We start from the raw sequence: 71,167 nt of genomic DNA on the forward strand, positions 1-71,167 counted from the left end.
TGTGCAAAGTGGTGTGTACACGTGCTGAGTACGGTAGGTGTTAGATGCTTGTACAAAAGTGTGCATTATTACCCCAGCCCATTGGACAGAATCTAAAGAGCAGAGGCCAAAGTAAATGCACAATGTAATGTGCACCTAAATCAGGAAAGACTCGGTTTCAGTCCCCCTGGGAAGGCCTTGAAGAGAATGGGAGGGACCGAGAAAAGTTGGGTCTCCTGGCGGTTGTCTGCGGACCCTTCATCATCCCATTCCCTGGAACTTCCTATGGCAAAGTTTCCCATCAGCCTAGTCCCCATCTGCGGGGGCTGGGGGTTGATCTGGTGAGGTTAAGTGTACCCACTGGCCCCTCTCTGAGCCTGAAGAGTCTCTGGGAAATGAGCATCCCCTATCCCACTCTCTTCCAGAATGCCAGTCAGCTCTGTGCCCTGGTCAGGAAGGTGATGCCATCCTGATGATGGTGAACACAGGAGGTGAGGCAAGCCTGCGCATTGGTGATGAATCTAGTTGTGGATGCAGTGAGCTGGAGGCACTATGGGACATCCAAGGGGTGGGGTCCAGGTGGTTACATGCGCAGTCTGGAGCCCGGGGAGAAGATCTGAGCTGTGCTTATGGTTTCTGGCCCTCTGGCCTCTGCCCTCAATGCCCACCCCAAGGCTTTCAGCCCCGGTGTCCCTCTCCAGCTTTGGCTGTGGCCATGCAGCCAGGATCAGAACAGATTTGGGCACATGGTACAGACACCTGAGGTGGGCTGAAGCAGTTAGTCTGTGACGAGGTGGCACCCAGCAGTTGGTTGAAGTGGGGTTGGTGGAGCTGCTGGCCTGGGTTTGGTCATAAGCAAGGCTTCTAGGCCCAGAGCAGGGAGTTCTGGGGCGCTCCTTCCTGCCTCTCTGTGGATCCCCTTCAGGAGTGGAAGTCAGGCTTCCGCTTTGTCTCACTTGAAAAGAGCCGTTATGGGAGGTAAATCCCCGTCTCTGGCTTTTGGCCTCAGATTAAGTCTGTCCAGAGACTCATTTGTTGCCTGTGAAAATCCCTTTATTACTTCAAAAAAAATTTAAAGCAGAATGCATTAAGATTTTTGAAGAAAGAGAAAGAATCATATCCCTACACCAGGATGCTGGTTATGAAATTCAAATGGATGGGACAAAGCAATCCTCTTATAGTACCTCCCTCACGTCAAACTGGGAGATGAGGAGGGGGCTTGGGCTCACCCCTCAGAGTCTGGAGTCCTAAGGAAACCTGACCACTGAGCAAAGCACCACTCTCCTGAAAGCTACCACACTAGCCTTGCCTGGACTCATCTGCACTCGCTTTCCTCCCCCACATGCACATACATACATTCACGTGAACACACACACACATGCACACAACAGTCCCTCCCTGTCTACAGTTACTTCTTTGAATCATCACATTGTTCAGGAAGGAAGGAGATGACTATTTGATCCCTATCGTTGAAAGAGAAAATGGAGGCTCAGGCAGGAGGGAAGTGACCCTTTGAAGGTCAACTAGGACCAGATCTTCCAAGGTCAGGACTCTCCCCTTAGAATTTCCCAGACTTCCAGGCATAAGTCTGGGGCTCTTACCAGGTTCCCAAATCCAGGAGGAAGGCCTATGAGGAAGGTGATCCTGGGACTCCAGCTCTTCCCTTGCTGGGTCTGTGGGGCTTGCTGCCCTATCCTGCCCAAAGAGACAAAGAAGTAGGCCAAGTTAATGCCACTGCCCTTACCCCACCCCTGTGCTGGCCCCTTCAGGCCCCAGAATCAAGCAGGGAGGAAGGCCTATATAGGAGGAAATGGTTTCCAGAACTCATAGGAATCCCCGCATGCATGGACCGCATCCTTCCGTCCACCCGGTTCAGCTACACTGTGGCTATAGCAATGAGTAAGGCTGCTCCAGTTCTGCCCTCCGGTTGCTCATGGGTCTGAGAGAAGACAGGAAAAGTCATGTCAAACCAGCGTTAAGTGTTGTGACAGGAAAAGTGTAGGGAGCTGCGGTAGCACAGTGATGTCACTTACTTAGCTGGGGAGGAAGGACTCCTGAGCCACGACAGGTGGAAGAGCCAGCCACGGATTCCAGGGGAAGAAGGAGGTTGGACAATGGGTGACCATGTTCTTTCCAAATGTTTGGTGGGAGGACAATGGGAGAGAGGCTGGGAGCTGGGGTCCAGGACTGCCTCTGTGGAGTGCCCACAGAGTCTCCATAAAGCCTCTGGCCTCACCTGCAGCCCACAGACCCTGATTCCACTGCACATCTGTTGCCACTTGCCCACTACACATTCACCAGTGGGGGCCCCTTCTCTAAGCACTGTTCACAATGTGACTAGCTCTGGCACAACCACTCCAAAGATGTGTGCCACACCTTCTGCTAAATGCTTTAGGGATGTCATTTCCCTTGGGGGTAATGAAGCTGGTACAAATACCTCTATGACACTGAGGATGCGAACAGTGGCACATCTTTTGAGTTTTCTAACAGATTAAATATGGTGCCAGCCAAGCTCCCCAAGGTTGGCGATAGATCCAATCTTCGTTATTTGTAGTGGGCTCTTTCTTCCCCTCTTTTTTTATCTGATAAGAAATTCAGGGACCTTATCCTCAGATATGGCTGTCTTTGCTCATGACCTGGGCCCATCCCCTCAGCTGGGACCTTCTCCCAAGGCGCCGGAGCCTGCTGGTCAGCCTTCCACCTGCTCCTCTAGGTGGGCCCAGATTTGTCTTCAAGGTCTTCCTAGAGTCTAAGGATGTATATCATGGACTAAATCACTTGGAGGACCCACCTAAGGTTCATAAGTTGGTTTAGTGGCTTAGGATCTCCTTTGGTCACCCAAGGATGTCAGTAAGCCCAGCACTCTGTGTCCTTCTCCTTGGCCACTGGGAAGAGTCTGGCAGCCATCCCTTCACTGTCCTGCTAAGGGCGCTGCCGGCCTCTCCATTCCCTGCAGGCTGACCCATCTCTGTGACAGTTCAGAAATTGTACATTCAGTGGGAAGATGAGGCCTGATTAAGAAATTTGTGCTAACGCACTGTGCTTAATTGGATTTGGAGAAGGACACAACATGGGCTGCTTGACATTCCAGGGTCCTCAGCAAAGTCTTGGGACCTCCCTGCTTCCTCCCTGCAAAGCTGGCCGTAGCCCCAGCCCCGTCGCCCCCAGTGCCGCAGCCTTCGGCCTCTCAGCCTAGTAACGGGGAAGTTATCTGCCTAATCAGACTAATTAGCACTGGGGACACAAAGTCATAATCTACAAAGAATGCAAATGCCAGTTTTACAAAATGAAAACGCCATATGTGCAGTAATTAGCAAACCACGGGCACATTTTATAAATCATATTTATTAGTTTGTAAACAAATCAAGCTCTAAATGAAATGAAAGATGCCATTAACTGTGACTGCAGCAGTGGAAATGCTAAGCCTCAAAATGGGGGCCTGGGGGTATAGGGTTGAACCTGACCCCGTGACCCTGCCTAGGAACCCACCCACCTCCACCTAACCTTGCCCCCCCCCCCACCTCCACCCAGGAGCTCTGCTGTGGGAGGCAAGGGGTCTGTGCCTTGGCCCATGGCCCACTCGTCCTCCCACCAGACCCCTGCTGGGATGACCACCTGCCCAACATCCCACGACTCTCGGCTGGTTACTCAGATGAGGGCTTAAACTGATTGTTCCCCCCATGATGGCAAGATGGTATCTAAGTGCCAGGCTCCCCTTCTCTTAGTTTTGGAGCCATGGGCCTCTGTGTTCAATTACATACTTCTGGGGCTTGAGTAAAATAAAGCAAACATCTTAACTGAAGGAACTACCAACACTGACCAAGCCCGCTGCCCTGCTCTCAGCCTCCCCTGTCCTTGGAAAGGGGCTTGGGGGAAGGGGGCTTTCCTGGGTGGGCTCTCCTCTATGCTGCACTAACATATTCTCCTGTCCATCCAGCTGAGGTCCTGCCTTGCACTCAGCCCTCCACTGGGCACTCCAAGTGTTGAAACAGAAGTATAAGGGTAAGTCTAAGCTTTCAGGTTCTCCATATCCTGAGAAGGGCTCCTGGTGTGGACTGTAGTAGCATGATTATGTTGTGCTCAGAACATGATCTCAGAACATCTCCCAGCTTTGCAGATTTTTTTTTTTTTTTTTTTTTGCCTTGGAGAGAACACCTCTTTCTGCCCCATGTGGCCATGATGAGGCTCTCAGTCCAGGTATCTGGTACCATCTCCTCTATAAGATAAGCACGTGATGCAAAGAGAACCACCATTGCGTTGCATTGCACATCCCAGACCCAGTGACACAAACTAGGCCCATCGCTCTCTTTGTCCCGATTTTCCGAATTGAGACGGAGGGATTGTCAACTTCAGAATGAAGTTGGTTCACACTCTGGTTGCCTAATTTGGCCTAGACAAGGATCAATGACCATAAATTTTATAAAAAGAAACCCAAAAGTTCATCAGCACTTTCAAAAATAAGATTAACATCTCCACAAACCAGACATGGAATAGAAGTCTAAAATGGTACAGTGGGACCAAAGCCATAATTTTGCTTGGATTCTGGGTCTGGCATCAAGAGAGGCAGTCAACAGTTCAACCCTTGTAGGTTTAAAGGGGAGGAAAGTGATCCCCAAGGACAGGAGGGGTGGGAGGCAGCTTTGTGGTCCAGAATGAAGGCAAGCTGACTGGCCAAGTCTGTGACTATGTTTGGGACATGTCACTACACCCGGGGGAAAGGAACCGCAAACTGCTATTATAAGAGTTGGTTTGGGGTAACAATGGGTAAAAACAGACAGGGGAGAGAGAGGGGGAAAAGGAGGAGGAGGGGAAGGGGAAAGTAAGGGAGAAAAGGAATCCCCGCTTAAAATGAGCCTATGACTCAATATTCCAAGATATACGGAGAGACTTCTTGCCAGAAAAAAAAAGATCAGCAATCTGAATAGAAATTCAGTCTCGATAGAATTCACTTGACAGAAGAATCTGTCCAAGACTTAGAAATAAATATGTTTAGAAGTTCAAAGATATAGTCTTATTAAAAGAAAACAAAAGAATTATAAAATAAAAACAGGCATAAAGGACAAGTAGATATGAAAAGGAACCAATTAGAAACCTGGTTAAGGAAAAATGGAGTCATTGAAATTAAATGTTCAATGGATGAAATAAACCCCAGACTGGGCGTAATTAAAGAGAGGACCAGATATTTGAGTTGAAAGTTAGAACTGGAGAAATTAAACAAAAATGCACCACAAAGTGGTAGTTAGAATATTTATTAAAAACAGCAATGGAGACACATGGAAGTTAGATTGAAGAGCTCCAACACGGGTCTAATAAAAGTTACCTGGGAAGAGGAGCGCCCGGGTGGCTCAGCCAGTAAGCGTCCGACTTCAGCTCAGGATATGATCTCACGGTTCATGAGTTTGAGACCCACATCGGGCTCTGGGCTGACAGTTTGGAGCCTGGAGCCTGCTTCGGATTCTGTCTCTCTCTCTCTCTCTCTCTCTCTCTCTCTCTCTGTAACCCTCCACCACTTGTGCTCTGTGTGTGTCTCTCTCTCTCAAAAATAAACGTTAAAAAAATTGTTTAATTTACCTAAAAAGGAAATGAAAGTAATAGTAGAGAAGCAATATTTAAAGATAATTGTCAAAACTTTTCCAAAATTGAAGAAGGATGTGAGTTTTCAGATTTAAAAATCCTCCAATTATACTGAATCGGAAAAATAAAAATAGATCCATATCCAGGCACATCACAGTGCAACTTCAGAACATTGAGGGTAAGGAAATCATTTAAAAGCTACTAGAAAGTGGAAACAGATTATGACAAAAATCCAAATAGATCCAAAGCAGGATTCTCTTCAGCAAAATGAAATAATATCTTTAAGGTGCTAAGAAAAAATGACAATAAATCTAGAAATGTGTGCCCCGCTAATGTATTATCCAAAAGTGCTCTGGCACTTTTTGCTCTGGCAAAATGAAAACTCTTGCAGACATGCAAAGACTAAGCTAATATTCCCTATAGCCCCTCCCTGAAATAAAGATTTCCCCTTAGTAAGAAGGGAAGTGGACACAATGAAATGGGATGTGGGAAACCATGGATGACCACAGGAAATAATAAAAGCATGTTGGTAAATTCAATTAAGTGTTGACTATAAAAACTAGTAATGATACCCATAGTATGTATATGTAAGAGGTTAAACTCAATTTCTAAACAAAAATTACTAAATGGATAGGGATGCTCAATACGGCATCACATGAGAAAGAAAGAAAGAAAGAAAGAAAGAAAGAAAGAAAGAAAGAAAGAAAGAAAGAAAGAAAAAGAAAGATCTTCAGGATGAGAAAGAATGTATTTATTTCTAGGATGGTAAGCAGATAGTGATGCTGTAATGTCCCACGGTGGTGGTCGTAGGGTTTTAACACCCAAGCAGGGACAGGAGATTTAGCCTCCTGCGCATGAAAAGCACAGAGCTGGAACTAAGTCCCCTGTAAATGGCCGGGAGCACTGAAACGCTGCCATCTATATGAAAATGGAAGTAGAAAAACTGAACTCACAAGCTGAGGAAGCAACAAGAAAGCTTATTGTGCACCTGGGGCACTGGATGAAAGAGGGAAAGAGCCCATGAGAAGGTAAAGACTTGGGAATGAAACAGAAGCAGGTGTGAAGTCCCCAGTGCATACTATACTACCCGTACATAGGGCATAGGATCCACAAGCTAAGAGAATAAAATGGGTCTGGGGGATCAGCAACAGGAACTATGAAGTGGCTTGGAAGGATTATTTCGACAACTATGGCACAAGAGATTCCAACAGAAACAAAACCCCTGCTAAAGAAAAGCTCAGAAAAGTTACCAACTACATGAGGAAATGAGGCACCATGAGGGAGAATCAGGACATATGAGATCATCTGAAGATTCCTGGTAGTTCCAAAAGAAGACAGCAGACAGAATGGTGGAGGGCATGCTAGAAGGGAACATGTCTAAGAATTTTCCATAGTTGACGAAAGAGGTGAGTCCTCAAATTGATTAACCCCCTTAAATCCCGAGAAGGACAAATAAAACATATCCACACCTGGATGCATTATTGGGAAACTTTAAAACAGGAAATAAAAGAGAAAAGTAGAGAACTCGAGACAGCAGAATCTCTGAAAAAGAACGACGACTGGGTTCACAGCAGATTTCTCAGCTGCCAGATTGATTCCATAAGACGACGGAAGAATATCTTCAAAGTACTAAAAGAAAAATGGCTGGCGATGTATATAACTCATTCTGAATAAAGACAAAATAAACTATGGCAGGAAAAGCCAGAGAGAGTTTACGACTCACCATCTTCTCTGAACTAACAAGTAAAGATTGCACCTTTAAAGGAAATCAAGACCAAAAGGTAGAGTTGATGAGCAAATACAGTAGAAAACATGTTTGATTAAACTAAGCATTGCCCACAAAAAATAAAGGCTAACCTTTGGGAAGAGTTAAAAACAGGGTAAAATTAAAGTACTTTATAACAATAACAAGAAGACAGGGGCAGGAATCGGAATATTTAAAGGTCTTTGTATTGTAGGAGGCAAATAAAGATATTAATTACATTTAGACTTTTTATTTTATTAATTTAATGTTTATTTTTGAGATAGAGGGAGAGACAGAGCATGAGCAGAGGAGGGACAGAGAGAGAGGGAGACACAGAATCCAAAGCAAGCTCCAGGCTCTGAGCTGTCAGCACAGAGCCCGATGTGGGACTGGAACTCACAGACTGCAAGATCATGACCTGAGCTAAAGTTGGACGCTCAACCGACTGAGCCACCCAGGCACCCCTCACATTTTTTTAAATGTTTTTATTTATTTTTGAGACAGAGAGAGACAGAGAATGAGCAGGGGAGGGGCAGAGAGAGAGAAGGAGACAAAGAACCCAAAGCAGGCTCCAGACTCCGAGCTGTCAGCACAGAGCCCGATGCAGGGCTTGAACTCAAGAACTGCGAGATCATGACCTGAGCTGAAGCTGGACACTTAACCACCCAGGTGCCCCAAATTACATTTAGACTTAAAAAAAAAAAGTGTAACATCCAAACCACTAGAGAGAAGGAGAAAAAAAGGTAATAAAAAGAACTCAATAAATCCAGTTGAAAGCGGGAAAGGAAAAGAAACAACATGGTAAAATTTTTACAAGATGGTACAAAGAAGTCCAAGTTTATCAGTAATCACAATTCACTTAAATGGATTACACCCACTTATTCTGAGATATTCTGAGATTTTAAAATTCCAGTTCTAAGTTGTTTATAAGAGATATAATAACTGAAACATAACTGCGGAAAGCTTGATAGTAAAAGGAGAACATCTAAATACTAACAAAAATAAAGGAGGTATAGTAATAGTACAATGTTATATTTTCATTCTATAATATATATGTAATATAATTATAATATAACATAATAACATAACAGCAAGTGAAAGAGATTTTAAGGCAGAAAATTTTTTGAGATTTTAAAAAGGTGAACATTTACTGACAAGAGAAATAATTCAATAAGAACCTATAATGATGCTGAACCTGATTGTTTTTAATGATATAACTCTTAAAATGACAGAATTATGAGGAAAAAATTAACAGAGTACATTAAGCAAAATTATGTAGCAATATGGGAGAGAAACTGATAAACCTAAAATCATAATGGGAAATTTTAACCTGCTCTTTCAGAAACTAATGGAACAGACAAAAGATTAGTAAGAACATATACAGTTGAATATCTATGATCAAACTACAAAATTAGCTCTTGTTTAATGTACATATATAAAATCCTCTCTCCAATAAAGAGTACACTTTATTTTTAAGTACACATGGAACATTAACAAAATTGACTATATAATAGGCCACAAAGGATGTCTTAACAGATACTAAAAATCTGATGTAATTAATGACACATGTCCTATGACTCCAGTTCAATAAAATTAGAAAACAATAAAAAAAAATAGGTCAAAAAATATCTCATTCTTGTTTTTGGTATAGTTGTGGACTATGCTATATGTATAAAAAAGTATACTTACGATACGCACAATGTTAAGAAATACAATAAACATTTGTGTACCATCACTCAGATTTAAAAACAGTGTATTTCCAGAATCTCAGAAATCTGTGTGCCCCCTCCATCTGCATTCTTTCTGCTCCCCACAGGTAACCACCACCCTTTTAGGAAAATAATTTTATTGGTTTTTCTTACAGTTTTGTTACCTGTATGTACATCCCTAAACAATATCCACTCTTGGCCTGTTCTTGATTTTTATATTAATGAAATCTATATTCTGCCTGGTATCTACATGTTCTGCCTTGTATCTAATCATGTGCTGGGCAAAGGGAATATAGACGTGAATTACACGTGGATCCTGTCATCTAAATGATCACAGGGTTGGTTGTGCGATGCGTAATTATGCCATAGTGTGCAGTAAGCTATGGGAGCACACAGAAGGGGGACCACCACAATCAGACTGGGGAGAAGAGAGACTTCTTAGAGAAGTTGACATTTGAGATGAGCCTTGTTTTTATCAGTTGTTTTATTTTCCAGGATGACAAGGGAGGTGAGAATTGCTGACAGTTTAAACAAAGGTGTAAAGCAATTCAGCCATCGTCTTAGTTAAGATTCAAACTAGGCACACACACAGAATTTAAATTTACATAATTGAAAAACAGATGAGTGAGTTCAGGCATGGCTGGATCCAGGAGCTTAATCTCCATGTCTCTCAGATAGGCTTTCTCTCTGTAGTGAATTAGATGGTCCTCAAGAGCCCCAGACTCACCGCCTTTCAGCTTAGCAATATCATTAGGAGGTGGCCTCTTACTTAAGTTCCAGCCAAGATTCCCAGAGAAGACTCTTAATAGGCCCTGCTTAGGTGATGTTCACATTCCTGCGTTAACCACGGAGTCTAAAAGGATGGTGTGTTAATATCCTAGATCACAGACCTAGATCACCAACCATCTTCACTTAAACCACATAGAACTGGTTTCTCGCATGAGAGGACTCTGTTCTCAGAGTGAGAAGAAATCCTAAGAGAGCAAAAACAAGTAGAATCCACCCCAAATATGAAGACTGCTTTGCAGTTGAGAAACTGCTAGCTGTTTGGTAGGAGCGGAGGGTATGATACAGGGGGATGTGGCCAGAAAGAAGCTGGGGAGGTGAGGGAGGGGCAGAATACGTAAACTACCAAGTTTTATTTTATTCTGAACCTAATGAGAGCTTTACAGTGATTGAGGGGATTGAAGCAGAGGGTAAGGGGTTCAAATGTTCATTTTAGAAGGATCCCTCTGGGACCCGTAGGAAAGAGGGACTGGGGAAGGACTGTCACGACAATTCCAGGGAGGGGCATGAAATGGTAGAGGGAGGGGCGCCTGGGTGGCGCAGTCGGTTAAGCGTCCGACTTCAGCCAGGTCACGATCTCGCGGTCCGGTCCGTGAGTTCGAGCCCCGCGTCAGGTTCTGGGCTGATGGCTCAGAGCCTGGAGCCTGCTTCCGATTCTGTGTCTCCCTCTCTCTCTGCCCCTCCCCCGTTCATGCTCTGTCTCTCTCTGTCCCAAAAATAAATAAACGTTGAAAAAAAAAATTAAAAAAAAAAAAAGAAATGGTAGAGGGAACGGAAGGCATGTGGGGCAGGGGGCAAGGAACGGTCAGGTAGGAAGCTGATAAACAAGTGGAGACTATAGAATGGGGTAGGAAAGGATGAGAAGACAAAGAAGTAAGAGGAGTCAAGGTGACAGCCACATTGTCATCTGGGTATCAGGTGTGTGTTGGGGTGCTCATCACCAAGATGGAGAGCCTGAGAGGGAGGAGCCCCTTTTTATATGATGGTTGTTACTCTGCCCCTGTCCTCAGGAAGGACCTGGTGCTGGATACACTCTAGGCTTCTGACAAACCTTTACGGGTAGGCTGATTGGGGGTGGCACTGAAATGTAGATTTAAGTGTGGCCACGGCTCCAAGCTGTAGGTCTCCATGGGGCCCATTGCCAAGTACTTGACAGTCCCATTGAGGACGGCTGGGGCTGAGCCAGTGTGTGTCTGTTCCTATTGTTTTGTCTGTCTGTGTGAGATGACTTTCCCGCCCACTGCACTCACCCTCAGGCCTCCCCATCCCTGACAGCCAGGCTCCCAAGCCCAGGCATCCTGCTGGCCAGGACCAGGGTGGGCTTCTCCATATCTGCTACCTAGCCTGGTGTGGGGGTGTCCCTTGTCACCTCGCCAAACCTTCCAGAGGAAATCCTGGGGAGGGGAGTGATGGAACCCATGTCCTAACCTTAGTCAGACAGAGTGTGTCAGGGAGAGACCAGGCCACAGCGTTGTGCTCTGCCCCCACCCCCCATCGGGTGCTCTGCAATGCCTTCTCTCCGTTCACTCTTACCATGTTCTACAAGGCAGATATTAGCAATGCCCCCAATTTACAGGTGAGGAAACTGTAGCCCAGAGAGGCAAATGGAGTTGCCGAGGCCCCTCATTGGTAAGTGGGGGATGGAAGCGCAGGTCCAATCAAGCTTGGGTGCCTCAGCCCTTTCCAGAAAGGTTGTCTGGAGGCAGGCAGCCTGGAGTGGTAGAGCCACGGGGCTCCTGGGGGAAGATGAGGAGCTCAGATTTTCCTGGGCCCCAGAGGAAGTAGATCTGAAGCCCAGCTTTAAGGGAGCACACCAGCCCCTCCTCCACGGGCCTGGGTCCCTAGGGGCCCTCATAGCCGCCCAGCCCAGCCTGTGGCAAGCAGAAGGCCGGTAGTGGTGGGGGTTGGGGGGGCTGGAGGAGTGGGTGGCCAGGGGTGGGTTAATGCTGCTACCTTATGAAGGACATTTTTCAATTGAGCCAGTAACTGGAGGCCCTGGGAGTGCGTTCTGTCTCAGCAACTCTACAATCGGAGGATATGAACTGGCTGTGAGAAAGCCATCAGGGGCTGGCTATTCCCAAACTCTTGGAAGGCATAGGGCTAGATTTAATAAAAGGGGAAAATGAAACATTTTCATTAGCACCAAATTTTCCATTTAATTTGGACTTTTGCAAAATAAGTGGCCTAATTACTGCCATGATTTGAGCTTCTCAATAGGTTTTACCTCTAAGAAGTTGAAGACCCCACACGGACTCTGTTCTCCAGAGCTTGCCCTGCACCTGAGCCCCTCCCAGCCATCCCTGGAAGCAGGAGGGCTTCTGAGGCTGAGGAGGGTGACGGGGCAAGCCATGGAGGGGAGCCCAGGGTTCTCTGGAACCCACACAGTCCTCTTCTGCTCCACCTGGCAGCCTCCAGTGGGGCAGCCACCATTCTGGGACCCGAGGACCCTCAACGCTGGCCTAGACTGTGTCTGAGCCCTGACCCGAGTCTTACCTGAGTCCCAGCTCAGGGGCTGGGAGTTTGCTGGGCTGCAGTGAGTTGACTGTATCTTCTCCTCAGTGGCCTGGTTTTTGCCTTTGGTGCTGTGCACCCCAGGCGGCTAGTCTTGGCCTATAAAAATGACTGTAGCCCAGCGGTCTCAGTCCCCGGCCTACTCACACTGACCCTGCCAGTCCTGGAGGAGCTCAAGGAAGAGGCAGCCTCAGCTCTGGGTCTCACAGCTCTGGTTCAGGACCCTCAGGGCTCCTTGCTACCCCCACTCTGTATGGAGGCTGAAAGCCTAGGGCTGGAGCCACTTCCTTCATCTCTTTTCACCCCTCCCCCACTTCCCTCACCAACAGGCCTTCAGCTTTTTCCTATTAGCTCTGCGCTTGAGGAGAATCAGGGATTAAAGAAACAGAGCAAGAAATTGCCAAGAACTAGCCTAGCAGACGATCAGATAGAGTGATGGAGAGATGGGACCCTTCCTCCAAAAACAACTTGGAACATCCAGTCTGATTGAGGCCCAAGAGAGGTGGCATAATCCAGTAGGCAGGGTCTGGGCCACTTACCCGCCAACCCTGATGGAGACTCCAGGCCTCCTTCTCTCCCAGAGAGCCAGTGCCAGCCAGGACCTCATCGCTGGGCCTTCTATCAGCAGAGCTTGCCAACCCTCCTCTTCCTGCCCAGGAGAGCAAACCCCACTCTGGCCCCTCTCCAAGCCAAACCCAGCTACTGTAACACCTCCAAGGACTCCCACTCCTAATTTTCAGAGTCCAGACCCCTTCTTAGCCTCAGCACCCTAGTTCTGGTCCTCTTTTTCCGGAGAGAGAGAGGCTACCCCAAGTCCCTTATGGAAGATCAACCAGAGGCACATTGGGGACTCACCAAAAGCCACTGGGATGTTATAAAACAAGGTAAGATGTTTCCTAGGGAGTTATGGCTTCCCTCAGTCCAAGAGCCCTTGTTGGGAGAGGGTCTTACTATATTGACAGTTTCTCTTTCTTTCTTTCTTTCTTTCTTTCTTTCTTTCTATAAATGTTTATTCATTTTAGAGAGAGAATGAGTGGGGGAGGTGCAGGGAGAGAAGGGGACAGAGGATTCAAAGCGGGCTCTGCGCTAACAGCAGTGAGCCCGAGATGGGGCTCGAGCTCATGAACCGAGAGATCGTGACCTGAACTGAAGTTGGACATTCCACCGGCTGAGCCACCCAGGCGTCCCTATATTGGCAGTTTCTTAAGCCAGACCTTGAGTAGAGCCCAGGGAGGACACAGAATGGAGAACATTCTTTATGGCCCCTATTCTCATGAAGCTTGAGGACCAGTGGGAAAGAGACGGGTGATAGTCTCCTGGTTTACAGATGAGGAGACTGAGCCTCAGACCTAGTGTGAGGTGTCCCATTGGTCATCCAGCTGGGGAGTGGTAGAGCTGAGATTCAACTGAGGCCATTACATTGAAAAAAAAGTTTCAAAACCCCCACAAAAACTAGGGCCCTTAAAGGGGGAGCCTATATCTGTTAGTTATTATAATTTTAAATTTACATACAGCAAAATGTGTGACTCATGTGTACATCCATGTGTACACCCATGTAGCCATCACCCAGCTTAAGGTCTAGATTTCCAGTATTCTAGAAGGTTCCTTTGTGCCTCCTCCAAGTCAGTACACTCCCACAAAGGTAATCTTTATTCTGCAAATCTTGGCACTTCTTTGCAGGAGAATGGATTGGCTGGCCCAGTGGGGCTCCCCCATTGTGCCCATGACTGAGCTATTGCTGAAAAAGTGGCATGACCCAGCACCATGCTGGCATATAGAAGGAAACACTAGCAATTTGGAAAGTAAAGAAAGTTAATGTGGGGACTACAGGTGTTAACAGGGACTATCCTCATTTCTCTCTTTACTTGGGCCTGCTGTCTCTCTGCCTGTGTCAGAGTTCAGAGGCTCTGAGACAAAGTTTTTGGTGAGATCTGTGCTGTGGGGGGGTCTCGCCTGAGGCAGACCCACCAACCCCTTCTGGGGGTACACCAGCCTCGGGACACAGTGAGGATGGGGGGGGGGGTAGGTGGGAAGCTAAGACTCTCTGAGGCCCACGCTGTACTTTCCTTGAGGGTGGACCTCAGAGACAGCTGGTGGGGATTCAGTGTCCACAGCAATGAAGACTGTCAGGAAGCAGGGTCCTGCCCCAAGAGGGCTTCTGGGGCCTCTGAGGCCCGCGGACCCACCCCCACCCACCCCACCCCACCCAACCATCATCCATTGGCCTGGAAGAGACCACACGGGCAGATCCTCTTTAACCCCAGCCTGCCTCTTTGTCTCTGAGCCAGGCCAGCCTATTCAGTGTTAAAGTCGCTGGAGTGTCCAAGGAGACATAAAGAAAGTTTAGAGACTTTTAATTTGCCAGCTCGGCCTCTCCCACTGGCCAGCAGGTTGAGCATTTATGGAGAAGGGCAGCAGCAATAAAGGCTTATTGTTCCTCCTCTGAGCCACTGCTTGGTGACTCCTTTCTTAAGTGAGACAAAGGGAACTCAAGGCCCACAGGCGTCCCCAGGCCGAGGAGCTGGGCCCACAATTAGCAGGCATCCCCCACAGCCACCCCAGAGCGAGGCCTTGTGGGGAGGGCCCAACTCTGCCTCCCTCTGGGCTGTGCCCACAAGAGAGAACAAGTGGGGGAGGGGGCACAGTCCACTGGGACCCGCATTCCAACAGGGATTCTGGAGGACCCCGGAGAACCAGGGAGCAGGACTCAGGGAGGGGCCCAGAAGTCCCACTGCAGGGTTGCTACACAGCCGGAAGAAGAGCAGGTGTGGGGGACACAGGGGATGAGCCTCATTTTCAGAGTCCTCTGTGGAAGGTGGGGGGAGCGTCCCAGGAAAGGTTTCCAACAGCCAGAGAGGCCACCTCAGGAGGGAGTGAACTCCCAGCCACAGGAGTGCGAGCAGAGGCCAGAAGCCCACCTGCCAGGAGGGTGCCCAGCATGAAGGCCGAATTCTGGTCGAGGAGGTCATTTCCAGTGTCCTAATGCCCAGACTCAGGATCTCCAAGCAGGCTCTTTTGGCCAGACAGGAACAGCGGAGAGCAGAGGAATGTGGTGACCCTTTCAGAGACACGCTGCACTTAAGGCAGCCACCTGGTGCTGCACACCTGGGAGCCATGTATCCCATGGCCCTGGGGAATAGAGACTGAAAGGAGGCACCATGTCCCACAGCACCTCTTGCTGGAAGCACCTTGTATCACATCCCATGGCAGCACTGCTCAGGAGTCCAGAAGAGAACTTGCACAGTTTGTCCGTTCTGCCTGCCCTCACTTACCACGAGGCCTAACACCTGTTGGCATCCTGGCAGATAGTGATAATGGGAACATCCTTTCTCACTGTCCATCACCCCCTCTGGAGACTCTCCTTACTTCATTGCCCAGGACATTAAAGGCTTTGGAGACATTAGGCAGACAGTAAGTTGCTTAAATATGGCATTTTCAGGCCACAAGACTGCTGGTAGGGAGGGTGGTAGGGCCGTCATGTACAGTTGCATAGGTTGTATACTGCACAAGGGCTAAGAGAGCAAATGAGGGTTGGAATCTTGATTTTTCTCTACTTACCAAACCATAGGCCCTGCGTGGCCCATCCCTGCCTGGAGGAAGGGGACCCTTTTCCTAATTTTAATACACACAGAGTCACTATAAGGGGCTAACGGAGACCTTGAAGATGTAGCCACCTGGTCCGTGAGGACTGTCCTTGCCACTGTTTGGCTCTTTCCCCTTCAAGTCACTCTGACCAACGGTCATTTCCGAAGCCTTTGTGACAGTCACAGGCCCAGCTCTAGTGTATACTGGGTCCACCCCCAGCATGCGGGGTCTTTCCTGGGATTGGCAGCAAGAACTGGTGCCTGCGAGTTTTATGTCTGTACACCAGGCTTCAGCCCCAGTTACATCTGGGAGCTGCTACCTCTTTCCTCCCACCTCCCAACGCCTCTCTTCCTTGGGTAATTGGATTGGGGAAAGGGAGTGTTATTTACTAGTCGTGTGGACCTGTTCCTCTCAGACCCATCTACCCTCCCTTTTCTCTGTCTTGCCAAAGAACAAAGATTGGGGATGAAATAAATTTGATAATAACCAATAAGGACCCCCAGAGAAAATAAAGCAGCTTTTATTAAACTTCTTCCAAGACCTTTTGTGCTGAGCCTCTCTGCAGGCTCTCTCAGTGCGGCCTTGGCAGGCTCGCCTCTGTCCCTGCCGGCCAGGGGAGCCCTCAGTGTGGCCCTCGTGGTCACTCCTGCAAAAGCCCAGCAATGACTCTGGCCATCATTCTTCCTGTGGCCGTCTTGAGTTGACTCCTAGTTGAAAGGCAGTTACAACCACGGCGAAGACTCTGGCTATGTGTTGCCCGGCTCTGAGGTTTTGGCCGCGTGGTCTTCCTTGGCCCCGCCAGGGCTCCAGGTGGCTGGTGCCTGTGGGTCCCAGCTCCAGAGGCGACAGAGTGGAGCCTCCGGGGCATGCTGCCATTCATCCCTGGAGTCATCTCTCCAGGTTGAGTATGGCACGATTTAATGCTCCCATTCCTCCATTCCTGCTCTGCATGACAAATTGTTTTAATAAACATAAACCGGGTAATAATAAAGTCATAATAAGCCCGCAACTCACCTTATATCACTGCAGTTAAATCCTCCCATAAGCCGGCGCTGGTTACAATGACAATTACGGCCGGGCCAATCCGCAGGCAGGCCTGCGTGCGGACAGATTTAATATCGTTTGTAAATATGATTAGTGGGCTGTCATGTTATTGCAGGCTGCTATTTACATTTCTCTCCGGGGTTATACACTCCGCCAAATCAACATTAAGTAGTGGGCCTCTCTTTCCTCCTTAAATCATACATTCCCTCTGCCTGCGCCAATCCCGCTTAATGAAGAAAGGGAACCTGACGGCAGGCGCTGGGCAGAATGGAGCCTCGCCTCGGCATTTTTCTGAAGACAGATGGGCACTGGGAGCCCGGAGAAAGCTCCGCCCGGAAAACTCCAGTGGGTGTACGGGCCCGGCCTGCTGCAGCCCCCTCCCCTCCCACCCACAGCCCCTGCCCCTCTCCCTGCCTGCTCGCTTATGAAAAATGTTCAAATAATGAATGGTTGTTGTTTACAGAAGTAATTTCATGCTACATTTCCATTATTGCCTGGATTTGTTTAGCTTCGCACACTACCCCATTGCCTACGATGAACTTTTAAGGAAATATTGCTCGCGCTTCCCGCTCTGCCGTTCCGCTTCTAATGGAAGCCGCTTGCATTTGAGACATATTGTGACACTTCATAACTGTGTGCAAATAAGCATTCTTAAACTGCTAGGGTCAATTAATCATTGTTGCAGAGGCTGATCTGCTTCTGGTGCAGCAGAATCCACTCTTCGGGGGGTGGGGGTGGGGGTGGGGGGGGGGCGAGGTTGGGTGGGAAAGAGCCAAATAACTCCGGCGGAGGGTCCAGGGGCCTCCCTGTGCTTTCCAGCTCATCCTAAACCACTGGAGCACAAGTGTGTTCCTCTCTCGTCTTCAAAACAGTTCAGTGTGGGCCTGTAGAGCCGAGTGTGAGGGATAGTTAGGGCGGGGGCTGCGTGGGAGGACGGAGTAACACACGAATGCCATAGGCCTCCGATGTCTACTTAAAGACAGTGCGCTAGTCGGGATTCCATCTTGAGATGGCCCACGTCTCCGTTATGTTTGGGAGTGTGATATATTGCACTCCGAGGCTGGCTGTTAGCCCCTGCTGCGAATGCCCCAGCCCTGCGGTTTCTGAGCCCTGCAGCTGGATGTGCTCGGTGGCTATCGCCCTCGGGGTGTCTGTCCAGAGCATCCTCACTTCCTCCTACTGCTCCAAATTGCTGGTGATCTTGGCGGCCAGGAAATCAACTTTGGAGCATGAGGACCGGATAGCCAAACTTTATGAATTCTTTGTGAAAGAAGAAAGAATAGACTGGCTACGCGCGTGGGAACCCTCTTCAAAGTAAGAGTCAGGATGTGTATTTTCCTCAGAGCTCTTTGTTTCCTTCCTGATTCTCTGTTGAGTTGGAGCAAGGGAAGAACCTGGAGACAGGCTAGGAGGGGCTGTATCCTTTAGCGAGAGCGCGTTAGCCAGTTCATTCGGTAAGTCTACACCTGCTGTAGACAAGACGCTCCTGAGCACCGTAGATCAGAGTCCCTTCCTTCTCTGAGGAGATGATGCTTGAGGGTGATAAACACATTCCCCCTCTTGGTGCGTACCTGCAAATCCTTCCAGACCCCATATGTGTGCACACCTGTATGCATTTTCTTCTTCATTAATGACTCTCGAATGAAATAATCTTTCCTCATAATGGCCCATAGTTGCCAAACTTTGTATATAACAGATATTTATTATTTTAATAAAAAGAGATAAATATACAGTCTTTCTTTTCAACATCAGGGGAGATTTGAAAACATTTGGGAAAGATTTTCATCCATAAGGATTAAAATGATTAAGTGTTGGTGCTTCAGTGATCATACATTCCACTATCTGAAAAATGTGGGTGATGAGCGAGGGTGGAACGTGTGTGCGTGTGTAAGAAGGGCAGGGGTGTAGCTAGGGGTGGCAGGCCTGGGGATGGCCCCCGGGGTTCTGAGGCAGCGTGAAACGGACCATGGGTCCTAGAGCATGTGTTCACTAAGCTTGTCAGCCTGTACAGAGATTAGGGCTGGGACCATGGCCAGAGAACCGTCTCAGTCCCCAGCAGCACAGAGGAAGCCTGAGACATAATGAAAATGAGTCGCCCAGCACAGAAAGTGGAAAACGATATTGATTTTCCAGTGCTTGGTTGCTCAGGGGAGCTCATCAGGTACAACCTCACAAGCCTGTCCACCACCCTGGAGGGGTCTGTGGCGCCCCCTGCCTGCCTCGCTTTGCTACTTCGCAGAAGCCAGCTCCCCCATTTAGCCTCTGCAAGCCCCATGAAGTACCTCCCCCGGGGTCCTAGGGGTCCAGCTCAAAGTGGAAGGGCAGGTAATGGAGGGGCAGAAGGGGTCTGGGAGGGCACAGCACTGGGCTCTGATGTGTGTGAGCAGAAGTGAGACCACTGCCCACAGGCCAAGTTGTTGCCCCAGCTCTGGATCCCTACCCCCAGCCATCACTGCTACTTGCCCCCCCCCCAGCCCCCCTGCACTACAGGACTCCAGAGCCATGGGGAGGGAGAGCAAGCTCCACCCTTGAACATGAAGCAGAGAACGGAGGCAGCCCCACAGAGCCTCACACCCCTAGGAAGGTGTTACCATCTGGGCAGCTGATAGAATACCATTGTTACAATCCTGGCCTGGCATCCTGGCTCCTTCATTTGCCACTATGTAAGTGTAAGCAAATCATTGAACTTTCTTGAGCCTCAGTAGCACCATCTGCAGAATGGGGAGAATAGTTGTCTCCTCGAGGGGTTTATTGTGAGAATATCATCACATAAAGCAGGTAAGTCACTTAGCATCTGCTTGGCTATAGGAGTGCTCATGATTGTTAACTAAAACAACAACAACAACAACAACAACAATGATAAAATCTAAGGATCTAGGGGAGGGCTGGAGCCCACATCTGCTCCCTATGACCTTTTTCACTTTATGAATGGTACCATCATCTCCTCATTGCCTGAGGCAGAAACCTTGAGGTCATTCTAGAGTCCTCTCTTGCACCCCACAGCCAATTAGTTGTCAAGTTCTTCCCATTCCACTTTCTGAGCACCCCTCGATTCCCACTGCCTCCTCTACCCATGCAGGCGCCACGACTTCTCTCCTGGACTGTTATAGTTGCTCCACACCGGCTTCCCCAAATCCACTCTTGCCCTCCCCACTGCGTTCGACACCCCACACCTGAAGCATATCGGGAGTTCATCACACTCTGATTCAACATCTTCAATTGCTCCTCTTTATTCTGTGCTCGCGTGTCACTCTGCGTGTCCCCCAGGGAACAGTGAGCTCCTCCAGTACACAGCCCTTGGACTTGCACCACTCTGGAACAGAACAGGCTCACTGAATGACTGTTGAGTGAATGCACGATGTACACAGGGGGCCCTTCCTCCCTCCCCTGTCCCACATCTACTGCTACTTAGAGCCAACACCTTGGGCCTGCATCTGAACACAATACATTAGAGGCATGAAGTGATGGCCCATTGCAGGTGGGTGGGCACTGAGGAGTGGGGTGCTGGGGGCAGAGCTACAGAGACGGGGGAGGCAGAGGAAGAAGAAACAGTGGGCAGGGGCAAGACTGCGAGGAGCCTGGGATGTCTGGTAAGGACTGTGCACTTTACTTTGTAGGTAGTGGGGGAGCCATTGAAGGTTTCAGGCAATTAGAAGACACGATCCGATTTCTTAGAGATGTTGCTCCAGGATGAAGGGATGTGGAGTAGAGACCGGAAAACCAGACAGGAAACCCTTCCATTCCTTCACGTAAGAATTGAGAGATGCTGGTGGAGAAGGGGGATCAGATTCAAGAGGTAAAATTAATAGGCTTTGGTGACTGTTGAGTTTGAGGGAAGAGAGAAAGAGAGAAGTGGAGGATCTAGCAGGTTGCCAGGTTTCTGGAGAATTCCCAGACAATTGTGCAATGATAGTGCCATTCACCGGGATGCTAAGTACAGGAGGAGGGGCAGCCTGGGCCAGGAGGGGTGGGCTCCATTTTGACCATGTGACACCCAAGGTTAGATGTCCGGAATCTGTTGGCTGTAGGGGTCAGGATGCAGCTCAGGGCTGGAGACAGAGATGCGGCGGCCTCTGTAAAATTCAACAGTGGGAGGAAGCCGAGCACCAGCTGGACTGTAAGGAGGTATGTTCAGTGAGAGAAAGAGGGCTGGGTCGAGACCCTGGGAACACCAGCATTTAGGAGGCCAGTGGAGGAAGGGGGAGAGAAGGGAGTGAGGAGGAGCAACAAGAGGCAGGAAGAAAGTAGGGGACTGTAGGATCGCAGAAAATGGGAGAAAAAGCCTCCACAGAAGCATGGTCAGTCATGTGGCCCACACAGACTTAGCAGGAAGGGGAGGGGTTCAAGATGCCTTGGGCAGGGTGCCAGGGGGAAGGCAGACTTAAACAAGATTCTTTTTTGGTAACCGTTGAGGAGACTTAAGTGTATATAGTTACCTACAGATTTAAATTTTTATCCTGCATCCTTTCCCAAACAATGTAAGGCAGCTGAGAAAAACGTGATCATATTTAGAGTTGGGGAAGAGCATCAAAGTAGGGCCAGGTCTGCTTCCCGCATGATCCCCTATAGCGCAATTCATTTCAGAGAAAGGCCTGCACTGAAGATGTCCCCTCAGCAAGTACTGTGCAAGGGTCTCCGCCATGGTCTCAGGACAAAATCAGAATTGGATGAGGCCAAGGTGGGGTCAAGACTGTGAAGTCGGGGTGGGGTTGCTGGGCGTGCAAAGTGCGGCAGGGGTCAGATGAAGACAAGGGGTGAGACTGGAGGGTCAGGGTATGGAGGTGTCAAGTGCATGGAATCCCAATGGGAACAGAGTGTGGTCAAGTGGGGTCAGGACAGGTAGGGCCCCAGCAAAAGCAGGAGGGAGTGGTCACTCTGGGTGGTGACTGTGATAGGAGCTGCCGTATCCCTCGCCCCACCGCTATGTGTGTGCCTGAATGCATATTTGAGTGGTGGGTCTGCCAAGTGCTCGTGGCATGTGTGTGTGCACATGTGTGTGACATGTCCTTTTGTGAGTATGTGTAGATGTGGGACATATGTGTGTATTTTGTATAATGGTATGTTTTCTAAAACCACAGAATGGACTGAGTATTATAATCAGAAACTCAGTACATACCCTTCCAAGATACAACCAAATATCCCATCCCATTTCCTGATAATTTCCCAAGGCCAAAGAACTTTGGAAGCGATGTGGAGAGGGAGGACCTCTGGTTCTTTGTTGGCTTTGAAGGATACATTGATGGGAATAGGGCAGGGGAGTAGTTGGTAAAAAATGGACCTCACCCCCAAGTCTGGAATCTTCCCACCCTGCATCTCACCTTACTGAGTCCAAACTATTCTCCCACCTAATTCAGCATTGGAGTGAATGCTACTGCCTCAGCACCTCTCCTCCACACCCCCCTAATCTATCCCCTCCCTCCCTTTCTTCCTTCCTTCCTTCTTTTTTTTTTTTTTAAATTTTTTTTTCAACGTTTTTATTTATTTCTGGGACAGAGAGAGACAGAGCATGAATGGGGGAGGGGCAGAGAGAGAGGGAGACACAAAATCGGAAACAGGCTCCAGGCTCTGAGCCATCAGCCCAGAGCCTGACGCGGGGCTCGAACTCACGGACCGCGAGATCGTGACCTGGCTGAAGTCGGACGCTTAACCGACTGCGCCACCCAGGCGCCCCGCTTCCTTCCTTCTTTAACTCAACAAATATTTATGACTTGCTTCCAGGATCTGAAGATACAAAGATGAATAGAACTCAGACAGTGACCTCCAGGGGCTGGTTATCCCTCAAGGGAGAGAGTTGGATTAACAGAGTATCAGCCAGGCAGTGACTAAATATAATAGGTGCTCAATAAATACATATTGAACGAATGAGGGAACATAGTAAGTGTAATAATAGATTATAACAAAATAAGGGACAGTGATAGGAAAGAAAAGAAACCTTTCCTCTTCCTGGAGATCAGGGAAGGCTTCATGACATCTGGTGACAACCAGATGAACTTGTAAGATTTGAATAGGAGCTTATAGGTGGCACTGAGAAAGAGCACTGAGCAAATGTCAGCACAGGCAGAGGATAGGCAAACAGGAGTAGCCGAGTGTGTGTGTTAATTGGCACAGCTAGGGCACGGGGCATGGAGACAGGAGGTGGCAGACAAACTGGGGAGGAAGCTGGCACTTGTCACAGAGGGCAGTGAGCAATGCTTTCTCCCGAAGGTGGATGGGGGCTCTTCCAACCAGTCAGGGGGGCAATGACCAAGCAGGGGCCTGGTGAAGAGGAAGCATTTGGGTGTAGATCTGTGGGACCCAGCTGTTGAACAAAGGGCTGTGGCCCATATTCAGAAAGGCCCTGTGCTTAGGGTTTAACGCTCTATCGTTGCCATCTTGAAATTCTCAGAATCTTGAGTTTGTGTTTTGTATGTGAAGCCCGAGGGGACAATGGAGCATGTGCCAAGGGCCTGGAGCACAGTCCAGCTTCCAAACCTCCTGGGGTGAATTCTCAGCCTTCTTCTACCCCTAGTGCCCTGGGTAGGGCCCCCTTGTTGCCTCCCTCCACTCCAGGGGCAAAAGAGGGCCCTATTCCGAATTGGCCCTCACCCTGGCCGTGTTCTGGACACAGAACCGGGGAAGGCCAGGTACGCATCCCATGGCTTCTTGGGCAAGGCAAAGTGGCAGTCATCCCTGCCCGCCCTTGTCAGCCAGGGTCAAGAAGAGTCCCGCATTTAACTCTATGGTGGTGGTCAGGGGGGGGGGTCTCTTGCCCATCCCTCACACAGGGATAGGTCACATCCCAAATACACCCTGCCTGGGTTGTCAGGTGGCGAAGGGCTTTTTAAGTTTGCACAGGGATGACAGATGAGGCACATGGGGTATGAAACAAGGCAGACCGTCTCCTGACCATCCCACCTTTTGTTCTGGCTTCATCTTCCTGGTGTGGTCACCGTGGGGGGTGATCAAAAGGCAGATATATCAGTGTTACTTACTGCAGATTTCCGGGGAGTTCTTTATGGCTCAGTTTCTGTGGATTTGTTTGTTGACAAAGACGATCGTGCCTGCCCGTGGCTTCCATTACCATGAGGACCTTCACCAAGGTGCCCCTAGGAGTTAAGAGTTGGAGGTCTGGCTCTGCTGCTTATTCCTTTTGGGAAGTTGGGCAAGTTACTTAACCTCCCTGAACTTCGGACCCTTCATCTATAAAAGGATAGTAATACACCAACTTCATGGTATGGTTATGAGGATTAAGTGAAATTAAGAAAAAGCTTCTTCGTAGAGTGTTTGACATTGAATGGGCTATTGGACAATAAGAAGAACTGTAATAATAACGACCACTTGTATTGTACTTGCTATGTGCCAGACGCTGCCCTCGGGCTTACGGGCATCAACTCATCTAGTTTTCAGCACACCTCGTAAGGTGGGTCCATCTTGCAAGAAACTGAGGCACAGAGAGATTAAGAACTTGTGCCAGACCACACAGCCAGTAAATGGAAGAAGCAGGCTTCTAGCCCCTGGTCATCTGGCTCCAGGGTCTGTCTTCGTAATCACTGTTCTATTCTGCCTTGTTTGTTAAAATAAGTGCACAATAAGATGACAGGTGTCATTTTTCTATTTTTTAAAATTATTTTGCCTCACACACATGCACGAGCTCCTATACTTATCAACACACACACACGCACACATGAGAACTTGCCTCCTGGGGCAATGGAAGATCATCCCAGAAGGTGACTTCAGGGGAGCGTGGACCCTGTAGAGAACTCAGGGCAGACAGAGCCAGGTTGCTCCAGCCCAAGGATGCCCACTCCCCTCCCACCAGGCCAGCAAGTTATGTGAACAGAAGCCAGAAAACAGAGGATGGGGCCTGGCTCTCAGCCAAGCTCACTGAACATATTGAGTGGTCCCTCGTGTCACATGAAGCCAGGCTCAGGCAGTCCTGTCTCCCATCCATGAGAATTGGGTTTCCTAGTTCCAGAAGGCGGAGCAAGAACAACACAAGCCCTCATTACTTTGTGGTGTGACACAGGACAAGAGGACTGAGTGTGGGCTTCTGCTGAGGCAGGAAAAGGAAGTGACCTGGTGTCTCTCTGTGTCCCAGCTGCATGGTCCTCTGGCCCTCCTTCTATACCTCCAGGAACAGAGACCTCACTGCCCTCCGAGGTAGCTGTGATGTCATTCGTCAGCATAGCACCACAACCCGCTCGCCTGTAGCTCCCACCCTCTGAGCCTACCTGGGGTCCTTCTGTCACACACTCGGAGCTCAATGACTCACCTGCTCCAAGCCAAGACCCTCTCTTGCTCCTCGGGCTCAGACCACCTCATCAGGTCACCCCTGCAGCCACCAGGCCTGGGATGGAAGACACATGGTCCTGAGACGATGGTTTGGTTTTGTCAGCAAGAGCCAATTTGTTCAATATTCAGGAATTTTGCAAGTCAGTTCTTAAACTACTGGGAGCTTAAAATCTGCCACAGTGGAAGTATTTACATCAAGGAAATTGGCAAACACTACACATTAGGGCCCGCTTTCCCCTGGAGAGCCAGTGTGCTGGCACGCCACACCGTGGAGCCCTGACTCTCATGGGCCAAGGAGGATGCCCGGTGTGTGTGTGTGTGTGTGTGTGTGTGTGTGTGTGTGCTTGTGGGAGTCTCCGTATGTATCCGTAGGAACATACATGTGTGTGTATGAGACACGTGTTTGTGCATCCCTCTCTGTGTGTTTCAAGGGCTGGCAGTGGGCTCACTGACAACCAAAACTACCCAGGTAGCAAGAGTGTCCCAATGTAGGAAAAATGTCCCCCAGAGGTCTTGCAAGCGGCTCAGACCTGTGACCACGCAGCGTCTTCCACCCAAACCCAGGGCGGGGGCAGGGGGACTCAGGCTCACCTTAATCATACAGTAAAGGGCTGGGACTTCTGAGCAGATAAACCCATCAGCAGCCCCAGAATCCCTGCAGCTGGTCCAGCAGCCACTTGTTAGCTCTATTCATAAACTGTGTTCTGATTCAGTTGGTTGTTCTTTTTTGTTTTAATACAGAAAACAGCGTTGGGTGACTTTGCAAAGTCTTAAGTCTGAAACAGTCAAAACAGCAACGACGGTAACAAATTACCTGAGGTTAGTAAAGAGATAATCTTTAGCTTTTCATGTAAAATAATGTTCATACCGAATCCAGAGCAGACCAGTGAGAAGGCACGACTGGGGAGGGGGGGGCGGGGGGCTGGTTACTACGGCAACTCCAACCCAGTGAGGGAAAAGACAGTCTGTAAAACAAGCTGTGGCTCAGTGTCCTACGAGGGCTGGGACAGCCCTGACTCTGTTGGGCCAGGCACTTGTGGAAGGAAGTCAGGGCTTTTTCCTCTCAGTCAACAGAGGCCATCGGGCTGACCTGGGTGCACCCGAAATGAGAGGGCTGGCAATTAAATAGCACGGTCACTTCCCCATGCTGGCCACGCACAGGAAATGCTCCGTAAGTGCTGTGTGCTTTTTTTTCTTTTTAGGGGTCTTTCTTTCTTCCCCCACCCTTTCTTTCCCAGATAAGGACTAGAGATGTTTGCACACCCTGCATCCCTGGGATGCTGGTTAGAGCCCAGAATGGGAAGATAATGATCCAGGTCCTTCCTCCCATCTTCCCTGAAGGTCTGAGAGGGAAGGACTTTGTTACAATGTCCCCAAAGGGGGGAGTCTACCTGCACAAGAAGTGACCAAGAGGGTAAGGACCTCGGGCCAGGACCCACCCACTCACTCTCTAGTTCTAACTGGCCCCTCCATCCGGGAACTCTCAGAAGAGTGGGTGGTGGACTTTCTGCGTGGGACCCCTGCTGACCACGGGCTGGACCAGCCCTCCTGGCCACAGCAGCTGTCCTCAGCAGCATCTGGAGGAACTTGGCTCTGTCGTCAGTCCCTGACCACCCTGGGGGAAACAGCCGCTGTACCCCCTGATGGGGGCCCCCTCAGAAGGAGTACCCAGGAACCACAAACTAGAGGCTCAGCTTCCTGTGCCTGGTTGGCTGCCCTCTGGTGGAATTCTAGGGGTTCCCCGGAGAGAACTCAGAATGTGGGGGGTAGGGAGTGGCAAATGAAGATATTTAACCCAAGCTCTGTTGTTATCTGCTTTGCATAATAGGCTTGTTTGTACAAAGACTTTGTTTGAAGAAAGCATTCAGTTACTTTTTAAGAGTTGCAAATCATTGGTTTAGGAGCAGAAATTTCATTAGGTAGGTTGGTTAATAACCCTTAGGGAATTCCATATGGTGGAGGCAGGGTGGGGAGTTGCATGTATTTTGTGCAAGATTCTTGGGGGTTCTGATTTGCCCTGAGAGCCTAGTGGGGTCAGAGAAGCCTGAGCCAGGCAGATCCCATGGATGGGACGAATCATGTCCTGGGTCCCTGCACCATCTTCCTCTGCCTGGACATGAGCCCAGAGACCTGCCTGCCTGTCCTGTGTGTATCCGGGGTGTTATCTCGGTGGCCTGGGCCAGGCCCTCCTATGATTACAGCCTCCTTATGTTGTGTTGGGGAGAGCTGTTTGCATGCCCGCCACACCTCAGCCCCATTGCCCTCAGGTGTGTGCCTCTAAGAGGCTGAAGGAGAGAAAGGGGTGGGGGGCTCCCTTCAACCCAAGGGGACAGGGCATCTTCTCAGCATCCCTTGGGCCAGATTCCTCTGACAGAACAAGGGAAGGGGGACTCTGGAGAAGGTGACATGGCCTCTGGGATTCCCCAGCTTCCCCCAGCTATCCTCTCAGTTCAGGAGTTGGAACCTAATGGAAGGGGATCCCTGAGTAAAAGGGAGGAAAAGAGGCCCGCCCTGGAGGAGGCTGTGCCTCAGGTTGGTCCCACACCTGGAACTGGTATGCTGAGGGGCAGGGGTGAGGGGAACTAGACAGGAAGGCCCTAATCCCAAGACTGCCCTCCCCTCCCAGGGCCTACACGCTTTACCTGCCCCTCCCACATGCAGACCCTTCTCCCAGGCACATTCTTCCAGCTCCCCCTGCTTGACTGTCCCAGGATGGGCCCATGATCTTCTCCCCCTCTACCCTACGCCCTCTCCACAGACCCAGCCAGCTCACTCCTGGCCTGGCACAAAGGTTCCTTCTCTGTTCTCCACCTATCCCTGTGCAGCTCCTATGTACCTGCCCAGGTGAGCCTGTGCCTTAAGCCTGGGTCCTCTAGGGGGCGGCAGAGAGAGTCCAGACTAAGCAGCCAAAGAGCCCTCTTCTAAAATTTTTTTAATGTTTATTTATTTTTATTTTGAGAGAGAGAGAGAGAGAGAGAGAAAGACAGCATGTGAATGGGAGAGGGGCAGAGAGAGAGGGAGACACAGAGTCCAAAGCAGGCTCCAGGCTCCGAGCTGTCAGCACAGAGCCCAATGCAGGGCTCAAACTCAAGAACCGCAAGATCATGACCCTGAGCTGAAGTCGGACGCTTAACTGACTAGGCTACCCTGGCGCCCCAAGAGCCCTCTTCTAGATGCATTTCTATCCCTGAATTGCTGGGTGCCTTGGGACAATCCATTGCCCTCTCTGGGCCTCCATTTCTACATTTGCTTTTTTGGGGAGATGACTCCCTGTTGGACATACATCTGTGGCTGGGCTGCTGCAGAGAATCAAAGGAGGAGGTGGAGAAGTGAGTGTCCAAGCTGCCAGGGAGGAGTGTCAGAGGCTAAGGGGCAGTGGGGGGTGGGCACCATCTGTGTGCTGTGGGCAAGAGGGTGCCATGGCTGAGAACCTCCCCCCACACTCCCATCTCCAGGATGGCAGACCAGCTTCTACACACAGGCCAGGGAAGCATACTGTTGGTGGATCACGCTCGTCAGGGTCCCAGCTCCAGGCACTGGGACCTAAGAGCCGAGAGTGCTGTGTGCCTGGGGTAGCCGGGCACCCCTGGGGCCCACATGCCCATGACCACCTCTCCCTCTGCCACTTCTATCTGGGTTTTCTCAGCACTGTCTGACTTTAGGACTAATAGATTTGGGATTTCTCTTTGTGAGAAATACAAGCCCAGCATATGGAGCTGGGAGGTTCCTAGCCCACCCAGATGCCCAGGGTCCTACATTCCCCTTCCCTGGGGAGGGCTGGCGTTTGGGCTTAGGGGACGTGGTTGGCCCTGCCCAGGAGGGCTGGGAAGTCAAGGAGGCTGGAGAGGCCTGGGCCCTGCTCTGGCCTCTGCCAAACTGCACTGGGGAGGCCCAGAGGGGTTTATTTGGTTTTTTTAATTATCATTTTTACTTTTTTTCTCCTCATGAAAAAGTTTTAATATACACAGTAAATTAAGCCCAGAAAAAGGGAGGGGGGGCACATTTCATCTTTAATCTATTTACTTCTGAATATTTAACATACAATTCTGGCACCAATCACCAAATTTAACTGGAAAATTACTCACTAATCTGTTTGCTTATTTGGAATAATTGGGTCGGCTGCCAGCGCGAGGATTTCCCCCCCTGTTTAATATCTCAGTTAGTAGTCCAATTTCAGCTTGGCGGCATAATTACTCTGACAGAGCTGTAGCCACGGGGCCTGGGAGTGGGGCTGCTTTTAAACCGTAAATTATGAAGGATTAGCATTTATGAATTTTAAATCAGGGCTGGGGTAGGAGACACTAAAGCTGCTTAACGCTGGGGAACAGCAGCCTCCACTCAGCGGCAGAAGCCGTAACCCTTCCGCTCCCAGGACGTGGGAACCCAGGACGGGGATCGGTGACCCAGGAGGTGTGGACACACAAAGGACAGGGGGGCAGGGGAAGCTGAAACAGCGATGGAGCCTCTGGGGGTGAAAGAGCCTGGGAGGAGCAGAGCAAGGGGCTTCGGCCTCCTCCCCTTTCCTGTCCAGTCTGTGGGGAATGGGGGGAGCAAGAGTTCAACTCCCATTGCCCCAAAGGCAGCTTGGAGCACAGACTCAGGAGCTGGGCTCAGCGCCTGCAGCCCTCCGCGTGCCGGCAGCCTAGAATGTGAGCATTCTCAAGAACCCCCCTCTGGCCCTGAGCCAGTCCGACCCAAAGCTCTCTGGCTCTAGGAGAGACTTCCCAGTGTGCCCAGCGCTGGTGAGTTGCAGAATGGCCGGCGACACTCCCCCAGGTTCGTCACTCTCAGTTCTTGCCTTCCAGCCCACTCTGCCTCCATCCCCACCCCAGTCCCCTCTCGCATGCAAGGGCCCGGGGACCCAGCTCGGAAACCAGATGGACCTGGGTTTGAAACCCAGGGATGCTCTTTGTGAGCTGTGTGACCATGGATAAGTTACTTAACCTTTCTGAATAGCTCAGCTAAATGAAAACAGTAATTCCTACCTTGCAGGTGGCTGGGAGACAGTCATCAGATACCGTGGGTGGAGTGCCAGGCACAGTGGTTGTCACGTGGCAGGTGTACATCGGAGCAGCTCCGTGCTCTTTAGGGTCTCCTCAAACCTGAGTCCGTGCCCTGCCTCCACTGCCCTCTCCTTGTGCTTCCTCCCTCATAGCACAGGGAAATCTCAGCCCCTGGCCATTCAACCTGGCCTTATGGCGGGTGCCAAGGGTGGGTCTTAGGCTTCTGTTGGCTCAGGGACTGATGGTCACTAAAGCTCTGACTCTGGAGCCAGGTTGGCTGTACTTGAACTCTTACTCTGTCATTCACTAGCCGGGTGAACTTGAACAAGTTATTTAGCCTCTCCATGCCTCAGTTTTCCAATTTGCAAAACGGGAATAGTAGCAATAGTATTTTATCATAGCGCCGTTAATAAGGTTTAGTGACTTAATTACTGTGTTCAGAATCACGCCTAACACACACAGTAAGCACTAACCGTGGTAGTTATTTTTATTTATCAGCCTTATGAGGAAGAGGACTATTGCCCTCTCTGTGGAACCTGCCTGTTGTGAGGCTGCAGGTTGACTTCTCCTGGGCTTGGGGCACCTCCAGGTTGCTCACAAGAGTAGAAGGAAAGGGGGCAGGATCTGAGTGGGTAGAAGAAGGCTACCCAGAACCTCGCTGAGGACCAGTCTGGACCATATCACTCTGTTCGGGAGCAAGCAGGCCTTACAGTGGTCAGACCTCTACCTGTCCCATCTGTGGGTGATGGGGCCTTCCTGTGACTTGCAGCTCTGAAAGGGCCTTCTGAGGCACCTGCAGGGGCAGATCCCCAGGGTCCAGGCTAGCTGCACAGGCAGCAGATACATGGGGGACAGGAGAGAGGGCAAAGGGGCACGTTAGCCCAGAAAACCCCTCTGCACGGACCAGCCCTCCTTCCCAAGCTGGCCAAGATCTCTGTCTTCCAGGGTCCCCAGGCCTGAAGTAGTGGGGTAGTGGGTGGCCGGGGAGGGGTGAGGGCCACTTCAGGCATCCCAGCGTGCAGGGTGAGCAGGCCGGGCTGAGTGGAGCCCAGAGGCCTCACTCCATGCCTCCAGGACTATGGCTCTGGGCCCGCCCTTCCCATGGCCCCGAGCCACACTCCGTGACACTGTCCTAGACCATCATGTATACAGGTGACAAATTGCCTATTGTGAGTGCTCTGGCCCTTCAGTTCCCCTCTGTGGACCTCATTTTGCACATCTGAAAGAAGAGCAGGAGGGTCTAGGGGTCTGTGATTCAAGTTCATGGCTCATCATCTCAGCAAATAGACACAGCACGTCACTCCCCTGTTCTCTGCAGAAGAGGTCCCACGGCCCACCCACAGGTGCAGGCTGGGGGCAGTTTGGCTTTCTATGACCGTCCGACACCATCCATGACCTCAGGCTTAATGACAGACCAAGGCATAGCCTCAGCTCCTAGGCGCGGGCTGGCGGTGGGGGTCCTGGAACAACGTTGCAGCCCACACAGGGCCCCACAGGCTGTCACATGGTTTGGTGCTCTTTCTAAGGCTGGCCTGCATGATAATTTGCTTCAGCAAATAAATCCTTAAGTATTCCCCCTTTTACTTCCACGGACCCCACACCATCGTCTCCAGCCAGCTGGCCTTTCAGGGCCACGATCCAGGGCCCAGCAAAGGGGAAGGTAACTGCAGCAGTACTAAGTAAGGCTAGATTCCCGGGGGCCCAAGATTTCTGGCCCGGCTGGTCTGCAACCACGCTGGGATGCTTGATGGATGGGAAGTGCCCAGTTTGTCGAGTCCTTGCTGAGCTTTGTGATAACTCATTATATTTCTTTCTTTACAAATTGCCCCATTAGTGCTCTCGAATTGAACAGAATCATAAAGCCAGGAGCACCCCAGCCTGAGCTGAGCCTGGGCGGTGAATTACCTGTGGCTGGAAGGCCTGCATTTGGGGGAGGAAGCTGGGGGCCCGCTGGCTGGAGCAGGCCCTGCATCCTGCAAGGGAAGTGGGTTTGTTTTCTTTAAACTCCAGAGAATAAAAGAGTTCTAACCAAGTCCTGCTGGATTTAAATAGCAAGATCTGCCTCACTGTTCATTGGCTTTCAAGCTGGGGGCTCTGATCCCTGTTTGAGGGGTTAAACTCTAACCCCATTAAGCCATTTATGGGAAGCTGACCACCAGGGAGGGAGGCGGCCCCTCTTCCTGCAGCCTTCCTAAAGCCCACAGGTTCTGAAATTGGTTGTCACTCTCAGTCAGAGGATTCTAAACAAGTAGGCGCTAATCCCCTCTGTTAAGGAGATACTTATTTTGTCTGAAAAACTTCAAAGAGCCCATGACAGACACTCAAAATCAAAATTAGCATTCCAATGAGGATTTAAAAAATAATAATTCTTACAGTTCTGCTGAGGAGAGGAGAGGGGAAGTGACTGGCCAGGAGGCTGGGGAAGGAGGGGCAGGGCCTTTCATCTGCCCACCCCGAGGGGCTCTGGGGATCTGCCCCTGCTGGCTGAGACCCTGAAACCCCTCCACAAAGAGGCAAAGGCTGGGCCCTGGCCTGGGCCGTCCAGGGTGGGCAGGAAGTGACAGCTGCCCCCAAGGATTGCACAGAGAAGCCCAAGGCTTAGGGAGGAAGATGGTTCCTGAGCTGCAGCTGAAGCCAGCCAACTGGACCCAGGGACACCTCAGGGCTGCCTGCCTGAGGGCCACAGTGATGTTCCCCACTCTGATCCGGGACCTGCAGGAGTACAGAGAGGCTGACAAGTGTCCTGGGGCAGCTCAGTGGGGTGGCAGGCCAGGCACCTGCCCACATCTTGGCCGCAGCCACTGCAGGATCCCAGCACTCCCAGCAGCCTCCCTTCCAGAACCCAACAAGCCTCCTGCCACTCCCAGGCATGACCCCTCCCTTTGCTGGACCAGGTCCCCCAGCTCAGCCTCACCGTGGCCTGTCCCACCAGTCCAGGAATCCTCTCTAGTCCTCTTTTACCTGTCATGTGGGCATTTCCATCTCTCAAGGGACCCTCTTGTTCCAGATTCCAAATTCCCAGGCCATGAGGAACCCCATCTCCAGACAGGGCACTCTTCTCTCCCAATCTCTGTAGCCTCTTCCTGTCTGAAGTCTCCTGCAGGGCCTTCCTGGGCCTCCCTGGGCTTCTGGGCCAAATACACCACTTGCTCTATTGGCTCCTGCTTGGGCTTCCCAGGAAGCCGGGGGGCAGCACCTATCCCCTCCCGTTCCCCTTGGCCAGGTTGCCCAAAGTCTGTTTGGTGTTGCCCCCTGCAGGGAGGAACTAGCACATGAAGACTGTTAGTGCAGGGGTCATGGAAGTTCCAGGGACTCAGTGTTCCTCTACTCCCCTGGTACACACTGCTTTTCTGCATCACACCCCCACCCCAACCTGCCCCTATGAAGCTCTCTCTCATCTGCCTAGTCCTCACTAGCACCTCTGCTCTGCTCCAAGGCTGACCCAGAACCAGATTCTGTCTGCTCTTGGGATGCTTCCAGCCCAATGGGAGATCCAAGCAGCAGGACTAGTCCATCGCGGTGTAAAAGGTGTGAGCATTTGACAGGGGGATCAGAGAAGTCCATCTGGGGGCTTCCCGAGCAGCTAGGTGCCAATGAGCTTCAGTAGTAAGTCACCAGGTGGAGGAAAGAACAGAGCCTTCCAGTAGAGACAGCAGTGTGCAAGTGCGGGGAAGCCAGAGAAGCTTGGGAATGAGACAGAACCCCGGCTCTCAGTTCAGACAAGCCCAGTGCCCCTTCCTTATCCCTAGCCTGGGTCCCCAGGCTCTGGATGAAGAGAGAGAGAGACCTAGCTTCCTCTCGGCTCTCTGCATTGTGAAGACAGCTAGAAGTTGGCAGTTTGCAACCTGAAAGAAGGCTCTTTCATGCCAGCATGCCAACCATGCTGGCACCCTGACCTAGAACTCCCAGCCTCCAGAACTGTGATAAATACATTTTTGTTGCTTCTAAGACACCCAGTCTATGGTATTCTACGATAGCAGCCCAAACTGACTAAGACAGACTTTCTTGGGGCCAAATGCAAACCAGGCGTTGGGATAAAGTCCCCCGACTCCAGCTTCTGTCCCTCCCACAGCCTTGCTGGATCCTGAGAGGCCCCAGAGTACTGAGATAGAAGACCACAGGCCGGGGCTAAAGACCAGCATTATGCGCTGGGTCTGCTGCTGACCTCCCTATGCACGGCCTTAGGTGGATCAGGACCGCACTGAACTTGGGGTCCCTCCTGGCCCTGCCCTCTCATCCTGTCGGTCACGCAGAGGGGCAGATATCTCCTTTTCCTGCTCCATGCCAGGCACCATGTTCTGCATGGGTGCAGCCTTTACCCAGAGGAGCTTGCAGTCAGGATGGGACAAACATCCACACAGTGTGGGAAGGTCTACCCGGGGAAGCACATGTCACTGTGGAGGCATCGAGGACAGGGTTTCAGGGGGAGAAGGGAACTAGGTCTGGGAAGAGGGGAAGAAAACCTGCTCAGAGGCCCCCTTCTGCAGCTGCAACCCACCCAGCTTCTCAAAATCCCGGGACCCCAGCTATCCCTGATGTGAATAGCCCAGGTGAGGAGAGCCGGCTAAGGAAGCATGACCCCAGTCCTGCCCACAGGCCTGCTAGGCAGGCAAAGCCCAGTCTTGGTGGTGGCTGCTGCTGTGTCCTCTTCAGCAGAGCCCCAAGGGGCCTAGCCTCAGCTCTTCCCCATTTCCTGCAGGCATTCCAGACTTCTTTTGGGCTAAACTGAGTCTGCCTATGGGCCAAGCTCGGGCAGGAGAGGAGGACTGAGTCCTGCCTGCCAGAAGCCGGGAAGCGACAGCCCAAGGTAGGAGCTGGTCTGCCTCCTGGGCCAAGGTTGGGTGGTAGCCTGTAGGGCCTGTGGGGCCTCCACTCTGCAGTCAGGGCTTATCTGCCTCTTGCCCCCACCTGGCCACTAAGCCTGATGCTGGTAATGAGCATCTCTTACACCACCGTGGCTCAGAGGAGGCCTCCTGGCAGCCTGGCCTTGTTCTCATTGTCCTGCTCCAGCCCAAATGCACCAGGCCCAGGCCTCAATCATGATCAATGGGCCGAGGATGTGCTGACAAGGCACTTTCATCTTTTCTCAAGGCCGGTGTTTGAACTTCTCCGAGCAAGCGGCCTTCCCAAACGGGCCTGTCTTCTAAGAAGGCGGCCAATCTCCTTTCCCTTGCTTCCTAAGCAGGCTGATCCTGAGAGTTATTGAGGCACAAAAAAGGAGACGTTCAAAGGCAAATCTAAATTACCGTCCTCTTCAAACTGGGGAAAAGTCTTATTAAGTCACCTGCATGTGAATCCCGGCCTATTTCTGTCTGCAGACCTTTCTTCCTTTGTGCCACATAAATGGACACATCTTATTGATTTTCTTTCAACCTGGATCACCTCCATAGCTGTGAATATGGGCAGACAAATCCCACTTCTTCCTCGCCGGTGGGGCTGAGGAAGAATGGGGGTGGCAGCCACGCGGGCCCAGCATGCCGGGGAGGTGCCGCACCCCTCCTCACCGCCCCTGGGTGCCTTTCCACGGGCCTCAGCGGAGCTCCTGAGAGCCAGCTCTTTCCTCAGGGGCACCAGGGGAGGCCCCGTGGGCCTGGGGAGCTGGCAGATGGGGCCTAGCCAGCCCTTCCTGAGTAGGAGGGCAACTCCGGGGACCCCTGAACTTGCCCACCTCTGCCCTCAGCCTGTTCTCTCGTTTTCTGTGTCTCTGACTGCTCAACCTCTGTGATTCTTCCACCCCCAAGCCCTTGCCACTTTGGTCCCACCATTCCAGCCCTGACCTCCTTGCGGAACAGGCCACACATGCTTCTACCTCAGGGCCTTGGCAGTGCTGTTCCCACGCTCAGAAACTTCTTCCCCCAGACATCCTCAAGTCCCCTTTCCTCACCTCCTTCAAGTGTCGGCTCAAATGTCAACTTTTCAGGGAAGCTTTCTTGGCCACCCCACTCAAAATGGCGCTCCCCCACCCATACTGCCCAGATCCCTCCCACGTTTTATTTTTCCACACAGCACTTATTACAACTGACATATTCTGTGTTTTACTTGCTTTTTTTTATCTCCCCCATTAAAATCTAAACTCCGTGTCAACAGAAATTTTCGTAGAACAGGCCCCTGCGTGAGGGTGTTTCACCCCATCAGACCCAGCTGGCCAACGTCCTCCAGGCCCTCAGCTGCCCTCTACAAGCCCTTCGCAGAGGATGGATCCTCCTGTGGGGACCCCAGGGCTGCTGCCCACCTCCCTCATTATACCTCTAAACTGGGCGAGTTGGTGTACTAATTACTATGCACTATGGTCTGAATGTTTGTGTCCCCCACCCCCAATTCATATATGGAATTTCTAATTCCCAGGGTGATGGTATTAGGAAATGGGCCTTTGGGAAGTGGTGATACAAGAGCTTCCTTGCCCCTTGTATTGTGTGAGGGCACAATGAGTGAGTCAGCCGTCTCTAACATGGAAAAGGGCCTTCACTGGAACCCGACTGTGCTGGCACCCTGATCTTGACCTTCCAGCCTCCAGAACCAAGAGAAATACATGTCTGTAGTTTATAAGCCACCCAGTCTTTGGTACTTGGTATAGCAGCCTAAGTGGGCTAAAACACTGCATAAACCACCCCGGCTGGCTGACGGGAGCCCCAGAGCTAGGGTTGGCTCTCCCGGCATGGGTCCCAGCATGACTCTCCTTTTATCTCCTGACCTGTTTTCCCACATGCAACATGGAACCTGAAGACCCCTCTGTAGGCCTGATAATCAGAGCCCCTGGCCCATTCTGGGGAAAATCAGAACCAGCAGCTGGAGGCACTTAGACTGATCTAGGCTCAGTTCTCAACTTTGGGCTGCTCCAGGCCAGGAAGGTAGGTTGAGAGGCTGGGATGGAGTAGAACATTGGGGCCAGGCCCAGAAGGTTCAGGTAAGAGTGTGGCAGTGAGGGAGACACCCCAAGTCATGATTTCATCCCCCCCCCCACTGTTCTCGGACCCCAAATGAACCACAGGCAGGCATTCAGGCTGTGAGGATTAGAAGGCCACCAAACCTGACCTCAGTCCTCAAGGAGACTTTACCAATCAGTTCTTCATGTTTGGGGTGGGGGTGAGGGGGGATTGGCCAGGAGTCTCTGACTCGGGACCCATAACACTGTGATCTTCCCTTCTCCTATTTTAAATGTGCTGAACAGAATCCTGGTCATGAGATCAGCCCCAAGGCTGACCCTGTCGCTGACACTGACCTTGCTGCCAGGCCCGGCCCAGACACCTCCTGCCCCAGTGGACATGCTACCCCCCCAGGGCTGCCAGCCTTCTTGCTGAGCTGAGCTGAGCTGCAGGGAGCATGGCTGCCTCCCCACATTCATCTCCACCAGATTTCAGCCACCGGCCACGCGTGTGGCAGCTCCACCCACAGTGACCCTCCAGTCTCCAAGAGGCCTGTTCCTCTCCGTTAGGCCAATCAGTGATTCTTACCTGTCTGGTCTGCCTAGCCGTGACACCAGATACAGCTCCTCCCCCATCCTCCCTGCCCTCATCTTGACTGAAGTGTGGTCCTCCTCTCCCCAGGATGCCTGCAGTCACTTCCAAACTGGCCTCCCTGATCCTGACCCGAAACCTTGGCGTCACTGGGCTAGGAGGCTGGGGTCCGGCACACAGCTGCCAATGATCTTTCTTTAAAAATCTGGTCCTTGGGGCGCCTGGGTGGCACAGTCGGTTAAGCGTCCGACTTCAGCCAGGTCACGATCTCGCGGTCCGTGAGTTCGGGCCCCGCGTCGGGCTCTGGGCTGATGGCTCAGAGCCTGGAGCCTGTTTCCGATTCTGTGTCTCCCTCTCTCTCTGCCCCTCCCCCGTTCATGCTCTGTCTCTCTCTGTCCCAAAAATAAAAATAAACGTTGGAAAAAAAAATTAAAAAAAATATTTAATAAAATAAAAAAAAATAAAAATAAAAAAATAAAAATCTGGTCCTTTATCTCCCTCTTGGAAAGCTTGCATTGCCCCAGGGCCCCTACTAGGCCACAAACTTTAAGAAGGCACTCACTCTCAGGGCTGTGCAAGTGCAGAGTCATTCTTAAAAAGCAGTGCTTCTGTAAATCTTGTGCCAAAGGGGCCCTGCTGGACTCGCCCTAGTCTCAGCCCTGCATCACCCTTGAATCCAGATAAACTCCACATTCCTTCACTTGGCTCAAGGCGCCACCACACCCCAGCCCCAACCCTCTCCTGCCTTGTCTCCTACCCAATCCCCAATGCCCCTGTACCTCACCACAACAAAGGACCTGGGATCATTCACCTAGAGGCTCCCCCACTTCTGGGTTCCTGTACCCTCTCCCCTCCTGGGCCCGTCTCCTCTTGGTCTTCCAGGCTTCACTTGGCTATCACCTTTTCCAGGTAAGCCTCTTTGGCCAGGGTGGGCAAGGGGTCTCCTCTGCTCCCAGGGACCCATGGGAGGAGCACACGGCACTAATCCCATTGTACTACCTTTGCCCATTTATGCGTCCCTCACTCCCAACGGGCTGACTCATCTTTGAGGGCCAGAACAATGTCTGGTTTCTCTCCTTTTCCAGCTCAGGGCCTGGCCCAGAGTAAGCCAGTACGTGTCAGATGGATGAAAGACTAACCCACAAGTGCGCAGGCTCATCAAAGAACGGGCTGTCAGCCCCGGCCCCAGCACATGAGCCCCACTGAGAAACCCCATGCGTCTGCTTGCTGGGGAGAAGCAGACAGACAGATGGAAGCAAGTGAGGCCTAGGAATTCTTTGGGGAAGGAAGCTCATTTCCAAACGGTAGGCATACAGGCTATGGGAAGACAAAAAAATTTCTCAAAATTAAACCAAAGGAGGGGTTTGGGGAGCGACGGGGCTCCGAGGGATTTATTAATGCACGCCTCCGAGTGATTCTTCCTTCTGCAATCCAGGCACTAGGTTAGCACTGACTTCCAAATTATATTTAATTGGACAATTATTCAAACTGAAAAACCTGCACAGAAAACGAAGGCGGTCCTTAATAAACACCTTGTCTCCTCAGCCCCAAACAGGCAAGTCGTTTACTGACCCAAGAGGCACAATTTTGTCTTTGGTAAATTTATTTTGAAGTAATTGCCGACTCCAGGAGTAACCATTTTTCAAAGGGAAACTTGGCTCTAGCCAGCAGAATAATAAATTGTTCCCTGACCCGTGTGAAGCCTAATCCCATTAGAAGGATGTGCGCTTAGAGGGTGGACGGTGGAGGGCGGCGCACGGGGAGGGCTGGCTCTGCGCACAGCACCATCACCCGGTCTGGCGGATGGGAGGCTCCCGGGATGTCCGGGGCACAACCACCGGGAGGAGCCCAGCCGCAGGGCCGGGCCGGGATGTGTTACCCGGCCACGCTCGCCACTGTCCGGGAGAGAAGGCTCCAGCCTCGCCGGGGCAAGGGGGTGGGGCGGCCCTGGGCACCGCCCCACTAGGCTTGATTGCAGCCCGGGGGCCAGGCCTCTCCCCCGCATCACCTCCCCCGACCCCGCCACCCCACCCCACTGCGGGGACAGCCCTTATTTCCGCTCTGCGGCCCGGCCCGGGTGCCCCCAGCTAAACAGTCCCCTCCCCACCGGCCAGCGGGGTTGTGCGGAGGAGCCGGCAGGGCAGGCGGACCTTCCCAGCCGAAGGCGCGCACGCGCGGGCCGCACCTTGTTGAGCAGCTGAGGGCCTTGGGGAACCTGCTTTAATGAATAGAAGTACGTTTATAAATAGCATATCCATATGCAGATGAGCACCTCCAACAGCCTGGAAACAGACTAGTCTCTGATCGCTTCCTTTTAAGCAAATACAGTTTATAAAAACTGGGGTCTTTTTTCAGGAGAGAAACGAAGGGACTTTCCTTGATTTGCCAAGGGATTCCAACTTGGTTTCCTTGAAGAACAAGGTCCCTCCCTTCCATGAATAGTGTACCTCAGTGCCCTCAAATCTGTCTTTGGCCTACTTGGTAACTACCACAGGTCTTTGTTCTTACCGCGGATGCATCCGGGTGCCTACTACAGTGCCTGCCCTGAGGTGGTGTTCAATAAAATATTGTTCATAGCTATGACTCCTGGAGAACCCGTCCTCTGGAGAAGCCTCATCAGTTCCTTCGTGCAGCCTTTCTCCAGACCTTGAGCAAAGTAAAGTTCACAGGACATCAGTGTTGGAAAGACCCTCAAGTGTGATCAATTATCCTCTTCCCTCTTTTTCTGGTCAGAGAGACAAACTTTGAGAGGCTGAACAGTGTCCCAACTTCGGAACAGATCCCAGGCTGAAGCAGAGGTGGAACCTGGGTCTCTCCTGCATCCAGGCCACCTCCCAACACCAGCCTGGCTCCACTCGGAGTGGTAACACAATCGAAAGAGCCCTAGCAGTGAGCAGGTCCTCCTAGAGCACCTCTGACTACCCACGGCTTCTTACAAAGAAACCGAGGCTCCCTGAGCGAGACCCCTGGTAATACTTTGAGGGGGCTTTTCCCAAGCTCTTAGGCACTAATATGCAGCCTATGAGTTAGGGCCAGGTGCCCTGTCAGCACCTTTGGTCCTCTGGGGAGCCACAGGCTTGGGCCCCTGTATCCAGCAAAGCCACGTCACCAGAGGACAGCAACCCCACAGGGCGTGGAGGCTGCTTCTGTTGGGTTCTAATTCCTCATTCAACTGCCCCAGCTCATCACACGGAGTTTCTGGGGCACCCCGGCCCAGAAACCCCATACCACTCCCATTGTCTCCCTGAAACCTTCTGCCTTGCTCGTGCCCCTGTGCTCCCAGAGCAACTCTCCACATGCCCACAGTCACACCCCCACCCGCTAACTTCCTTCTTGATTTTGTGACTGTGGCGTCACCTTCTGCCTTAAAATAATAAATACATTGTTGAGCAAGAACAACCTGAGGCCCACAGCTGGAAAAGCGGAGGCATTTAGCCTATGGAAGACCAGATGCAAGGAGAATGTATCCAGAGAGGGCTGTGGGGGAAGCACTGGAACATTTGGGGTTAGGAGGACGAGCCCGAAAGTCTGAGGTCTGTGAGCCATGCCCCTCTTTTAACCAACTATGTGGGTTATGAAAGTCATATGACCTTCACAGGTTGTTTCCTTATCTGGAAAATGGAATGGTAAGTAGAGCCTAGATGGTTAAGTTGTGTCATTATGAGATCTAATGTTTTTGGAGCACTTGCTGTGGCCATTCTAAACACTTTACATTCACACACTCACTTGATCTGCACTGCAAGCCTGTGAGGTAGATATTATTTCCCCATTTTATAGATTAGGAAATTGAGACACAGAGAGGTTAAGTTTCTCGCCCAAGGACACACAGCTAGCAGGCATTCCTCCAATGCATATAATAGACCTGGCATATTATAAGAACTCTATATTTATAATTACTATTATTTAAAAAAAATTTAAATGTTTATTTAATATTATTGAGGGACAGAAAGAGACAGAGCATGGCATGGGAGGGACAGAGAGAGGGGGAGACACAGAATCCGAAGCAGGCTCCAGGCTCTTGAGCTGTCAGCACAGAGCCTGACGTGGGGCTCGAACTCACTGCGAGATCGTGACCTGAGCCAAAGTTGGATGCTTAACTGACTGAGCCACCCAGGCGCCCCTATAATTGCTATTATTAAGACTTGATTTTCCCTCTTGTACCAGCCCAAAAAGCAGAATGACGGCCACTGAGGCAAATCAAGGGAGCGAGTGGTGTGCCAGAGAGCATGAATGGAGCAGGGCTGCGGGGGCAAGAACTGCCTCTGATACTCCTGATGGAAACATTAAGGTGCATCCTATGCAAGCATTTGCATCCAAGATTTACACAAGAGCCAAGAAATATACTGGGAAACACTTGAATTCAGACCACATGCATCCTTTATATGGGCTCCGGGGCCCTGACAGAGAACAGAGAATAGGCCCCAGGTGACAGCTCATCCAAAGGGGGATAGTGGCTGATGTGGCGGACAAACCCAGCCAGGTCAGAGCCCCCCAGCAGGAAAGTGGGGTATGGCCCTGCAGCTGGAGGGGCAGGCCATCCTGGGAGCACATGTAAGCTGTGCCCTGAGGGAGGAAATCATCACAGACTGTACCCTGAAGGCCGAGCTACCCAGTTGTGGGACCTCCAACTGGGCGTGACATGGAGGAGAGGCACCCCCCTGGCTTTGAAAGGGAGACCCTGAAGACACAGGTGTCATCTGCCATGTGACTGGCAGTAGAAGAGGAAGCAAATGCCTGGTACAATGAACTCCAACGTGGTGGTAGTGGCGGGAGCAGTTAACAGTGGAAGGTTGGCCGGGATTCTGGCTCAGTTGGCTGCCTCTGTGAGTACAAATCATGTAAGGTACTTCTGGCAATCACCCAAAACACTTGGGAAACGAAGGTCTGCGGAGACCTGAACTGGGGCCGGGGCCATGGAGATTCAAATGTTTCGCTAAGGCCTGAGCCATACAGGTCACATAAGGACGAACTTGCTGATTTCAGAGGGTCTGACAACAAACTAAGCAGACTAGAGTGGGAATGAGCTCCCCATCCCTATGAGTATGCGAGTGGAGGCTAAACCACTATCTGCCAGGGATGCTGCAGAAAGCCTCCCTCTCCTGTCCTGAGAGGGGTGAGATGAGCCTTCCTGATTCATCCTTCCTTTTTCTATTTGCTTCTCCCTCTTTTCCCCTCCCCCACTCAGATATGCCCAATTTCAACCTAACGCTCTTCCTGAAGGTTCATTGCTCACACTATCAGGCACACATATGCCCACAGAGCACAAAAAAAAATGATAGTAAAGATGAGCTAACACTTACATACGGGTATTGGGCGCCACAACTTTGCAGGTACTGACTCACAGCCTCACGGCAGGTGAACTGAGTATTGTTATCCCCATTTTACAGATGGGGAAACTGAGGCCCAGCAAGGCCTGATACCTGTGGTATCAGGTGGCCTAGCCCCTGGTCCACATGCTTAGCCCCCATTCTAAGCTGCCTCCCACCACACAGCACACCCATGAGTCCTTCATGGCTGGGCTGAAGCCTAAAGACCTGGGTGAAGCCCAGCCCAGAGGAGGAGCCATCAGGAATACCCTCTTCTTGGGGACAAGAAGATCCCTGTGGTCCTGGCTGGGCGGCCTCCTCTTGTTGGACACAGCGTCTATGGACCCTCTGTAAGGTGTGTCAGGGGGACTGTCTCAGTAAGATGGGTCCCAATCTTCCCTAAGGAGGGAGGCAGACACCAAAGCACAGAGAGGTTTTAGCCACCACCTCAGAGGGCATCAGACTGTAGCTGGGCACCTGCCCTGTCAGGGCTCTGGGAACCCGTTTCTGTCTGTGCTGTGGTTTCTGCTGCTGTCTGCAGGAAAGCCCTCAGAGTGGACTGAGCTGGGGGTCTTGCTGGGGGCAGGGATGAAAGCAGAAGTTGTAGAAACAGATGGTCTGTCCCTCCATGGGGAAGGGATGAAGGCTTAGGCCCCTGAGGGAGGCCCTACAGAAGAGTGGCTGCACCCTGGGGCAGGCCCTAAGGGGTCAGGCCAGGCCCTGAGGTGCCCTCCCGATCACAGTTCAGGGGGCTGCTTTCATTGCTCACTCCTGGCCTCTCTGCTGCCCCCTCTAACCTGATAATCCCCTCACCCAATGGCCCCATCCTCTCTGCTGCTCCAGACTGATTCCAGAACACAGTTGTGCCCATGCCTTGCCCCTGGTAAGAGCCTTCTGGTGGCTTCTTAGCACCAGAGGGCAGAGCCCAACACTCCCCACCTTGGGAGATGTGGTTTCATCTCCCACCACACACCCTCTCCCTGCCTGGGCCCCAGTCACCTCACATCCTTACCATTCCTCCAAAGGCGACCCGAATTACAAACACAGGCTGTACCCTCAGCTTTGAATGCCCTTCCATGCTCTTCTCCCCCACAGGAGGTTGTATTAATCCTTCAAAGCTGCAACCCATGACCTCTTCTTCCATGCAGCCCATTCCGGTCCCCTTTCTTCCTGTCTTGAGCACCCAAGCAAGACATAAAAACACCAGCAACCCCCTCAGTCCGCCCTATTGCAACAGCTTTATACTTTTACACCTTTCATCCTTCCAACATGTGAGGTAAATACTGTACTGGATCAGGCCCAGTTCACAGATTAGAAGACTGAGCACAGATAGTTAAATAATGTGTCCAGGGTCACACAGCTAGGAAGGACTCGAGCTGGTAATTCAAACCTAGACAATCTGGTTCCAGAGTCTTAACCATTATTTTATTCTCACCGGTTTGGATGTCAGCCACAGGCTCTGTTTCCCTCTAGGGTGGGGAGAGGAGTCCTCAGGTCTAGGTCCACTTTACTACACACCCCTTTGGCCGGGAGTCAGATCCCACAGCTGGCTGACGCCTCTGGGATTGGAGGCCTCTGATCCCTCTCACCTAGCATCTTGTCACATCTCCCATGTGCCTCTGGACTGCCTGGTAAAGACACCCAGGTTAGCATGACAATCCCCAAATCAGCTCAGGGTCCACAGGAAAAGGGCCCATCCAGAGATTCCCCCCTCCAAACCTCTCTCTGCCCCACCTCCACCCTCCACCACATTGGGCTTCAGAGAAGGGTGAGGTTGGAGCCCAGGATTCCAGGCATCTCCAGAGCTTCCCTAAGACAACTTGCAGAGTCCCGCTATAGTCCAAATTCCAGCTGTTGACAATCCCAACCTTCTAATCTTCACGTCACTTAGAAAGTTCTGGCTAATATTAGTCATAAGACCACTGTGTCTATATCTGTGCTTATTAAAGGCTGGCAGATCTTATGCAAACAGAAGATAATGCGTGCAGGGCCTGGCCCAGAGAAGACACCACGAAACTTTCTTCTCCCTTCCTTCTTCTCTCCCTCTCTCCCTTCCTTCCTTCCAAAAATATGTTTTGAGCACTTATTGGAGAAAGGCCTATGCTGGATGCTGGAGAAATGTTGACAGAATACTGATCTTCGTAGATTTAACAGTCTAGTGAGAGAGATGGTCCAGAAAACCCGTCCATAGCCTGTGGTTTGAGAGCATGGACAGAGGGCAGCCCAGGGAGTTAGGGGCATGGCCCCCACCTAGAGAGCTCGCATATGTGTGACAGGCTTGGGTGATCAGAAGGGGCCTGTGGGCCAAGCTGAGCAGCTTGGACTCCACTCAGAGGCTGAAGGTTCTACATGAGGGGTTCACCATGAGAGGGAGCTTCAGCAGGGTCACTCCGGCAGAAGAGGTAGAGTGTGAGACTGGGGCAGGGAGACAAGAAGGACAATTCAGATGGTCAGGAGCAAGGTGACGCTGACCCGGCTTAGGAGAGTGGCAGTGGGGATGGAGATAAATGATATTTCAACAGTACTTAGTTGGTCACAGTTAACCACAGCCTCCGGGTATGGAGTGACACCAGTGGCCTAGGTGTTGGATCTTTGTGCCTCACACCCAGTTTCTCCATCCTTATAGGAACCCCCCAGGGAGGTCCTTTAGGCCACATCCAGGGCAGAAAGCAGATGGCACCCCTGAGGCACAGGGCTGGGTGGCGCAGGCAGGCCTGGAGTGTCCAACACAGGGTCGGCCAGAGGGCTGGGACACTGAGTATGGAGGAAGAGTCATCAAGGGTGACACGGGTCTCTGGCAGCTGGTGGTGAGATGCTCTGAGACAGAGTCCAAGACCAGGGAGGGCTGGATGGGAGTGTGGGAAGGGCTCTGCTTCCACCCTGAGGCTCCCACATGGTCAGCACTGGCTCTGTGCCCCAGACGACATGCCTCTTCTTATCCTTTGTTTCTAAAACAAAGGACTTACCAGCGACATGAAATGGCCTCATGTTCCCCCATCCCAGCTCTCACCTTTCTTGCTGCCAGCATTCTAGGCCAGGCACATGGCCCCTTGGAGAACCTTCTTTCATGGGGGGTGGCATTTTAGGGAACATGAGCTATTTGGGGACAGTAAGGGACAGGCTGGGAAGCCAGAAAGAATTGAGTTGGGCAAGCACAAAGCTGCAAAATGTTATACATTCAGATGTGCAAAATCACAGACCTTTATTTTCTATTATTTACCTCACTTTGCTGTTGAGCTCGAATGCCCCCAGATGACTGGGAGGGGAGTGTGGGAGATCCTTTGGCTAACCAGTTAAAGATAGCTCAGCCTTTTCCAGCTTGAAAGTCTCTTTCAGGTTAACACAACGACTTTTTCATAAATACTCAGTCTTTCAGAATCAAGCTATGACAACGGTTTCTCTCCTCTGTCAGTATATCTTGAGTCTACTCCTTTCTTCCCAAGATGGCTGCTGGCTGCTGAGGGCAGCTGACACCCCTCATGGTGGCAGGGGAAGGCCAACAGGCCCACGTGCTACAGAAGATGGATGTCACTGCTCAAACAAGCAAGCAAATGCACCTTTCCTCTGCCTTTTTGTTCTCTTCAGGCTCTCGACCCATCTGAAGATGCTCGTCCACATAGGTGGGGAGAGGGCGATTTTTACTTGGTCTACCAACTGAGATACTTATCTCTTCTGGAAGTGTCCTTACAGACACACCCAAAAGTAATATTTTTACCTGCCTTCTGGGCATCCATTGGTTCGGTCAAATGAATACATAAAATTAACCATCACACGGGCATTGGCCAACGACCAGCAGGGGCTGGAATATGAAAGCCTAGCTCCCTTGCCCCTGCTCAGGACAACTAGGAAGCAGTATTTCACTCCAGAGTTCCTCATACAGAACTGAACTGGACTGACACTACCCTCTGGGGAACTGAAATTGTTTTAAATCTCTGCCTCATCCCCTGATGCACCAGCTTGGCTTTTCCCTTCTCTTCCCCCTGACCACTCCTTCCAGGCTTCTCCTGGGAACACCTCATTAAAAACCACTTAAACATACATCCTCATCTCGGGGTCTGCTACCAAGAGCCCAGCCTTGAAGCAACATATGCCCCACAGAGCTGTAAGCATGCAAACTAAGCACACCAGCTATTTATTGAGCACCTGTCGCGTGCATTGTACTTCACGTGCCTTATCTCACTTAATCCTCAGAACCCAACTGCCAGATGGGACATGTTATTATTCCCAATGTACAGATGAGGACACCAAGGCTTAGAGCATCATTTGACTTGCTGAAAGCCACCCGGCTGGGGAGTGGTGGAGCAGGATTTAGATCCAGGACTGTGGGACTCCACGGCCTGTGCGCTACCCTCCCAATGTCCACCCTACCCCAGGATGTACAGTGAGTGAACGTGGCCCAGAGGCCCATAGCAGGAGGTAAGGCAGTTAGTGTGAGGGAAGAACAAGATCCTTTTTGGAGAAATCGTGGTAGGGCAACACAGAACGAGCTCAAAGTGGGGATAGGTGTGGAGAAGCAGACCCATACCTGGATTTTTAAAAAAATTTTTTTCATGTTTATTTATTTTTGACAGAGAGAGAGAGAGAGAGAGAGAGAGAGAGAGAGAGAGAGAGAATGAGTGGGGGAGGGGCAGAGAGAGAAAGAGATACAGAATCCAAAGCAGGCTCCAGGCTCTGAGCTGTCAGCACAGAGCCCAACACGGGGCTCGAACTCACGGACTGTGAGATCATGACCTGAGCCGAAGTCGAACGCTCAACCGACTGAGCCACCCAGGCACCCCAGCCCCATACCTGGATTAAGACATGGGATTGGAAAGGGGCTGGTCTGAGCTGACCCACAGGCATGTGCACCTGCCATAGTGACACAGAAACACCAGGGAAGCTTAGGGGGTTACAGCTCACATCTCACCGTTCCCTTGTCGGGACTCTGGACGGCTCCATGCTGCTCTCCTGGCTACAGACACCTTATCTTGTACCGTAAGACTTCTAGCATGGCTCTGGTCTTTAGGAAGGAAGGGATCCGCCCAGAGCAGGAAGGATCGGCTCACAGAGGCTGTGGGTTGAGCTTGGAGACACAACCCCTACGGGACAAGTTTGTTTTTATTTTTTAAGTTTATTTATTTTGAGAGAGAGAGAGAGAGAGAGAGAGAATGGGCAGGATAGGGGCAGAGAGAGAGGGGGACAGAGGGCTCGAAGTGGTCTCTGCACTGACAGTAGAGAACCCTATGTAGGGCTCAAACTCAGGAACCAGGAAATCATGACCTCAGCCAACCAACTGAGCCACCCAGGTGCCCCAGGGACAAGTTTTGATCTCAACTGGAGGGAGGGATCACCCTGACCTAGCTGCTGATGAGCGAGGTGGGGGAAGGGCATGGGCCTCCCCTGTACCAGGTGGGTCAGCAGGGGAGGGCAAAGACAGGAGTCGCCCACATCTGGGACCTGTCACACAGCAGTTTTTGCCTAAGCCCTGGGAGCCTGCGGGGTGGCTTTAAGTCAAGTGCGGCCAATCAGGAATCCAAAGTTCCGCTTCCTGAGATCTGGAGCCAAGCTTCTGCTTGATCTGGGGACAGGGTTTGCAGCTAAATGGCAGGTGTGGGCTGGTGGTCATGCTGTGCGCAGGGAGGGAGAAAGAAGAGGAAATCCAAGAATCACTATCCTTCGGAGATGGCACCATACTGCTCACACCAGCATCAGTGTAAGCGACTGGGCCACTAGCCCCCCACACCCTTTGTCTCCAGAAATAGTTGGGACAGAAGGCGGCTGGCTCTGAGATGATGGCAGGAGATACAGAGCACTAGGCTGGAAACGAGAAGGAAATCCCTGGATATTCCCTGAGGGAAGCTGCAGGAGACCCTAGGTTGACATGCCTGGTCCTATCTTCTGTCTGGGCCCCCAGACAGGATGATGAGCAAACAAGTATCTCTCAGACAAGGAACCCCCACAGTCTGATGCCCATGTGACCCCCAGCTGTACCCCCGTCCAGGACAAAATGCCTTCCCCCTGAAACCAAATTCCAGTTCTATTCCCTGATCCGAGCCCCTCTCCTATACTCAGATGGAAGTGTCACTTGACCCCTGACCTGAATCCAGGCTTACTTCAAACCTACCCTGACTGAACCCAGACTTCACCGTCAATCCCCCTCTTACCCTGCTCTTACCTTTAACATCCGCTGCAACCTTGGCTGTGACTTGGCTGCACGCTCGTGTGTATCCAGGGCCACAGTTCCATTCATTCAGGAGGACTGTGCTGGCCACCTCGTGGCTGCTGGCCTCTGTCTGCCTTGCTCTGAGGGACACAGGGGACCCCTTAGAATGGCTGGGCTCTGAACGGCTCTGGCCATCCCTCAGCAGTGACATCTGAGCTCTGGTGTTATCAGCATCATGGGAGGGATTCACCGATTTCCCTGCCTGTCACTTTACCATAATTTCAAAGGCACGGTAAGCTGATTCCATCTCACAACACCATGTGACTCCATCTCGGTCTCCAAAGGCTTCCTTGGGGCCAGGACCCAGAAGAGATGGCCCGCGAGTGTGATTATTTGTAGACATGCTCTGCCAGGCCCCTCTGCCCTGGCCCCGGCACCACTCCTGGCTCATCTGAGGCCTGATGGTCCCAGGAGCAACCTCCTGGAGCCTGAAGGAGGCAGGTGAAGCAAATGCCACCAGGAGGCCCTGCCAAGCTGTGCCTTCAGCCCCCCTGCAAGATGACAGAAATCCTAAAAACCCCAGGGTTGCTCAGGCAGGAGGGCTGTAAGCAGGGCCTGTGGCCTCTCTTCGTCCATCACCTTCACCATTTGCAACTGTCCCGACTGACTGAGCATGTGCTCAGTCTACCCCGCGGCCAGGGGCGAAGCTGGTGGGCAGTGGCTGTGTGGGCCGCTCTAGAGCTGGGCACTGGGGAAGAGTGGTTCAGAAAGAAGCCCGCAGGTTAACGGGGAGGAGGGATGCTGTGGCTGGAGCCTGGCAGGATTACCCCCAGGGGACCGAAACTATCGAAGGCACAGCCCACCCAGAAGACTGATGTTAACTGGCGCCCTAGGGGCTGAGCCCCGGACTCAGAGGCAGAACCCCGCCAGGAGATGGAGAAGGGTTTCCAGACCTGGGACCTCAGCCGGCGGGGTTGTTTGGCGGTGTAGCCCTGAGGTGCAGGGTGGGTGTTGGAGTCCCCCTCCCCCCATCCACAGCCTCAAGACATGCTTTCCCAGGGCCCCCATGCCCGGGGAGACCAGATGCTCCAGCCTGGCACAAGGAGAGAGGAAAGTAGGGTATTGTTGGGAAGGTTTCATCTCTCAGTATAGCTTTCTAACCATCACAGCATCCAATTTAAAAGAAATTCTAAAAAGAGGACATCACATCAACTCTCTGATTATTTGTGGGCTGTGAAGACTGCCTGTAAAACCTCCCCGGTAATTAAGTAGAATGACTCCATTTTGCCACATAAGTATGGTTATTGCTCCTGGGTGGCTGCAATGAATATAAAAGCAGCTTAAGGAAGCCATCATCAAGGCGTAATGAGTTTTTAAATATTAATTAATATGTTAATAATCATTCTAGGTTGAGGGTGAGATTGTGGTACCATCAGAAACGGTTTCTGCCAGGGACTCAGGAGTGCCTGCCTCCTACCCGGCACACCCTCTTCCTGGAGGGCTTCCTGAGGGAGCAGTAGTGGAATGGAGATCAGAGCCCTGCTTTATTACTAGCGCTGTGATGCCTGGGCCCCCGTGGAGCACTCTGAGCGACTGATCCGGAGCACATGGAACATCATGCAAGGTCTTCAGCGGGGGCCTGTCACATCCCCAAATGGAAATGTGGCATCAGCACCCTGGGGAGGGCCCGTGGAGCGAGAGAGATGCCCCAGGAGAACCCCTGGTCCACTGCCCTCCCAGGACGTGGAACCAGAAGGGATGAGCGGAGAGGTGGCCACAGGACTCAGGGCTCGTGCCCTGCCTGGATGGGCAAGATGCCACCATGAACCTGAGCGGGGTCCAGTAAGGCTGGTCCACTCAGGCCCAGTCGCTGCCTTAGATTCTGACCTCCTTTGGAAGGAGCTGGGAGGACAGTGTTCAGAGGAAGTTCTCGAGTGGGAAGAGGAAAGGGAGCTTGAAGCACTTCCTTCCCCACGGCCACCCAGTTTTCGTTCTTGAACCTTCTGGCCTGCCTAGCAGAGGCATGGCTGCCTGCTGCTGGGGCCAATCTGCAGCTCATGGATACAGCCTGTTCCTAGCTAGCTCAGGCCCATCCATCAATACCGACTGGAAATCTGCAGCCCCCAGAAGCCTCTGAATAGGTTAGAACAGGGTGTTAAATGATTAACCCAAGGCTGAACTACACACTTATGCCAAAGATTCACCCTCCTTTCTATTTCACCACCTTAAGTTATAACCAGGCTTCCTGTCCCAGCTAGTTCAACCGAGGGCTACACAAGGACCACCACAGACAGCATATGCCTGGGCAGCAGTAGAAAAATTCCCCTAATCTGAACCTCATACCCTTCTCCCATCATTAAGTTCTTGCAGAGAAATTAATGTCCCAAATGAAATCCCTTTCCATATGTTAATCCATCTCCAAAACTCTCCCTTCCCTGTTGCTTTTCAGCAACAGAAGGGGCTTTCCTTGGAAGCCTGGGGGAGGGGCACCTAGGGTACTTCTTTACCCCTGCAGCCTGGACCAAATTCCCCTGGAGTGGTTTGCAAAGTTTCATAGAGCTAATTTGAACTCTCTAATCTGTGCCCTTTTCCTTAAAACTCCAAATAGAACAGCCACAGCTCTAAATCCAGGCCATTTGGAAGCAAATGTGGCCACTTTAGCAATAAATAACATTCCCCAAGCCAAGTGAAGGTCTGACATTTCTGCCGGCAACCATGGACCACAGGCAGATGTTGGAGCCCCAGGTTAGGGAGCAAATCCCTTCTGCACTGTGGGCCTCAGTTTTTCCCTTCTGCAGAATGGGAATGACAGTCCTGCCCTGCTTGCTTCCCAAAGCTGTGGGGATAAATGGAGAAGAGGCACTTTATAATCTGTAGCTTGAGATGTCAAGATGAGAGTGCTATGTCACTGTGTCCGCTCCCTTCCTTGCCCTTCCTCCGTGTGGATCAGCTCCAAGGCGGAAAAGCCTCTGCCAGGCCCAGCCTGAGCTCTATACTCTCCCACAATCTTCCTACCCCTTTCCCCCACCTCCACTCCCACCTTCGGCCCTAGCTCCCTTCTCAGTCCTGCCCCAGTCCTTACTTCCCAGATAGAAGATTCTAAAGCACCAGCCTAAGGGTCCCTACAAGTTTGGGTCTGAACCCTGGCACGGAGTGCACCCTCGAGTACACCACCTCCAGCTCATCCCACCCAGCTCAGCACAGGTTGGGGGAACTTTACCTCCTAGCAATCTGCCTGGGGGCGTGACGAAAGTCCAGAATGCTGCGAACACGGGGCTGCCAACTTCTGTCCAGATGGTTTCAAACTTGCTGGGACAAAGGGCTGAGCCCCTTCCTAGGAGCGGCAGCTGGGCCCACGGAAGCATGGGGAGCGCCGCCGAGCAAGCCCCCCACCCTGCATCAATTAGGCACTGATTAGCAGGGAGGGGGCCAGGTGGGTGCTGGCTGGGCGCCGCCCCGTGGTCACAGCCTCGCTTCTCTAATTGGAAGCCGTGCCTGGCAGGGCTGGGCACAGACTTCACGCCGAGAGAGAAGAGAGCCAGGCGCAGCCTGAGTGCTTCTGTTTCTGATCTCTTCTTGCAGGTTTTTCCAAAGCTGCTGTGAGCTGCCCAGCCTTGGGGAGGAGGGGAACAGCGGGTTTAAGCAGTGGCCGCCACCTGCTAATTGCAGCTTCTGATACTTGAATGGGGCTATAGAGGCAGGTGCGGAGGTGGGGCTCTTACACTTTGCGACACAGCCCCTTCCCACACTGCCCCCACCTGGCGTTTGTTCAGTGCTCTGAGACCCTGAAGGGTAGTGCTGGGGAAAAGATTCCTGAAGGTTTCCAACTCCAGGTTCTGCCTGGGGCTCGGAAGGCCACTGACTGGCACTTAGGGGTGGCTGATAAAGGCAGACACGAATACTCCACATCTGACCACTGAACATGGAAATGTGCCTTCCAAGAACCCAAATGTAATTTAATTGTAGTTCATTTAAATAGCCACACGGGACTAGTGGCTAATACCGGACAGCACAGATTTAGACAGAAGTGAGGAAAATGTTACCGCGATTCCCCCCAGGTCTCTGAGAGGAACCTGAGGAATGACATGACTGTCCCCTGATCCCGTTCTCTCCACGCACCAAAACAGGGCTTTCCTTCCTCCTCCCTTCCGGTCTGGGCCTCTGCCGGTGAGCCCCGAGCCCCCACAGGCAGGGCTGCTTCCAGGAACAGTCAGGGACTGAGGGTAGGAATGTAGCCTTTGGGGCCACACAGACTGAGGTTCAAATCATCCCTGCTCTGAAGCTTTCTCATCTGTAAAACAGGGGGAAATAAATAACACCACTATCCACTGAGGGTTTCTGTGAGGACTGAATGTGAAGCACCGCGACCAGCCCCTGGCACATAGGAGGCACTGGGTAAGTGGCGGCTTTAATCGCTATCACCATCGCCGCCACCACCACCGCTGCTGACAACTGTCTTCTGGAGAGAGACTGCAGACCTTAAAACGCAGTCTGAGTCTGGAGCTTCTCAGGTAGCAGCAAAGGCCGCCAGGAGAGAAACCAAACACGGCCCTGCCCCCAAACAGCTGTGTGTGTTGAGGGGGCGGGGGGGGGGGGCAATACCTGTTAAGTGAGAGATCGTGTCCTTTCAGAGTAGGGATTCACACATAACGATTGCTGCCAACTGGGTGGGGGGTGAGGGGTGGCTGGAATCTGTCAGTAGTTACGGGAACAGTCAGGCATGAAGCTCACCCCAGCGGGAGCAGAGACAGGACCATCCACATGAAACTCCCATGCTCACTCTTGGCCACGGGCCTGGCACTCTTCCTGCCCACAGCTGTCCTGGTGAACCTGGGTGGCATTGGTGGGAAGGTGGAGGAGTGGGGACCCCCAAGTTGCTCCAAAGTGAATGACGCACGGTGTTTGCACTAAGGTGGAAGGACAGACACAGGGCCAGGCGTCCTTTCCTGCTGGTCATGGCAAGGATTCCTGAGAGCAGGTGCGACTTCAGACAGAGAGGTTTGCAGAAGACCCATCGCAGGGCCGTGGGCTTTGGAGCTGGGGAGGACGACGAGGAGTGGAGAGTACCCAGGAATCACCACCTCCTACAACGTCTGAAGTCTGAGGTGACTCAGGAGCCCCCCCCCCATCTCTGCTGGTTCCAGGAAAGAGCAACATCAGCTGTCAGATGACTGGATTGTGACCCCCCATTCTGGGCAGTGGTGGCTGTCAATGGAGACCGGAGGCCCTTGGTGGAGCTGGCCACACCAGGGGAGCACGCTGGAGAGAGAGGAGCCTGACCCCCAAAGGTGCCCCCGCCCGCCGCACCCCGAGGTGGAGGAAGCCGTCCCTGAATGGGGAGGACTCCATACAGCAGGACACAACTGAACAAAATACATCGTGGAGGTGTGGACTTGGGGTGCCCCGCGGCTGCTCACCCTTCCCTCTCCCGCCGTCCCCACCACCCAGCCCTCCAGCGAGCAGGGCTGTCATCAGACTCATTGGCTCCCAAGTTCTGAAATGAACTCTGCTCCAAGTAATTACAGCTCTTCAAGTTTCCCGTCCTCTGTTTAAAGAATTCGTCCTCTGGCCCTCAATGCCCCATCAGCTCCCTAATTAGCAGCGCACAGCGCGATTACACATTCTCCGCAGCTCGCTGGGTCCGGCCCCCTAATGAGTGTTTGTGGACAGCTGGGAGCCAGGCCCGCCACCGCGGCCCCGCCGAGCCAGGAGTCAGGGCCCAGGAGTGCGAGCTGTCAGCTCCGTGATGGGGCTGGAGCTGGTCGCAGCCCCGCGGGCCTCCAGGAGGAAAGGCCTTGAAATATAAATGAAGATGAATATTCATATTTGGTTCAATAAGTGCCAACTATTAATATACATGTCTGTCGGGAAGAGGAGGCAGCACAGAGCCAATTCTGCCGGGCATAATTGGGCTCCTAATTCACAATTAGCCTTGAGCTCTAGGCCTCTGCACAGCCAGAACCTGGGCTCCAAACCTCGAGAGGGGTAGGGGATGGCCCTGCCATCTCGGGGTGCTTCTGCCCTGAGACCCCTCCACCAGGAGAAGGCCAGGGAGAGGAGAGGGGCCCGCAGTCCCCTCTAGAATCCTCCAGGGATTACGGGAACCACATCCTTCAGGTGGACCCCAAAGTCACATCTGAGCCACCCACACTGTGCCTCTATGGGGCTGTCAGTTCAGAGAGCTCACGTCCAGCTTGTAAACCAACTTCATGCCACGAAATGTCTAGAGATGCATGGGAGTGAAGCCAGAAAACTGTAGGGTCAAGGCCTAGTGTGGTGGCTATCCACTCTGAAGGCTGGCTTGCTGGGGCCCACCCATGTGGCCAGAGAGGGACTCCAGCCTCTGCCTTAACCAGGATCCTGGTGTCACTTAACTTCTCTTCTGAGCCCTGTCTTGCTTCCCCCAGACTCTGACCAGATGTCCTGCATTATGACACAGCTGCCACCTGGCCTTCTCTACACCCTAAAATTCACGGACTGCCTGCTGGTGGCTGCTGAGCATGGCTGCCTTCTGCTGTGTAGCCTATCTCAGAGGCACAGGGAAGACTTCAGGATTCAGAGACCAGGAGGAGCCACAGCCCAGAGCGGCGGGCATGTCTGAGCCCTGGCAATGAGCGCACACGCGGGGCAGCTGTGTAGACTCCCTTTGGGCCAAAAGGGGAACCAGGAGGTTGCCAGCTCAGTTCTAGGTCTGCCCCAGCCAGGGGCAGGGGCCAAGGTCTGCCACTGGGCAGAGGGCCTGCCTGTGCCCTCCAGCCAAGGTCCAAACCTGCCAGGACTCAGATGGCTCCAGTGGGGATGGGAAATGGTCTGAGAGGTGCTGAATGCCTGGAAGATGAAAGGCTAGATTGGAGGCTTGTCCAGGTATGCTTCTGCCCGAGCAGTGGCCAGGAGCAGGCAGGACAGGGCAGGGGAGGCAGGAGCTGTGACGAGGGCCTGGTGTGTTCTGGGTCTAGGTCATTGCATCCTCTTAACGATGTGTGAGGCAACCTCCATTTCACAGATGGGAAGGCTGATGCCCAGAGAGGTTAAGCTAAGGGAATAGACAGGAAATCCGAGCATGGACAAAGCCATTTTCCCATCTGCTACCTCAGGGTCTGCAAAATGGCCACGTGGAACGAACCTACAGGAATGGGGGTGGCCTCCCATCATAGGCAAGTGGGAAGGATCCTAAGAGAGTTTCCACTCTTTCTCTTCTTCCTCCCCTCCTCTTCCTTTTATGAACAACTTTGCCCAAAAGCCACGAGGTGAGGCCAAGCAAGGTCAGTGTCTGCATCAGAGGCCAGGGGACGTCACAGTGGCCCAGAGCAGGGCGTTGTGTCGGAGCTGGAGTAGAATGAGGACTCCCAGGAGGGAGGTGGTTCACCACGGTGGATGAGGCAGGCACTGTGCAGGAGAGTGGGGTGGCAGGAGAGCCTGGCTGCATACAGGGGGCTGACCAAACACAGAAAGACACTAAGGCTGGGGTGCCTGGGTGGCTCAGTCGGTTAAGCGACCAACTTCGGCTCAGGTCGTGATCTCGCGGTCCGTGGGTTCGAGCCCCGTGTCGAGCTCTGTGCTGTCAGTTCAGAGCCTGGAGCCTGCTTCGGATTCTGTGTCTCCCTCTCTCTCTGCCCCTCCCCGACTCACGCTGTCTCTCTGTCTCTCAAAAAATGAATAAACGTTAAAAAAAATTTTTTTTTAAAGAAACACGCTGAGGCTAATGAGAACCATGCCCCCTCACCATTGGGGAAGGGAGTTGCAGATAAGGAAAAGGAGTAAACTAGAATGAACCCTGGGTTAGAATTGTAAGTATCCATGTGAACATACAGTTTGCAATAGAGATAGGGATGGATTTGTCCACTAAAGTGGTTCACTGGTTAGGACTTCTTGGAGAAACAGCTGATTCCAGAGGGCCGAGGCAGGGAAAGTACCAGCTGAACCTAGGACATCTGATTGTGCCAAAAAGCAAGCGTGTGCTCAAATCGTGACGGGGGAAATAGCAACAGGAAACAGAAGCCAGCTTGAAGAGGCTCCCACTGGCCAAATCTGGGGCAATCTGAACATCAAAATAAATAATGATAGTGGCAGTTTATAACCCATTGAATAAAATAGGAAACCATGAATCCATACTGACATAAATGAATAAATTGGAAGTTTAATGAGGAATGGGATATTTACACAGTCTCAGAGTACCTTCCCACATAGTTATTAATTATAAAAGAAAAAAAAGAGTAATTTTACAGTGGAGAAGCCTGGCAGGCACCATCTTCATCAACTGATCGAAGTGAACAGCAGTAATGGAACAAATCAAAATTGTGCACCACCTGATTGGATGCGAGGAGAGAAACTCTCCATCACTTCTGTCATGTTTCTGCCAGAAGCGCGCAGCCTGAACCGAACCTTCAGAAACACTGCACATTCCCCCCCGACTGAGGGACAGTCTGCCAAGTGCCTGCCTGTCGTCTCAGAAGTGACCAGGTGAAGGGAGGCTGGGGAACTGTCCCATACTGAAGGACAGGAAATAAATGACAGCGAAATGAGACACATGATCCGAGAACCTGGATCCTTTTGCGGTAAAGCACCTGACTGGGACAGCTGGTGAACCTGAGCGGGACCTGAAGGTCACATGGTGGTTCCACGTCCGTGGGGCTTAGCTGCCTGGAGGATAGGTGGGAGAACGCCTTCTTTGTACGAAATATACTCTGACACGTGGAGACGCGTGACGGGGGATTATGTAGGCAATTTATTTTGAAAGGGTTCAGCGAAAGAGATGGTTATGTGTACTGTGATTGCCGCTTTTTTGTAAGTTGACATTATTTCAAAATAAAAAGTAAATTTTAGAAGGGCAGAGGGAGGTCCTCGCCCGGCCTGGGGCCCAGAGCTGGGAAAAACAAGAGCATGGTCACCTGCGTTCCGTGAGGGGTACTGGCTGCTCCAGGCCAGGCTTGCCAACAGGAAGCCCAGATTGGCCCAGGCCCCTGACCTCGTCATTTGCCTCCAGCTGATAAAAGAGAGAAGCCAGGATTCCTCTGGAGCGATCACATAGGGCTGCTCCCCTCCTCTCCTCTCCCGTCCCCAGTGGGGGGAAGGGCTGCCAGGGCAGCAGAGAGTTTCTTAAGGGAACATGGCCTGTGTCCCTATAGAGTCTGGGCGCAGCTGACTGACATCTCCCCACAAAGTCTGAAGTCCAGAGGCCACCCAGAGCTGCCTGTGAACCCACCACTCGGGTGCCCTGTGCTGGCAGAGTTTGGGAGGGCAAAGGTGAGGGAAAAGAATCCAGGGCTCTAGCTTTCTTGAAAGAACCCTTCCCCAGGAGACTGGCAGGGCATGGTGACTTCAGGCGGTGACTCTAACAGGAAGGGCCCAGAGTGCGTGTAAAGATGCAGTGAACTGGACAAAGCAAGCATGCACTCAGCACCCGCTCTTGGCCTCCAGGGCTCACCCCTGCACTGGGCACCCGCTCAGGACCCAAACACAGCCCCTGCCTCTGGTCCCAGCTGCTGTTCAGACGAAGGGGTCTGTAATAGGGAGCTATTGCTGGGACATTACTGCACAACGAGCCTGTCCAGAACTCCGGGGTTTACGGCAACACTCTTTTCTCAGCCCCAGGTCTGCAGGCAGGGTGACTACTGGAGGATACAGGCTGGCTGGGTTGGTTGCAGGTTTTTGTTGGGTTCAGGCCTGCCCCTCAGGCCCAGCAGGAGGGGCACTACGTCCGGGGGCATGTGCTTCTCAGGCCACCAAAGACAAGAGGCTGAGCAGAAACACAACACTTTGTCCCAAAGCCACGTGCCGCCACTTCCACCACCCAAGCGAGTCACAGGACGTGTTAGTCCGCTGCTGTGTAACAAATTATTATGAACTTAGCTACTTAAAACAAAACCCACTTGTTAGCTCACCGTCCGTAGGTCAGAGTCAGGCCTGGTGCGGTAGATTCTCTGCTCATGCTGAAGTCAAGGCGTCAGCTGACTACGTTCTCATCTAGAGCTCAGGATGCTCCTCCAAGCTCACTCCTGCCGCTGGGCTGGTAGGACCGTTCCTCGTGCCTGTAGAACTGAAGCCCCCACTTCCTGGCTGGCTGTCAGCCAGAGTTGCTCTCAGCTTCTAGAGGCTGCTCACATTCCTAGCAGCGAGGCCTCCCCCATCCTCAAGCTCGCAATGGTGCAATGACGTTTGAATGTTTCTGATGTCCCTTTCTGCTGCTAACCAGAGAAATCGCTCTGCTTTTAAAAGGCTCACCTGGATAATTTCTGCATTTTAAGACCAGCTGACTTGGGACTTTAATTACATCGGCAACTCCCGCCCCCCCCCCAACCCCGCCCCGCCTTCACAGCAGTACCTAGATTAGTGTTTCACTGAATAACTAGGGGTCAGGAATCTTGAGGGGCATCTTTAGAATTCTGCTTTCCACACATGGCCAAGGCTAACCTGTAAGTGGGGGCGGGAGGGGGGGCAGGGGGCAGATATGCACCTCCCCAGAGAGAGGGAAGCAAAATTTACCAAACATTACAGTGTTTCTGGAAACTCTTCCTGAAACCCATTCGTCTATGGGTTGGGAAAGAAATAGAAAGGGAGGACCCCAGGCCTGTTCCCAAGATACTCTAACACTGTTCTCTTCCCAGGATGGTCCTGGGCCAGGGCCTGGTGTGTGAGCCCCACACGGGCACCAGGGAACTTCCTGGACCCCTTCCTTTGGCTCCCTATGGATGGTTGTCCAGCCATCACTTTACTGCACAGCTGGCCCTTCCTGGGCAGCCACCAGCCCAGCCACCAGCTCTATCCTGCCCTCAGAGCTCCCCAAACACTTCCCTGACTCCAGGACAGAGGCTGAGGTCCAGCCCCTTCGTCCTTGCCCCCAGGCCATGTGCCCACTGTCCAGCCTTTGCTCTCTGTGCTGTTTTCCACTCTCTTCCCCCTCACTCCCCAGGCACCTGCTCCTGCCAGACTCTAGGCTTCCATCTCTAGCTTTCTTCACTGAGCTTCAGGCTCTTCCTCTCTGATCTCTTTATTCACATCCTCACTACCCATCAAGGCCTCCTTTGTCCTCTTGCTCCTCTGGAAGCCCCATGAGACTACCCTCTGGGCTCTGTCTTATCTCTGCTCTGGGGCTGGGTAGAACTCCCTCTAGAAGGGTCAGAATGAGGTGGTGGGAACCCTAGCTTGCTGAAGCACAGTTGTATGTGGGGAAAACTCCACAGGAGGGAGTGAGCACCCCAACATACCCTGCGACTATAGGATACCCAGTCCTACATGAAGGGGATCCAGCAGGGGCAGCTTACCCCAAGCCCACACAGCCCCATAGCCCCCATGGAGTCCCATGCCACCCTCTTACACACCTGCTCAGGGCACTTGGCTCTCCCTCACACTCTGGTACTCCCTCCCAGAATGGTTCAGGATCTGGGCTGCCTGTTTCCCCAGGTGGGATGTCTTTTCAAAGCATGTCTCTGCCCCCTAGGACCCAGGAGCTGGATTCAGTTTGAACAGAGAGGGTCTGCTGGCTCCCTGGGCTCTGGCTCCAACCACCCCCTGGCCAGCGGAGCCTCAGGAAGGGAGGGCCCGAGCAAGCGGCTGAGGGGCTTTGAGAACAAGGTCACATCTCGGCAACCGAAAGCCAGTGAAGCCCCTTCCATCAAGTTTTTAACTAGAAAAATAGTGTGCCCATTTCTCTGTAATACACCTCTGGGCTTTTTTATTATGACTTCATTTCCCCTTGTAATATTGGAACGTCTCTATAATTGTAAAAGTGTAATAGAATCTAATAGAATTTCATTTGGCGCCTGGAATGCTCCATGCCATGGCCGCTCATTCAGAGTGAAATAATGATGTCTAATGCCCACACACGGCTCCCCGTGACCTTATTCAATCTTGGGGCTGATCAGGAAATATATTGATTCAATTATACACTGATGACAAATGAACTCAAAGAAAGAGGAAAAAAAGGTCAGCATATATTTGAAAATGTAAATCTTAGCAATGTCTTTGGGGTTCGCCCAAAAAAAAAGAGGCCATTTCAAAATGCCATTTGTGGCTAATAGTGTGGAGTTCCAGGCTCAATCAGGGAGACATGTCGGTGGCCAGGAAGGCATTAATGGGGCGCCACTTCTTTAGAGCTGGGATCAGGCCCAAATCCGTCCTGAGCAGTTCCTGCTCCTTATGACTTCTTCCCACACTGCCTCTCTTCCCCAGCAGCCAGTCCTATCTTCCTTCCCTGCTTCCTTCCTCCCTCCCTCCCTCCCTTCCTTCCTTCCTCCCTCCCCTTCCTCTTTCTTCTTCCTTCCTTCCTTCCTTCCTCCCTCCCCTTCCTTCTTTCTTCTTCCTTCCTTCCTTCCTCCTTCCCCTTCCTTCTTTCTTTCCTTCCTTCCTTCCTTCCTTCCTTCCTTCCTTCCTTCCTTCCTTCCTTCCTTCCTTCCTCCCCTTCCTTCCTCCCTCCTCTCATTCCTTCCATACTTCCTCCTTGGGGAAGGGCGAGGAGACAGCGGTGTCAGGGTTAAACCACTGACCACACTGGATGAAGTGAGGGCAGGGGGGGTTCCAGGTGTGCTTGAGCCCCAGAGTGGAAGTGCTCCTCAGTTAGGACAAGCCGGCAGGTGATGGACAAGGTGGGGGTTGGTGAAGAGCAGCTCTTAGAAGCCAGGTAGTGGGGACTAAGGAGTGGCCAGGGGAAAAGGAGGAATACCAGGAAGGCTGGGTCACAGAAGTCAGACAGGAAAGAATCTGAAGAAGGAGAAAAAGCCCAGTCATGTCAAAAACTATCATATTCTAGAAGATGGAGCCACATAAAACCCCAAGGCACTCACAGAATGTCTCCAATAAAAAACAATTATTTATTTAAAACTATCTTATACACGGTAAAGTACACAAATATTAAGTGCACAGCTTGATGAAATTTTTACAAATTTATACATGCCTGTAACCAGCACTCAAATCAAGATGGTCCAGCACCCCCGGCAGCTTTTTTTCATGATCTCTACAAGCTAACAGCCCCACCTGCCCCCAGGGAACCACTATTCTGGCTTCTCTCCTCACGCATTAGTTTTGCCTGCTTTTGTGCTTCATATAAACAGAATTATAAAGTATACACTCTTCTGCGTCTGACTTCTTTCCCTCAACTTCGTGTCTACGAGATTCATCCAGGCCATTGTAGGAACCAGTAGTCCTCTTGCTTTGGATGGCAGTGAGGGGCTGCGAAGTACTATATAGGTTGAAACCACACAAAGTGATCTTAATAATCAGTGGGGAGGGGTGCCTGGGTGGCTCAGTCGGTTGAGCATCAGACTTGGGCTCAGATCATGATCCCCCCGGTTCGTGAGTTCGAGCCACACATCAAGCTCTCTGCTGTGAGCACAGAGTGCACTTCTGATCCTCTGTCTCCCTCTCTCTCTGCCCCTCCCCCACTGGTTCTCTCTCTCAAAACAAATAAATAAAACTTAAAAAAATAATAATCAGTGGGGAAAGTTATGATTGTTCCGTGACTTTTAAAGTTTTTTAATCAAAACAATAAGAAGTCTCTCACTGTTTGTTTAAAATGTATACGGAGATTTAAAAATTGTAATACTAATATTCATTTAGTATACTTTAAAATATTAAGAATTCAAGTGTTTTATTTCTTTGTAGGAAATTTATCAAGAACAATTAGAACAGTGCTCTCCTCCTTCCTCTCATCGTGCAACTTACAATACAGAGCAGGCATCTTTTCTGGTCTTTTCTGTGCCATGGTGAATTGTCCTACTGTTTTCTAAGTTTGGATCAGCTTCCAACATTTTCTCTTTTGTGCTTTCAATGTTGTGAAATATCTCTGAAAGTTCCTTTCATGGGAAGTTATTTTGGGAGCATCACTTTCTCCGGGAGGTCTTCATCCTCTTGGTCACAACCACACGCCTCATTTACGTCCGTAAGTTCACGGTCACAAAATGCCACTCAGTCCCATTTATGTTTGATTCGAATTTCAATTTTATCAGCATTGATTCTTTATTTCTTCCTTGCGCTTACATCTTTGTTGACGAGTTCCTTCTTTTTTTTGTTTATCGATTTTGTCAAATGTCGCCTGGGTTTAGAAGTTGGAGATAAGGAGGCAACACAACAGTGCCCTCTGCTGTCTGTGTATGAAATGAATGGCAGATGCCCCGTGGCCAGCCACCAGCAGACTTCCTTCCAGAAGTGACATGACTGGTCACAGATCATGTGATGTACATCGGCTGTTTATGTAGTGACTTGTGGGCTGAAAAGCTAGTGGGTTAGTCTGAATTTTATGCAATTACAGCTAATATACCACGATAACTAAAATTTGAACTGTGTTGTTGGGAAACCAGATTATTTAAAACTAAACTGTGGTAACTGGAATCCATGCATATCAGAACCATGTAAGATGAAGATTGCCTTTATAAGTAGTATTTTTCTTTTTCATTGCTGTGTGCTACTCCACTGTATGAATATGTCACAATGTATTTACCCCTTCTTTTGTTGAGGGGCATTTAGGTTGTTTCCAGTCTGCCTCAATTACAAATAAGGCTGCCATGAACATTCTTGTCTTTGTCAACATATTTACTCATTTAGCTGGTTAAAGATTTTTTTACTCAGCTTCACGAATGATAGCATGTGACCCAGGAAGCCCCCACCCTCAGAGAGCTGGAAGCATCTGGGCCACACCTATAAAGGAGAGGCTTCACAAGCTTAGAACTGGACTGAAATGGGGAAGAAGCGCTTTCAGGGATCATCAAATTGGCCCCGTCCCCTCCTCCAGACCCATTTCACAGATAGGAAGATAGATACTAGGTCCAGAGGGCCTGGCCTGAGGTCACACCTCGTCAGACTTCTGGGGCCTGCCTACCCTGCAGAGGCCTGCCCTCCAGGGTATAGCCCCTCTACGCTGTGAGGCTGGAACTGGCCTTATTCTGGGGCTGCTGGGGTTATCCCTCTGTCTCCATGGGCAAATACCTCCACCCTATCCACATGGGGGCTGAGATCAAATCAGGCATGTAGGGCCAGGAGGCCGATGATGGGAACCTTCCCTCCTCCTACTACTCATGAAGTTTTCAGTAGAAGCTCGGCCTGGCCTGGCTGCCCCATTTAATTCTCATAATTAGCTGACAGCTCATTAGCAGCTCATTAGAGACCCTGGAAATGCAGTGACAGTAACAAATTCGGTGCAACCAGGCAGTCTGGGGTGTCCCCAGAGGCCTGACCCAGGCTGGGCTTTCGGGGGGTTACTGGGAATAAGCTCAGCCTCTCTGCCCATGCCTGAGTCCTTGGAGTCTGCATCCCAGGCTTTTGATCCCATTAAAATGTCCTCTTCCCCAATCTGCCCACTGCCACTTCCCAGCCCCACCCCCAGCTCCAGGACCTGCAGCTACCCTCCTCTCCTCCAGGGTCCAGGTAGAAGGAGGTAGCCTAGCTCCACAACAGTAGCGGGGTCTCCAAAACCTCTAGGGAGCCGCAGAGAGCCCAGACTCTGTGCCCAACCCTGTCCACCAGGCCAGCCGGCGATGTCCGATGTCTGAGTGCCTGTCTATCTCGTGTCCTGGAGGGCATGCTCTCCAACACCCATCTCTATTTGTCTCTCCAGCTCTGGTCTCAACCTTTATGTCTACCTGTCTCAGTATATCTGCATTTATCCAACATTCATTAGGCATCTACTCTTTGCCTATTCTGGACTAAGTCTGAAATAGTTACAAAGCTAGGTCAGATAAAGTCCAAAAGCTAATGGCTCATGACACAACAGGGAAGGAATTGAATAGACAGGCATACTTCTATGAGATAAGGGCTGGGAGAGAGTAAAAACTGAGGAAGCAACAGAAGAGGGGACCTCAGGACCTCAGAAATGGGGCACACTGGGGAGGCTTCCTGGAGGAGGTGGCATCTAAAAGGAGGAAAAGGAGTTTGCTGGTGTGTCTGTTTTTCCCATGACTACTCTTGCGGTATTCCAGCCCTCCTGTCCCTGTAGCGGAGCCCCTTCACCACATGGTCTCGGGCTCACCAGAGGCTCCAGGACAGAACAGATACTTGCAACAGAGTCGGCCCCACAGGAGAGAGCTAGGGCCTGGAGCCAGCAAGGAGAGACAGAGTGACCTCTCTTACAGAGAGGATGGAGAAGTAGAGAACAGGAAATGGGGGCGGAAGGGGGCAGGAAAGGAGAGGAAAGTCAGATGGGAGGGGCTGGAGTCCTGCTCCCCAGGCCCCCAGCCTCCAGCAGGCCAGGTGACCTTGGGCAAGTTGCTAATCTCCTCCTGGATTCCCATTTCCCCCTCTCTGTACTCTGTGGGAACCATGGTCTGGGTGGAGGAACAGGGATTCCTGGCAAGGCCGCCAAAGGTCAGAGCTCTGCAAGGGAGGCCTGGCCCCCAATCCTGGGCTCCCAGCTCCACCTGGGGGTGGCCATACGTCTGCCACTGGGATCGATGGGAAGTCATTATCATCGCCACATGTTAATGACACCAATTAATTCCCCATCTGTGGGTCCCATGCAGCCTTCAGTGCTGAAGGTTAAAGGGAGGGGCACTGGCTCCGGGTGGTTTTTCCCGAGGATGACAGTCACAGGCCTGTCTGTGTAGCTCGTGTGTGCAAGCGTGTGTACTTACAATCCTTGCACTGCCTTGTGGATAAAGAGTATATTCATCATTTACCGGTATATGCCTTGTGTGTACACAGGTATGCATTCTGTGTATGTATATGTGTGTGTATGCACAATGCTCATGTAAAAGTGTAAATCTTGCGTACATGTGAACAAAGTACTGTGTGTCCTAATTATGTGCCTTATACGTGTACAAAGTGTGTGCATATAAATTATGCTTCTATATTATGTCTGCACACAATGTAGAGCTTACATCTATGTACATTGTGTGTGTGTGTGTGTGTGTGTGTGCAAAGATTATGTGTGTGAGTCCTATGTCTGTGAACACTGAGGATGCTAAGTATTTGTACCTCCTGTATCCAGGAGGATTACGTGTGGATATGTGGGTGCACATTCTGTGTTTACCTGCATCACCGCACAGGTATGTACAAAACACCCATATGTGGAAGTGTGCTTACTTCTACATTTGTGTGCCAAGTGTGAGGGGCCCCAATCAGCAGAGCCCTTTCTCTGCTGCATGGGTGTGAGGTAGGCAGGAGTCTCCTCTCTGCTTCTTTAAGGACTGGGGTTCTGCCCTTGAGCCCATGGTTCTAAGACTAGACCCCGCACCTGACATGGGCCTGATGCTGTCTGACCTTCATCCATGTTTTGAATGATTAAGAGTTCACCAAGCAGGTGGAGAAGTAGAGGACAGAAGGGGGTTCCAGGCTCAATGTTCTAAGTGTGTGACACACATTCATATAACCTTCACGAAAACCCCGTGACGTGAGCACTATCATTATCTTCATTTCACGGATGAAGAGAAGGAGTCAGAGATGTTAGTGGCTGGCCCAAAGTAGCTTGCAAGTGGTACAATCAGGATTTGAACAGGCATACATTCACATCCACACAGGCGTTTGCACACACCACGGTACACACAATGCACGTGTAGACAAGGCAATGGACGCACACTCCTGATCACACAGGTATGCCGAGGACACGCTTATGCACATCCACACATGTACACAAACCCAGCTGTCCAGAGTGACCCAGACCAGAGCTCCAGCTCAGCCCTGGTTTTGTGTGGGTGGGGATTCAGGGGGAGGGGGGGCAGTGAGCCTGAGATGAAGGGGAGCTGGAAGCAGGTGCCTGGGGGTGGTCTCCACCTTGTAACCATACCTCTGCAGCCCCCAGAGGGGGCAGCCTCCCCATTCACCACACCCACGCCAGCACAACCTCTTTGCAGACCTCAGCACAGCCTTATTCTCTCCGCCTCCATGAGGGAAGAATGCCATCCCCTTGCCACTGCCCGAGCCTGTAAAAAGGCCTCTGTGGGAATCAGGAGACCCCAAGCACTCACCCAGGTCTCGTATGTCTCCAGTCCTCTTAGGGGGTTCAAAAAGAAACCTAAAAGCTACAGCCTGCTCATGCACAATGCCTCCTGTCCCCCGAGGATGCTCCCTGAGATCCAGGCTGTCCTGGGCTGGGGGCTGGCCTGCCTTGCTCTCAGGGCCTCAAAGTCAAGCCATGTCCCGGCCACCCCTCACCCTCAGAAGGCCCTGGATGGGCAGCCTGCCCGGCCTGCCTGTGCCAGAATGTCTGGCTCACCGCCCCCCCTCCCCTGGGCTCTCTCTCTTCTTAATTAACAGAAAGTCATTGTGAATACCAAAGAAGAAATTAGCACCTGCCAGTCATCGCTGGGTGTTTATGGCTTTCTCAAGCCCTCTTTAATTAACCCCTCCAGTTCTGAAGCCCCGTGTCCCCCATGGGAGCCTGGCCCCTGCCCTCAAGGAGCCCAGCCCCGCTTGTGCTGATTCCCTCCTGCAGAGCAGCTTCCCATTCATCTCAAGGTCAGACGTACCCTGGTCCCAGGGAGGCCCTGGCCACCCCAAGATGTCAGGCAGTCAGATCAAGACATGAAGTATCCGTGCCCTTTCACCCTCCAATCCACGCCCTCTTCACAGGGGACTCACCCAGCGAGCAGGACCAAGGGGCGGGGAGTGGGGCCCGGAGACCCTGGGGAGTGCTGCTGTCAGAAGCTGGAGAAAGCCGAGCTCGCTTCCCGCCTGGAGCCCGGTCCTCGGACTCTGCCTTCCAGCAGTGCTTCTCCAGACGGGCTGTAGTTGTGGCTCCCAGAGCCTGGATGGTCTTCCTCTTGCCAGCAGGCCCAGGCCAGGTGCTTTCTCATGTCTTAGCCACAAGCCACGTGCCTCCCAGCCTTTCTGTCCTCCTTCATCCTGGGCCTCCCCACCAACACTCCCGGATGGAAGCCTCCCGGTTACTGACGCCCATACTTATGCGCCCCGGCTCTCAGCCGAGACCCCTGCTGCTTCAGAATCCAGTTACCCACCTGTGGGGGTCCCTCACAAGGTGTCTCTGAGATCCCTGGGCTTCTGGTGCTTCTCTGCCTCTTGGCTCCCACCACCTCTCACACTGCCCTGGGGTCCACCTTGCCCACCCCAGGGGCACTCAGGCACTTTGCAAGCAGGGAGGAGGCGAGACTGGTAGAGTCAAGGGACTGAACAGTCAGCCCCAGCTGCCATAACAAAATACCACAGATGGCGTGGTTCAAACAACAGATATGATTTTCTCACAGTTCCGGAGGCTGGGAAGTCCAAGATCAAGGTCCGACGGGGCTGGTGTCTAGTAAGGACCCTCTTCCTGACTTGCAGACAGCAGCCTACTACATCCTGTGTCCTCAATCTCTGGTGTCTCTTCTCATAAGGACACTAATCCCATCACACCAGGGCCTCACACTTAGGACCTCATATAACCTAGTTACTTCCTTCAAGGTCCAAATACAGTCACATGAGGGATTAACTATATGATAGTTAGGCACATAACTATATGAATTTGGGGAGGGGGAATACAATTCAGTCCATAAGAGGGATGTTGTCACAGCAAGGTCACATTGCAAAGAGGGTTTTGACCATCTGGCTGCTCCTCCCTTGTCTCCTCCCCCCAGATGGACACTGTCCCCACCCCGTCTGTCCCTGGACACTTCCACCTGATTCAGGTCTGTTGGCCAGCTCATCTTCTAAACCAAGGGCCCGTCAAGGGATGTTTTACAAATGTTTCCCTTCCTAGGAGGATTTTTTTTTTTTATTTTAGAAAGAGAGAGAGCGTGAGCAGGGGGAGAGGGGTAGAGGAAGAGAGAGAGAGAGAGAGAGAGAGAGAGAGAGAGAGAGAGAGAGAGTCTCAAGCAGGCTTGATGCCCAGTGTGGAACCCGATGTAGGGCTTGATCTCACAACCATGAGATCATGACCTGAGCTGAAATCAAGACTGGGACGCTTAACCGACTGAGCCACCCAGGCGCTACCACCCCCAGGAGCAATTTTAAACCATAACATTTTCCCGCCATGCAGTATAAACTTAGTTTCTCAGCGTGCTTTCAGAGACTATGGAGGATTAGGTGCTGAGCCCTGGTGAGAAGTCTGGCCAGCATTCAGGCGGCAGAGCTCCTACATGAACGCACACTCGCAGGGCTTGAAGCACACTAGCCGAAGCGGCTGTAGTTTTAATTAGTTGTTAGTCTTGCCTTTTAACTACAGACTTCTGTCAGTTCGGCTTCATCGATGTCGGTTAACCCTACAAAGTGTTGTAACACATATTTGCCGCACAAAGGGGTTTCCAGCAGAGAACTTCCCACCACCGGGTCAGTGAAGGTAGGCGTTCGTGTTGGTTTAAATGAGAAATGTTTCTGTCCATGGTCACTTTGGAGGTGTACTCACCACTCCTTCTTCCCCACATTGCTGTTCACAGAGAGGAACTCACTACTGGTGATAAAATCCTAGAATTTGTGTGACTTGAATAGGATGATAGAATCACTGAAGGATTTTCAAGTACACACAGCTCTGGCTTGTAATGTGTTTAAGCTTACATTTGTCAATAGTAAACACACAGTGCATGTATGGTGCCATCAGTGAGTTGTGGAAGCGGATCGGTGAGCCTTGGAGGGAAACTGAGCCTGCAGAACACAGTCCACTCTCTGGGCACTCAGGCCACTGAGATTTCCAGACGCCCAACAGAACAGCGCAATCCCTTGCTTGCTTTCTGCACTCTTTCCTTCTCAAGTGAGCCACCCATGGACTGTTCCAGAGAGGCCGCACGGGGATGAGCGAGGTTGGGGCTGTGGTTCCTGAGTGATACCTGGCAGAGGCAGGATTCTTGGGCACCTGGGTCCTGGGCAGGAGGGGCAGAAAGTGTGAGTTTGATGTGTCTAAACATGCCAGGCAGGTAAGCTCAAATCTGTCCCCTGCAGCAGCGAGGCTCGGAAGTTGCCCACGAGTGTGTCCAACGTGTGTGTGTTGGGGGGAGGGGTGTTATTTAGAACCTTCAGTCCGACCCAAGAGATGGCAGGATGCTGGAGGCAGAGTTGGGCTCTCAGAACTCCCCTTCCTCCTGTCTGTCCTGGGTGCTTTCTTCATCAGCTGGGATCTCTGGAAGTGCAGACGCACATCTGAAATAACGCCTTGGCCCAGCACGCTTTCATTTTGCATTTCTTTTAAATAAGTGAGATCACATCTTCCAGCTGCCACACTTGGCTCCTGCCATCCCTGAAGTTCCCAGCAAAGTGCCCTCCGTGGCGGAATCTGAAGCTGTATCCAACAGCACCTGAGCTCTCCTTCCGGGTGTCCTATATCCTGCATACCTGACCATTCATCAAAACCAGTAACCTGACTGTGCCTCTGGATACCTTGTAAAATTCTCCATTTCCTTCAACTATGTCACAGCCAAAGCAAAAACGAGGAGCTAGAGATCGTGCCCTTGTTAACCAAGAATGACCAATAAACAGGCCCACGGTCTTGGGTTGACGCGGTTCTTCCCGTTGCCTATGTGGGAGCCCTGCAGACTGCTCAAGCTTCACCTTGGCCCTAAACAAATCCCCGAAAATACCGTCCAATTAAAATACATCTCAATGTCTCTTATCCCCAAGAGGCAGGGATGGGGACCCCCACATGATGGATGAAGGGTATCCTGAGACATCCAGGCAACCGAGGATCTCCTGCCTGACCTTTGCCCTCACCCTGGCTTATAGTTAGGCGCTTGCTGTGGGAGCTGCCTGGGTGGGGGGACTGCTGGAGCCATGGGTGACTAGGTCGCGGAGCGGTGCTTGCCTGGCCCCCACGTGGGATCCAGAAGGTTCACCCCACAGGGGACAAGCTGGGCGCAGGATCCCAAGAGACCACTCAGCATCCACCTCCTGGCTTCTGGTCCCGAGGGCACCGAGCAGGCCAGAAAAGTCCACTTGCCAAGACTTGCTGTGCAGTGAGGGGTTGGACTGCATCCTACCCTTCGCACTCCTAAAGATGCCTTTTAAAATTTCTTCTACAGGCTCTGTGTTTTGAAAGATTTTGTCAACCAAAAGCTTTAGGTATGAGTGTGGCCAGAGCCATTCATCACAGGCTCCTATGCTCTTTTCGTTGTGCTCCTTGACATTCGAAAATTGCCTGCAAATCCCATTACCTGCTTGGGGGCCCTGAGAGGAAGGAGACCTGTTGTGTGTCAGGATTACCCGGGGCAGCCCGAG

General features: G+C 51.7%; 1 long non-coding RNA gene across 2 annotated transcripts; it reads right to left on the reverse strand.

Moving 5' to 3' along the window:
- Positions 1–19,417: 19,417 nt before the first annotated feature.
- Positions 19,418–52,778, reverse strand: LOC109491994. 2 transcript variants are annotated; one of them, XR_002145674.3, is made up of 4 exons: positions 52,329–52,778; positions 49,121–49,248; positions 23,904–24,017; positions 19,418–20,245 (listed from the first exon to the last, which is right to left on the reverse strand). It is a non-coding gene; the product is annotated as an uncharacterized LOC109491994 (long non-coding RNA). The 2 variants fall into 2 exon arrangements; XR_006586356.1 differs by lacking the exons at positions 19,418–20,245; positions 23,904–24,017 and adding an exon at positions 48,159–48,572 and having other exon boundaries at positions 52,329–52,763.
- Between the last annotated feature and the right edge of the window lie 18,389 nt (positions 52,779–71,167).

Source organism: Felis catus, chromosome D1 (genome assembly GCF_018350175.1).
Source record: "Felis catus isolate Fca126 chromosome D1, F.catus_Fca126_mat1.0, whole genome shotgun sequence".
NCBI classification, from domain to species: Eukaryota; Metazoa; Chordata; class Mammalia; order Carnivora; family Felidae; genus Felis; species Felis catus.